Here is a 61,301-nt window from a genome sequence, read left to right as displayed (position 1 = left end):
TTGGGATTGATGATGGTAAACAATGAATCCTCGCCGTTGATTGAAATGGTAAGAGCCAAGTGGCTTCCTTTTGGTTTAAGGAGGAAGGATCAGGTGCAATGTAATTGCACACTTTTAGTGTGCTGCTGTACCTGATCACCTTCCACCATTGCTTGGCCCGCACAGCTGACAGGATGTAACCTAAAAATGGAGGGTGGTCAGGTGCAGCAGCACACTAAAACTGTACAATTACATCGCACCTAATCCTCCCTCTGGTTTAAGGGGGATGTTCTCAATGGGTCCCACGGTTGGCGTAGCCTGTTGACAGGGATAGAAGTGGTGAGGAAAGGCATTACATGGAAGTCGGGTAATGGTTTCAGTTAGTTTTGGTTTGATCCCTGCGCGGACCAAAGACTCTTTAATTTCTCACTTATCCCCCCGTTGACTAGGGAGAGCATATCTGGTGATTTGTCAAATCACTTTGGGTAAGTGATCTGATGTCCTCACCGTCCATTATGGTGATCAATGGTCACCATTATGGCTGCCAAGGGTGTTGGCATCAGACACTTTTTGGTAGGCCCCACACCTTGCACAAGAGACTGTTTGATTGAAACAATGAACGGTGGAGATGTCAGATCACCTGATCTGCTTGCCTGATTAGGAAGGTGATGGATTCTTCGTTCCGAAATATTCAAGTGGCAGAGATGATTGATCCTACAGCGAGGCCGAACTGCCTGCCTGTTAATTCAGTTCTCCAGGTCCCTCAAGAGGTGATCAACCTGGTCTCGGCTCAGCAATGGAATCCAAACTCAGAAGACCTGGTCCAGTGGACCGCAGGGCCTTCCTTCTCGACTAAAGGTGCTCAGACGGAAGTTAGAACCCAAGCAAGGTCCTGCAGTATCACATGCCTTATATGGTGCAAACTGAGAAGTCCCAAGGCAGCCACCACCCTCTATTTTGCTGTTAGGGGCCACTTGCTTACTATGAGACGTCTCAGGAGAATGGGCATTCAATTGCCCAGTAGGATTTGTTGCCGAGAGGAGAAAGATTGTCATTTAGTCTTCACCTGAAGTATATCCCAGCAGTTATAGAGGAAGGTCCTTCATATGTTCAACCGCACACAATGTCCTAAAGCTTCTATTCAAGAACTGGTGGGGAAAGGCGAGATTCAGAGACAAGTATACTTACAGGGTCTGGATATAAAACTTCCAACTCGTCATTTGAAACATTTGGATGCACAGGAACCGACTCATATTTGGCGACCATTTCAAAGATAATGTACCAGTGGTGGGGCTTTGCTTTAGTGCCATTCGAAGCCAAACTCTGCCACATATAAAAGGTCTGAACTCTCCCATAGCCCTGAGATGGCGTGACTCAGGTAGATGGCCACCCCCACCAAACCAGTGGATACAAATTAATTTGCATGGGATATTTTAGAAAAGCTGGAGGGTGGGATACACTGTGAGAGGCAGCCAGGGTTTTTTTTCTCAAAGCCGGCTGGGTGCACCGTCAAGGTCAGTTAACCACCAAGGAATGGAGCTGCTGAGGGGAGATCTTGGGATCTCTGAATTTTAAGCAGCAAATCATAATTGAATCTTCTAGATTAGATCTAGTAACAGGCCTCAACAGAGATACAGGAAGAGGTAATCCGGCCAACGCCCCTGGGGATGTTGATATTTTGTATAGTTTTGACAGATTCAGAATTCATTACACCACACGTTCTGGGAATGAGATGGCTAGAATGCTAGCCACCAGAGCTAAAAATTTTGCGGAACGCCACTGGAAAAACTGTCCACCAGATTAGTGCCCCATGGATGATGATGGTGTACAGGGCTAACTGAATCTCCATTGTAACTGCACAGCTTTTTGGATCAAAAAAATGGTAGGGGTCTGCCTAACCCCAGCTTGCCTTTCAAAAAAAAAAGACCAACTAATTAACACAAGTCAGTTCAAACTCTGCTAAATTCACGTCTACATGAAACTTTTCACAGGCTTATATACTTGAATGTTTGCACAATTGCATTATTTTTCACCCAAGGGCCAAAAGAAGGAAAAATATTTTATATAAAAATCTTACTACTGTTGTACATCAATTACACAAGAAGCTCTTAGTGAAACATGTTCACTTCATACTGGACATTGTCTTAACAGAACCCAAGGGAGAAAAGAAAACCAAAAGAAAAAGGACAGAAAAGAGAAATGGAGCATGGAAGCAAACTACCGCATTGGCCACAAGGTAACGCTGCATTCATGGAAAAGCTGGACGCAAAACTACTGGCAATGTCATACAACAACACACTCAATGCTTGCTCAACGACCAATGTGTTGTGCGCTTGTGAGGTTGTTGTCCTGTTGTCCTGCAAGTTTGGGGGAAATCAATGAGAATGCATCAAAAAAAGGCGAACAAGATACCAATGACAGATTGATGCATACCTTCAGACTGCATTGACGATAGGAATAGGATCAATTGCCTGAGCCTCAGTATCATATGATGACAGCAACTGTTTCTGCACATAAATACACACATTCTCATCACAGGCTCGACTAAAACAATAGTATGCATATTAACATATAATCTACAATTTTTTCTTTAGTGTTAACTTTCTAAAATTGCACCATGTTGCGATCATGGTCGTAATGAATAAGATCCTTGATGAAATCACAGCGTAAACATTAAAAACCTTTTTTGCCATATCCCTCAGGCAATAGACTTCTCATCCACAAGTGAGACAGAAAACATTTCAAAGCAAATTTCGGAGGAATTTGCAACACTTGATGAAAGGTCAACACATTTATTTATCTGATATAAATGCTAAACTCAAAAATAAGAAACATAGTAAATACACACATACACAAAGTTCAAATAACATATATCCAGAATTGGCTTAGAGAAAGCTTTGAAGATGCAGAAACAGCTTCGATTGGACACTTACTATTAAAAAAAAATCTCTTATGACAGAAGTTTACACAAAAATAAGAAACAATATTAAACACAAATATACAAAGTTTAAACATATATCCTGCATTGGTTAGCTTTGAAGATGCAGAAACAGCTTCTATCAGAAGCCTACTATCAAGAAAAAACCCTTTTTTACAGAAATTCAGTGCTCTACACCCCAGAACTACTGAAATTGGAAGGCCGAAGGAATCAATATGTTCCTATATGTTAATGTGAAGAATCACCTATCGTTGGTGGAAGATTTAACTGAAAGATCCAATGGTTCTCAATGTGGGACATGATTTCCACTATGATCAAAATATGTGTTACAACTTACAACTCTCAAGGTATGTTTCATGTAAATTCACCAAAAGCCCAAAATTCATAACATTACTGTCAAGATGTGTATAAAATGAAATAATACAGACATTCCAATAGCCCCAAGAAAAATGTGGTTTATCCATAGAAAGATTGGAAATCAAGGAGCACTTTCATGTGAATATACACGAGCTGATTTCTAGTGCTCGTGCTTTTTCCTTGAGCTTTCGCTAAGGAAATGATGATCTATGTCAAAGCACTTAGTTCTCGACGATGTATAGGTTCAAGGCAATATTTAGGAACTCTATTTTTTATCGTAGTAAAAGCATTATTTTGAGTCATTGATTTTCTACAGTTCTGGGTCTGTAAACATGATAACGAGTTCAACCATCAACCTACATTTCCTTTCTGCTCAGCTATGTAATACGGACTCTTCTAACAGGGCACCGCACCAGCGTCACACCCGCACCCATGCGGGTGTAACACTTACGACTTCCTTTGTGTCAAGTGAAGTCAACTACACTGAGGTCCATTTCTGTCCAAAAATAGATTTAGTTAACCCTAACCAAGTCCAGTTTTATCTATATTATATATAAATACATAAATGCACACACACATACACATATATATATACATGCATACATACATATACATATATATATCCGCACCTCCGCACCATGTGGTGTTATTTTTTTATTGATGAGGAATATCAACTTCTATACCCAGGAAATATCTAAGTGAACCAAGGTCTTTTGTAACAAAGTGTTTTTGAAGATGAGCCTTTGTGGTTTCAATATCTTTCACATTGTCTCCTGTAAGAATGATGTCATCCACATATACTACCATAACAACTATGCCTGAGTTAGTTTTCTTGACAAATAGTGTATGATCTGCCGCTGACCTATTAAAGCCAAAGTGTGACATCACTTCAAACAACTTTTGAAACCATGCACGAGGACTTTGTTTCAAGCCATAAATTGCCTTTCTCAATCTACACACCTTCTGACACTCCCCCTCAACCTCGAATCCTGGAGGTTGTTGCATGTAAACGGTCTCAGATAGATCCCCATATAGAAATGCATTTTTCACATCTAATTGGCACAAGCTCCAACCATGCTGAACAACTACTGAGAGAACAAGACGAATGGTACCCATCCGTGCAACATGAGAAAAGGTTTCAAAGAAATCAATACCATATGTCTGAGTATACCCTTTTGCTACTAATCTGACCTTGTACCTTTCAATAGAATCATCAGATTTGTACTTTATTGTATATACCCATTTACATCCAACAATGTCAGCATCTGCTGGGGAATCAACTAGATCTCATGTATGCTGAGATACTAAAGCATCCATTTCTTCTTGCATGGTCAGCTTCCAGCGGTTATCAAGCTCTGCCTGTTGATAGTTCAGAGGAATAGTTTCAGCAGATAAGGCTGAAATAAAAGTTTTCATCTGATTTTCAATTCTGGCATCAGAGACAAAATGAGATATGGGATATAAGGTACATTGTCGTGTCCCCTTGCGTAGAGCAATAGGCCTGTTATCATCATCATGAAGATCACTATTGTCAGTAGAACTTACCTCAGGGGAAGAAGAAGATGAAGGCACTTGTAGAGGTGGAGTTCTACGCACATATACCAATGGAGGATTATTAAATCTTGAAGAGGATAAAGTTTGGTTCGGTGATGAGGGCACAGATTCCAAAGGAAAAGGAGGTATAGGTAATGGAAAAGACTCAGCTGGATCAACCTACAGTGGGGAACCGGTACTAGAGTAATATGGAGTGGATTCCAAGAAAGATACATCCGCACCAACATACTCTCGACGAGAAATAGGATCATAACATCGATATCCCTTTTGATTTTTGGGATAACCTATAAATATGCATTTTTTAGCTTGAGCAGCTAATTTATCACGGTCAAGGCCAAGTTTGTGTACAAAGCAAACACATCCAAATATTTCTGGCGAGAAAGAGAAGAGTGGGGCATTAGGTTTTAGGATATGTAAGGGAATTTGATCACCCACAGAAGATGAAGGCATGTGGTTGATCAGATAACAAGCAGTGGTAATCGCATCACCCCAGTATAACGCAGGAACATTAGATTGAATCATAATGGTCCGGGCAACATCAAGCAGGTGCCGATGTTTTCGCTCAGCCACCCCATTTTGTTGAGATGAATAGGCACAGGAAGTTTGGGGTTGAATGCCATGATCTTGGTAAAATTGTAACAGAGCTTTTAATTTAAACTCAAGAGCATTATCACTGCGAACAATCTTGACAATAGATTCAAATTGAGTTTTTATTTCAAGAATTAAGGATTTGATAATACTTGAAACTTCAGATCGTTCTTTTATTAAAAACACCCATGATAACTTAGAGCAATAACAAGATAGTATCGACACTGAGTCCTAGTAGGAATCTTACTAGGACCCATACATCAGCATGAAGAAGTTCAAAAACTTTATTACTAGACTGACTCTGACTCGAAGGGAACAAACTTCGATGATGCTTGCCCAGCTGACATTCTTCACACTGAAATGATGTAGTGGAAGGAATTTGAGGAAAGACCGAACGAAGCTTTGACAATGAAGGATGACCAAGACGACGATGCCATTGAACATGACTGAATGAGTGTTCCACTGCAGCATAAACATTACCCACTGGATGATGTGGGTAGTAGACTCCATTTTCTTCATAGCCTCCACCAATCTTCTTCCCCGTCAACAAATCCTGAAAACGACAAGCCATCAGATCAAATATTACTCTACAATTTTGTTCTTTTGTAAGGCAACTAACAGAGAGTAAACTTTGAGGAAAGTTTGGAGCATGAAGAACATTTTTCAACTGTAAGGAGGAGGATATAGAAATATTTCCCTGACCAATAACCGAGGAGGAACTCCCATCGGCTAATGAGACTCCTCGATGAACAGTAATATCCTTTAGATCTGAAAAAACAAGTGAATTTCCACACAAGTGTCTGGATGCACCAGAGTCAATAATCCACTTACTGTCAGTCGGATGAAGATGATTTCCTGTTGAGTACGCAACACCAGCTACAGGAGGAGTGGAACTCAAACGACAAAGAGCTATCAGCTCATCATATTCAGCACGACTGAGGGTGATATTACGGTCACTTGCAGAGATATTATCCTGTACATTTGTTGCTTCGAGAGTAGTAACATTTGCTTTAGGGGCATATGACTTTGATGAATAAGGGGTTGGCCGACCATGCTTATCCCAACAACGATCTTCTAAATGTCCAGATTTTCCACAAAATGTGCATTGAAGCTTTCCTCTGCCTCCCATACCTCGTCCACGACCTCGTCCTCTGATATTCTGAATATTTCCACGCCCATAACCAGATGAGACAACAAGAGAAGATGACTGAGTCACAGGCTGAGATTGTGGAAGAGAGATTGCAAGTCTACTCAGACGATTGTATGCATCAGCAAGAGTAGGTACATCTGATCCAGTCAACATTTGGACTTTTGCAACAGAAAATTCTAAAGAGAGAACTGTAAGAAAGCGAGCAACCATAGTTTGTTCTTGATGATCCTTTTGCTTCGAGCAACAAAGAGGCCTGTGAGCATTGAGTCTTTCAAATGCATCTTTGACAGAGGCATAGTACTGGGCCAGGGTCTGATCTCCCTGTTGCATATTATATATCTCCTGTTTGACTTGCAGGATACGACTCACATTAGTCTCTTGTGAGTACGTATCTCGAAGATTGTCCCACATCAGTTTGGTTGTATTATAGTAAATTAATCCATCTGCAATATGGGGTTCGACACTGTTCATGATCCATGACATGACTATGTCATTATCTTCATCCCAAGTAACATATTTTCTCAATTTTTCAGTGGGTTCGTCTTCCAACAAAATATGTTTTCTACGATGTCCAGATACCGACATCATAAAAGTTCTGGACCACCGGGCATAGTTGGTTTCATTCAACCTTACAGAAGAGTCGTACGAGAAGGGATTGGCAAAAGCCTTATACTCCCCAATATGTTCAATTTTGGAATCACATTTCGAAGTTTCAGCATACTGAAGATGTAATTCTATTTCAGCAAACAAAAAAAATCAGATTACCTCACTTGAACAACAAGTGTTATAATCACGCGTCAGGCAATATGATAACCAGTAAAGAACATCAGCCCACAAACAGGAAGAATTTTCCAACACAGCAGGGAATCACTCCTGTTGTTTCCACGACAGAAAGAACAGCAACCCACAAAGATCACGCCTACTGTTTCCAACATATAAAGCTCGACAGCCAATTAAGAATATCAGTTCTTCAGGGCACGGTTAAACAAGTCAGTCATATCACGATCACACGCAACAACACATGAAATGAATCTCAATCACACACAACAACACAGGAAATGAGATTGTTGTTGCTCCCAAACAGCAGGAAATCACGGCAGAAAAAAACACTCCAAACTGAGAAGCTCTAGGGTTACGGCTCCACATCTGCTCCCTTAGATCTGATGACAGATCTGGGTCAAATCCCAGATCTGTTATCAGATCTTACACACAAACAAAACGCAAACCTGATTTCAATATATTTTTTTTTTCGTTGGTGAAGATCAATCCCTATTGATCACGCTCCCAAGATCAAGGCTCTGATACCATGTAGAAGGAAGATGTGATGCGCAGATACCTGGGTAGAGAGAGAGAGAGAGAGAGTCGGCTGCACAATAAAGAAACTCGTTAATCTGTAATTAGGGCTACTCTCTATGTTAAATAGAGAGAGGCCAAAAAGAATAAATTACATCTAAGTCCATCATTAAATTAAAATTTCAAATAACCTCTAATCTAAGAAGACTTAAACTTAAAACCACCTAATCTCAATAGTTAATTTGATTTATTGCATGAATTTATGCATGATGAATTGATGATATGATAATTGTTTTTATTTCATTAGTGTTAACTTAAAACTATGAAATTTATATATATATATACCCTCCCCGCATCCCCACACCCAAGTCTTTTTAAAGTGCCCCATCTGCACCCACACCTATGTACATAGCTGCTCAGTGGTCGTCCACAGTCATTTACTATTTGAACTTCAAGTTACAGATTTTCTGCATTAAAATCACAATAAGATGAAGACCTCTTCTTACTGCAATTTTCCCATCCAACCTGCACATCTGAACTGAAGGAGTTTTTGGTGTAAACCAGCTGAACATCCTTTATACCTTTCAAACATCTCAATATTCTTTTTATAGCTCCAAATGGGGCCTCCTAGTTCTTGAACATCTTTTGAGACCAAGTGATTCACTTATGGACGTCAAGCATATTGAGAATAAGATGATGTCACACAACAACAGTATTCTGCATGCATTTTCTTGGATTATCATGAAATTCTCCTTGTGATCCACTTGATCTCTAATGATTCAGAATTGGCAACATATGCTGATCTGCATTGTTTTGCTTCCATTCTATTTAACTATACCAGTGTTGTAAAACCCACGTGAAAAAAAAAATCGGACCTGGGCCCGTTCTCGTTAGGGCTTTAAAACCCGACGCAGGGGGAGGATTTGTTCCAGTAAGTTCTTAATACTTGAATGTCCTAGTTTCAATCCTGATATAAGATTTTTATCTCTACGGTACCTCACAGTACAAGGTATCACGTTCATTTTTTCACTCGTACCCACAGATGCCCTTACACATCTTGCTAGATTGTGATGCACATCCTGATCCATGCAATGCTACTTGTGTAATCTAATACCTCATCAACTAGCAAGCATTTTCTTTGTTCCTTATAAAGTGTTTCTACTAATAGGGGACTGCATTTATTGTTTCTGTCTAAGATCATTTTTCTAATTGAACTTTCGTTCTGAGTCTAGCCATTGACTGTTCTTGTTGGCATCCAGCCCTGACCTTTCATGGTTCAAGGAAAAGCTCGTTTGTGTTACATTAGGGTTAACATAATTCCATACATCAGTTAGACAAGACTCAATCTTCTAAATCAAGGTAGGTACTGGGAGATATGCAGTATTGTATTTTGTCATACCAAGCCCTGTTGGTCAGCTGCAATCACTTTTATCTAATCAGTCTTCTTGGCATCTTAGGTCACATATCATGTGCAGTCAGAGCTCATAATTTTCTTGTTGGAACTACTGTTACGTTTTTTTCAGGTCCAAATATGGTTCGACATTGTGATTATCATTTATCAAAAAGATGCCATTGTTAGACTGCACTTATTTTTGTCAAATATGTGCGGTACCCTTTTACCTTTTGCAGGGTTGCTTCTTATAGACAGCTCAAATGCTTAAAGATAGGGACATGCATTAGCTGGATAAATAGGATGACGCCATATTAACCAAGTCATATTGTTTGGATTCCATATATTCCATTTCCACCACTTCATTGGCCTCTACAACCTAAAGTTAAGTAATTTGGCCCGAGGTCTAAGCACTTCAATTGTACCATAAAAAAACCTGTCCAGGTAATTCCAATATCCAAAAGGATTTACAAAGATCATAACAGTCAAAATAGACAAAAGAAACAAGTTGTTGAGAAGGAACTCACGTGATCTTCAAATTCTGGGCTAGACAAATTGATTGTGAGATTTCTCATCAACTGCAAAGCCTGAGACAAGCAGAACACAGGAAACTATATCAATAACGACCACCACTAATTGCGGAACAATTCTATATATCACACAAGAACAGAATGGCTACAAAGACCAATTAAAGCAATTATTATGCAAAAAAAGGAACAGAATAATTTAGTGAGATAGATTATCCAACCTAAACACAAAAAATGAGGCATAAACTGAAACAAAAATGTGTGCCAAAACAAACTATAGGACTTTGAGTATAAATTTAGAAAACATATGCATGGATTTCTATCTGCATCTGCATATGCAGCTAGACCAATGTGGTATCGTACGTTACAATACGATACGTATCGTTACTATGGGAAATAACAATATGATAGACACTTGTATATGTTATATGTATTGTACGATACAACCATGTATCGTACCGTATCATATGATACATGGTGTGTCATACTATTAGGGGTGTCAACGGGCCTGGTTTACCCAAACCAAACCCTAAGGATCCGGGTATGGTGATAAATAAGAAGACCCAATTAAGACCTGGGTCCGGACCCAAAGGTTCGATTAATACATGGACCCGAGTATAGTTTATGAAATTTTATACCAGAACCGGACCCGACCTGAGTTCTGATTAAGACCCGCAATTTTTAAATGTAAAAATGATACAAAAATATGGATTTATTAGGTATGGACCGGGTTTGGTTCATGTAGTTCTTATCGGGTCTGGGTATGGCTTTTCATATAGTGGACCTGATTAGACCTAGGTCCGAACCCGATACCATACCCGAAAATCTGTCTGGTTATACCTGGGTCCCAACCAAACCCGACCCGTTGACACCCTTATGTATGATGCACATTAAAAATGGCTGAATCATAATTTTGTTCTTTTGGGGTTTTAAAGACCTCTTGAAGACAAACTTTCTTAATTGTGTAGAGGTCATTAGAGAGGTATCTACGCACCCTAGGAGTCATAAGAGCAATTTGGGGGCCGATTTGTGAGCAACGGAGAGGGATTTTGCGGTTTGCTCAAGGGTTCATTTCTACAATTTTTTCACTCAAGAAAGTGAGTTAAGGTAAAAAACTATATTTTTTGCTTCTTATTGAGCTTTTTGGGGAAAAGATGGCATTAAATGATCTGTCATAGCAATGGAGCACTCAAGTAATGAGTGAAAACCAATTGAAAATCGAGTGCAACTATTGTCATAATATTTTTTTGAGTGATATCTCTCGGTTGAAGCATCATTTAGCTAGGATACATCTCAATGTTGAATCCTGCAAGTCAAAGAATTTTTCGAATACCGTGAAATAGTAATGCTAGCAATTACTCACTGGTCTGAGAGAAAAAAAAAACAAGAAAAAGAGATGAGAGGCAAAAATGGGGTATGCACAACCTTGAGAGGATGAAGCTGAGCTCCCTACTTCTGATTTGATAGCCCCTAGCATAGCATCAGAAGTAAGAAGTTCTACAACGAAGGAAAAATGTGTGGCTAGTGTTAGTAGTAGTGTTGTCATGGACACACAAAAAAAAGGAGGGAGTTCTTCGAGAGGAGGTAAAGCTCGAGGTTCTATTAGGAGTTTTTCTCTCTTAGGATTGCCCCTAGAGCGCAACCTGACATTCATACAACTATGACTCAACATTTAGTTGAGCAGACAAATGTCACATTTGGGAGATGGTTTTATGATGCTTGCATTCCTTTCAGTGTGGCAAATTCTTTTCATTTTCAGGCCATGACAGATGTCATAACCAGTATCGAACCTAGATATAAAATGTCTTTGTATCATGCTTTAATTTTTTTTTTTAATATTAATGTGAATGAAGTGAAGGCATATTATAATGAGATGAGGTAGTCATGGAGAGAAACTGGGAGTAACATCATGGCAGATGGGTTGACAGACCGAAAGTCAAGGACCTTGATAAATTTTCTTATCTATTGCTCCAAAAAAATTATGTTTTTAAAGTTAATTGATTTGTCTAATACGACCACGACAACGGATGTATTGCTCAAGGTATTTGATCAGGTTGTGGAAGAGGTTCAACCTCAAAATATTATTACTGATAATGCAACCAATTATATGGAAGCAAATAAAAAATTGGCAAAAAATTATGGGTTATTCTTTTGAACCTCGTGTGTTACCCATTGCATAGACCTCATAATTGATGACATCGACAACATAGATGAGATAAAGCACATAGTTAAATGTTGCCAAAAAAATGCTAAATTTATTTACAATCATGCATGGATTTTAAGCACAATGAGAAAGTACACTAGTGGTGTCGAGTTGGTTTGTAGTGCAGTTACTAGATTTGCTACAATATTTTTTACAGTATAAAGTCTAGTAAAGAATACAACTGCACTAAAAAAATATTTTCATTAGATGAGTGAAATGCATATCCCTATGCATAAAAAAAAAGCCAAGAGAAATTATACATAATATATTTAGAAGTGAATTATGAGATTCATGCGTGAAGTTGAGAATAATTATACATTTGGTGAAGATACTTTGATTGGTTGACAGTGAAGACAAATCAACTATGGGTTATCTTTATGAGGTCATTGATAAGGCAAAAGCGGTCATTAAAGATAATTTGAATGAAAAAAAATTACATGCCTATATAGAACATCATTGATTATAGGTGTGGACTGGACAACTTCATCAACCTCTTCATGCTGCAACATATTATTTAAATCATGCATTTAGATATTCTCCTACGTTTAAAATGGATAGGAAAGTAAACAAAAGACTTTTGGATTACATCGAAAGGTTGAACTCTAATTATGGCATTGAAGATCAATTTTATAAAGAAATAAAATTTTATGATAATGCATTGTAAGATATGGGAAAACCTACAATAGTGTCAAACCGTATCACGATGCGTCCAGGTAATTTATTTTGCCTATTTTAATTTTAATTTCATATTGTTATTTAGTTTTGATGTTTAGTATGATTGTATATGTTATTGTCTTATTGATTTTTCATTTTTTTTTCAAATATGCGGTGAACCAGGTTTGAACATGATATTCCAAATTTGAGAGATTTTGCCACTAACATTTTTATCTAAACGTATAGTGCAAGTAGATGCGAGAGGAACTGGAGTGTCTTTGAGCAAATCTATACAAAAAAAAGAAATATATTAGAGAACAAAATCCTTAATGACCTCGTCTACATTCGTTACAACTTACAACTGAGGTATATAAAATTATAAAGTTTATTTATTATTTTTATTTATTTATTTAAAGTTTTTTTTATATCATACAAAACCCAACTAATTTTAATTTTTTTGTAATTTTTTTAGGCAAATAAAAAAGTTATCATCAAGGAGACACAAACAACAATTTTATCCAATTAGTTTGAAAGTTTTTGATATATTGGATGCATTGGTTCAAGAAGCAGATATTTTGAATGAAGAGGATATTCAATAAATCAACGTGAAAGGAGCATAGGAGGTAGATGATGAAGAACCCACGTATATATTGAAGACGATGTGAGTGTCGAAGGAAGATACGATAATGATGATCATGATAATTGAGGTTATATTTTTAAAAAAGATAGGGGTTGTTGCATCGATTGTAAGGTTATACCGGGAGAAAGTGTAGCTACACAACATAGAGTCTTAATTTTAGATCTTAGAATTAGACAATGTCACAAAAGGGATAGACATAGGATAGATCCTAGAATTAAGTGGTGGGCATTGAAAGGAGCTAAACAAGGAATGTTTGTAGAGCAGGTAGTTAAGGAAGTTGATTGGTGTCTCGAGGAGGATTCAGAATCAATGTGGAATAAGATAGCGAGTGGCATGAGAAAGGTGGCTAAGGATGTATTGGGTGAGTCTAAAGGCGGTGCACCGCTAGGTAAGGATACATCATGGTGGAACGAGGATGTCAAATTAGCTATTAAGGTTAAAAGAGAGTGTTATAGAAATCTAAGTAAGAGTCGTGATAATGAGAATTTGGAGAAGTATATGATAGTAAAGAAGGAAGCTAAAAAAGTAGTTCGAAACGCGAGGGATAAGGTATATAAGGAGGTTTATGACAAGTTGGATACCAAAGAGGGCGAGAAGGATATTTATAGGCTTGCAAAGATGAGAGATAGGAAATCGAGGGATCTGGGTATGGTTAGATGTATCAAAGATGAAACGCAAAGGGTTTTAGTCAAAGATGAAGAGATTAAAGAGAGATAGAAAGATTATTTTGATAAGCTATTTAATAGAAGTCATGCTCACGATCTTGGAGACTTCTCCATTCCTTTTCATGAGATGAATCATGACTTCATGCGCAAGATTCAAAAGAAAAAAATTGCAGAGGCTTTGAAGAAAATGAAATCAAGAAGGGTAGTTGGCCTAGATGGTATACCTATCGAGGCTTGGAAATGCTTGTGAGAGAAAGGTTTAGAATGGTTAACAAATCTTTTTAACAAGATTTGGCGGACAAATAAGATGCCTAATGAGTGGAGGAAAAGTACTTTGGTGACTCTATATAAAAATAAGGGTGATATACAAGATTGCACAAACTATCGTGGTATAAAACTCATGAGTCATACTATGAAACTTTGGGAGAGGGTGATTGAGTCTAGGTTGAGGAAGGTTGTTATGATATCGGAGAATCAATTTGGTTTTATGCCTGGAAGATCAACTATGGAAGCTATACATCTTCTTAGACAACTTATTGAGAGATATAGAGAGAGAAACAAAGATTTGCATATGATTTTTATTGATTTGGAGAAGGCATACGATAGAGTACCTAGGAACGTTCTCTGGTGGACAATGATGAAGAAAGGTGTTTCTCTCAAGTACATTAGTATAATTAAAGATATGTATGAAGGAGCAGTAACCAATGTCCGCACTTGTGGAGGGGTGACAACCAATTTTCCTATAACGGTTGGGTTACATCAAGGATCTGCTTTAAGCCCTTTTCTATTTGCTATAGTGATGGATGAGCTTACGAGATCAATTCAAGAAAATGTGCCGTGGTGTATGTTGTTTGATGATGATATTGTTTTGATTGATGAGTCTAGAGCTGGGGTTAATGCTAAGTTAGAATTATGGAGACAGACATTGAAAGCAAGAGGTTTTAAGTTGAGTAAGAGTAAGACAGAATATATGGAATGCCGGTTTAGTAAGCAACGAAGTAGTGATGAGAGTGTAGTGAAGCTTGGTGAGCAAGAAATACCGGTGGATGACTGTTTCAAATATTTAGAATCTATCATTCAAAAGTATGGAGAAATTGATGGAGATGTAAATCATAGGATAAAGGTTGGGTGGATGAAATGGAAAAGTGCAACTGGAGTGTTGTGCGATCGTAGAATGCCATTGCGGTTGAAGGGAAAGTTTTATAGGACGATAATTAGGCTCGTTTTACTATATGGTATGGAATATTGGGCTGCCAAGAGACATCATATTCAAAAAATGAGTGTAGCTGAGATGCGTATGCTTAGATGGATGTGTGGAAATACAATAAAAGATAAGATTCGAAACGAGGAGATACGTAAGAAGGTAGGCATTGCATCCATTAAAAATAAGATGAGAGAGAATCGTTTACGGTGGTTTGGACATATTCGGCGAAGGCCTAATGATGCTCCAGTTAGAAGGATGGAGAAATGGGAAAATATATTAGTTAAAAGAGGTCGAGGTAGGCCGAGGAAGACTTGGATGGAGATGATAGGAAAGGATATGAATGCTTTGAACCTCACCGAGGACATGGCATTGGATAAAAATGATTGGAGGAGAAGGATTCATGTGAAAGACCCAGAATGATTTTCTTTTTTGGTTCATATTGCCAACCTCAATTGTTTTGGGATGAAGGCGTAGTTGTTGTTGTTGTTGTTGGTTATTTAATAACACTTAAGTATTCATAAACTTGGTTATTTTGTTTTTGTTTATATAATATGAAAGTACGAGTCCTATGGCATATTCTTAATGGCAAGATATTTAACATTTTGCATTATTCTTATGAGATAATTGATATTCGATGATGTCTTATATAGCTCATAGAGACATAAATGCTTCATATGTGGATTTATGGTTATATTTTGTGTAATTCATCATTACTTCATGTGTTCTGATTTTTTAAAAAAATTTGCTATTTTTCTGATTTTTCATGTTTTTTTTGGAATTTTTTTATTAAAATTTGTGATTTTTTATGATATGATATATTACGATACGTACCTTGTTTTGGGCCCGACCGATAAGGGTAACAATACAATACTTATAACCTTGGTCTAGACTCTAGACCATCTCTTGTCTAATGCAAATGAATTCCTTAAGGGTGTGTTTGAATCAAGGTTATCTTAACCCGTATTGGTCGGGCCCATAGTTACATTGTATCATATCGTACCATAAATTTTTAATAAAATTTTTCAAAAATCCAAAAAAATAAAAAAAATAGAAAAATTAAAAAAAAATCTAAAAAAATCATAACACGTGAAACAATGATGAATTTCACAAAATACAACCATAACATCACATATGAAGCATTTATGTCTTGGTATGAATGGCATGTTAAATGTAATAAATGTAAACATATATGTATATATATGTTTACATATTCATTTCTATACATTTTCTGTATATTTATAGTTTAGGGTATTTTGGTCTTTTCACATATACAACACAATAAGTGTATTTTTTATTTATTTTATTTTTGTAAATATTCCCAGCCTCAAGGGCTTTTTGGAAATACTCCATAGAGTCGGACCCTATCCAACAACTATATTTCTAGCCGTTGGGTAGGCCCCAACGGCTCTATAGAGCCCTCTCAAGGTGTATATATAGGGGTGATCCCCCCTCGCCATGAATAATTTTCTTAAGGGAATTTCCCAAATACAAGAACCTTTTTCTATGTGTGTTTCAGCCCATGGCCTATCCTTGTGTGTTCTTGTATTGACCTATAAAAGGTCACATTCTCAAAGTGTTGTCTGACCCATAAGTGGCTCACTAAAGCATATACATCGGTTCGTGACATGGCATGCATAAGACATTGAACCTTAAATAATCAAGATAATATGCTATAAATGGCAATCTCACCAGAAAAATGCAAACTATGAAATAATATGCATATTAAATAATGAATCTAAGCTAATAAGTTACAAGATTCATAATAATGGGTGTTTACATAAACAAAAAAAACACATTATTTTTTAATGCTTAAAAATTTTACATAACTCATTAAATCACTGTTAAGCTCTTTAAGGATGAAATGAATTAGATAATGTCAATCGTTGAGTATCATCAACATCATCTTTTTTTTGAAAAAAAAAACTCATTAAATCACTGTTAAGCTCTTTAAGGATGAAAATGAACTAGCCACGGGCTTATATGTTTTCGAAAAAAAATTGAAATAAGTGCATCTAAACAGAATTTATAGCGTATCTTAAGATATGCCCCCTATCGTAGTGTATCGTAAAATAAAGATACGAGGATGTATCATATTGGAACACCCCATAGTAATGATATGTACCATATCGTACGATACAGACAACCTTTGTTTGAATGCCTGAAATCTCAAACCCTCATTTGTTATCCTATCTTAGGATCTTAGCAAGGATCTCAAATACAGTGTTTGATTGCAGCGGATTACAACTTTGGATCTAAGATTCAGTGTATTTTTACCATAGTTGGCAAACCCGGCGAGTCGACTCGAGAATCGTCCGAGTCAACCCGGGTTGAACCCCAACTGGGTCACCGATTCAAGATTGCCGATCCACAAGCTTCTTATGTGTTTTTTCATGCATTTTGTGATTTTAATGCATAATACCCACAAAAGAATACCTGTTATAAAGAATCATATGTTCTTAAATCATAAATATTAACAATTATGTATAGTTGAATACTTATACAGCTTAGTCATTGATGTCATGTGCAAAATTTAGTGATTATACAGTATGAATTTTGATTTTTTCCATATTTTAACACTAGAAAATGCATAGTCCTAACTCGTCCGAGTTACCGAGTCGACCCGCTGACTCTTGAGTCAAGGGTTTGACGATCTGAATCCGAGTCACGAGTTTGCCAATTTTTTACCACCTAGGATTTGAGATCAAAGTGGATTGCACTTCTTGCCAACTTGTTTATATGATCTAAACATGGACAAATATATCTTGGCCATCATAGACAAGCTGGTTAAAATTTGTTTTTGTGATCTAAACATGGACACTATCAGACGCAAGCTAACAGAGAGTGTTCAACTTATGGATTTTGCATCTTCCTGAGCCATTCACTAATTTCATGGAGATCTTGGAAGCATCGGTTTCTATGTCTTCATCTGAGTCACCGAAACACTCTCCCAAAGATCATTTAGCTAAAAATGATCCAGATACATCATACATATGCAAGGTCTCATTGTTGCAAAAGCTTATGGTGTATATAACATATACATGCCAAAGGAATTATCATGACAAAGGGATACAGTACCACATGCACAAGCATAAGATTTGATGATGATGATAATAATAATAATAAGAAAGGTAGTTTGTATAGGATACTGAAAACGGAGAAACAAGGCTGCTCACCAAGTTCCAAAAAGCTCAGAGTGAAAGCAGTTTCTTAAAAACAAAGATATTAGTGATGCAACAAAGATTAAAAGCATAATTATCAAGTCAAGCAACATTGAAATCGTAACATTTTTGTCTATTTAAGTGCATTCATACAAGAAAACCACAAGTGGAACTTTACTTTATACTTTAGCATTATTGTAATTTTTTTTTTCATGTTAGTATGTAATTAGGCTTCAGAAGAATCATACGTTACATAAATATGGAATATCACATGCTACACAAAGCTAGTTTCTGACGGGAGCAGATCAGGTGATTTGTCAAATTACTTTAATCCATTGCTTCATCCCACAAGGACCTCATGGTCCTTGTGTACATTGTGGACGGTGAGGATGCCAAATCACTTTCTATAAGTGATTTGGCAGATCACTTGATCTGCTCTCATTTCTGACTGTTGTAACTATCAATTACATCGTAATCAACTTAGAATTAACCAGGTGAAGGACATACAGTTCCAACATCAACAGGATACATCTCCTTAAGCTTCTGCAAATGACCGGTGGTGCTTGGATCAAACACACTTCCTATGAAGCTGTATACTTGAGCGAAGTCTGGTACAACTGCATATTCAATATTTCAAACAAAAACATTAACGTGGAGGATGAGAGAGAGAGAGAGAGCATGAAATGTTCTTCTTAACTAGATCCATGTTCTCATGATATGGAGATCTGTGAATGAATGAAGACTAATGCTCTGTTAAATTATGTAACATAATTTATGTAATCTCATAAGTTTTTAGTTTACTTTTATAGTTTAGTTAGGATTAGGTTAGCTTATTTAACTTAGCTTTCTTTTGTTTTTTACCTTTTAGTTTTATTTTTGGACATTTTAGGCTTTATGCTTTTTTGACCAAGTCAAAAAGCATAAAGAGAGAGTCGTTGGACCCCCAACAGCTCTATTTAGAGCCGTTGGGAGCCCAACGACTCCCTCATTCCCTCTCTTGTATTATAAATATGGGGTGTTACCCCATTGTAAAACACACTTTTGTAAAGCCCCCTTTTGGGACCCAAGATATTGAAGTTGACATTTTTTTATGTTTGTGCATTTGTATACGTGCCTTTGTGCACTTGTGAAAGTTCTCCTTTTGTGCCTTTGTGCACACTCGTGTTTCTAGTATTGTGTTTATACACAAAATCTCTTTTATAGAGATTTTCACATGGTATCAGAGCAAGGTTGTTTGGGAAGAAAAATCTTGTGATTCTTCACAATATCGAGTGCCTCGAAAAGCGTGCCTTCATTTTTTTCAAGATTGGCGTGAAGACTTCTCTTCATCAAATATTTTGGAAGATTACTACAACAAGAGTTAAAATATCTTTGTGGTACGTATTTTTCTCCTTTATCTTATCTCTCCAATGGGTGAAAAAGACTCCCAATTTTCTCTTGGCTTTAAGCTCAATGGTTCCAATTATCACGTATGGCCGGAAATATAGAAGCGCATATTAAAGGAAAGGGGTTTTGAGGATATGTTCAAGGTTCCATAACGGAACCCAAACCAAAAATTACAATGGTTGAAAAAGGAAAAAAAAAATTCTTGAAGGAGAAGAAAGACAAAAGGTTCTTGAAGAATATTAAAAAAAACATGAGGAATGAGAAATGAAAAACTTCAAGATCCTATCTTGGATCTTCTCATTCATTGAAACCAAGATCAATGCCAATATCATTAAATTCAAGAAAGCCTCCGAAGCTTGGCATTATTTTAAGATGTATACTTCACGAGACTTATCTCACAAGTACTATCTTCAAAAGAGGGCCTTGACCCTACAACAAAATGACATGTCTATTCGTGAGTACTTTGCCGAATTATCCTCTATTTGGGATGAGCTTACCATGCTTGAGCCGAAGTGGAGTGGTGAAGTTATTTAACTTAGATACAAGCAATTAGAAGAAGATCACTTCTTTAACTTTCTTAATGATCTTCGACCCGAATTTGAACAAATTCGGTCCTCTCTTCTATCTTCTTTCACATCTCCTTCCATTGAAGATGTTATTACCAAGTTAAGTGGAGAGGAAACTCGTAATGTGCATTAGCAAGCAAAATCCAAGTGTTCTTGCAATGCCCACAAATCAAGATGAATGTGATGGAGCTAATGTCGTGTCTAGGCCCGGCAACAACTTGAGGACATATAAACCTCCTCATTTTAAAAACCAAAATCAAGGATTCAATGGTGGTCAAGGCGGAAGAAAGGACTATAGCAAATTTGTGTGCCACTTTTGCAAGAAACCCGGTCACATCAAACCGGTTTGTCCTAAGTGAAAGAAACTACTTGCAATGGCAACCACATCTCAATCACAAAAAGAGGAATCTACAAGTGGAGCTCTTTCTCTAAATCAAATTATGGAAGCTCTTCAACCTCTTCTTAAGGGAGCTATTTCTGGTGCTGTTGTATCCACTCCTTCCCCTCTAGGCAAAACTTCTTGGTTTTTAGATTCGAGTGTATCTTTTCATATGTCTCCAAACATCTCTTCTCTTTCTGAATACTCTAAAAGTTTGTCACCATCTTTTATTTCAACCGCAGATGGTACTTCTCTTGAAATTAAGGAGATTGAAAACTTTGAAACTCAAAATTTCTTTATTCCCAAAATTAGATTTATACCTAAATTGAATTTGAACTTACTTTTCGTCTCTCAACTCTCGGACCTTGGATGTGACATTCAATTTTCATCTAATAAGTGTTTAATACAGAATCACCGGTCTGAGAAGTTGATTGGGGAAGGCTCTAGGAAGGGAGACTTGTACTATGTGGATTCTCTTCAAATTCCTAAAACCCCTTTTTGTAATGTGGCCTAATATAAAGACATAAATGTTTAGCACAAAAGGCTTGGTCATCCCAACATCACCTAATTATCCTATTTGCATTTTATTAAAAATCTTTGTAAAGTACTCGCTCTTGTAATGATTGTATTCTTGAAATAATGAGAAGTATGCCTTTTGAACAAAGATCTATGTTTACCACAAAACCTTTTGAAATTGTTCATTTGGATGTTTGGGGACCGGCATTTGTCATATCCAAAGGAGGTTTTTCCTATTATGTGATTTTCGTGAATGATTTTTCTCAATATTGTTGGATATATTTCCTTAAACATAAACATGAAGTGTTTTCATGTTTTAAATCCTATCATATGATAATTAAGAATCAATTTAATAGTAATTTAAAGATATTTAGGATCGATTCCGGAGACGAATATCTTTCCAATGAATTTAAGAAATATCTTGAAGACTATGGTATTTTCCATCAAAGATCGTGTCCTAAGACCCCACAACAAAATGGGTTAGCCGAAAGGAAGCATAGGCATATCATTAAAACCACTAGGACTCTTCTTATTTCTCAAAGTATTCCAAAAAAATTTTGGGTCGAAGCGGCTCTTGCTTCAGTTTATCTTATTAATCGTCTTCCATCCAAAAATTTAGATAAAATCTCTCCCTTCAAAACTCTATATAAAAAAGAACCCGATTATAATAGACTGAGAGTTTTTGGTTGTAAGTACTTTGTCCTTACAGATAAGAATGATAAACTCTCACCTAAAGCCATTCCTTATGCTTTTCTTGGCTACTCCGAAACCCAAAAAGGGTTTCGATGTTATGATACTAAAAATGATAAGTTATATGTCTCAAGGAATGTAACATTTTTGGAAAATGATAGTGGTTTTGAAAAGAATGAATCTCATTTAGAAAATGCCGACTATTCATTTCTTTTTTATCTTTTATCTAAAGATGATGATATCTCTAGTGATGATGAATCTACATATAACAGTGACAATGAAGTGGTCGAGATCAACAATAACTCTAACCCTACTATCTCTCAAGAAGAAAATATAACTAGAGACCCTATCACCTATACTCAGAGATAGATGCACCTTTAGAAGTGCTATTGAGCAATATAGTGAACCTAGTGAATCTATCTCCACACATGATTCAAACCCTAGAATAACCAAGAGAACTAGAAGAACTCCCTCTAGATTTGTGTCTTTTGATTCTTTCTCTCCTAAATATCGGGCTTGCCTAAGTGCCATTCACTCATATTTTGAACCGAAAAGTTTTGAAGATGCGAAACAGTGTATTGAATGGTGAGAGGCCATGAAGAGTGAACTCAAAGCTCTTAGGAAAGTGAACACTGAGAATTTCAAACGCTTCTCAGTGGGAAGAAAACTATAGGATGCCGATGGGTGTTCAAAGTCAAAACCAAGAATGATAGATCTCTTGAGAGGTATAAAGCTCGTCTAGTAGCCAAAGGGTTTAGTCAAGAATATGGGATTGACTATGAAGAGACATTTGCTCTAGTAGCTTGTATGGTTACTGTCAGATGTCTCATCACCATTGCGTCGATTAGAAAATGAAATATTTATCAAATGGATGTCAAAAATGCCTTTTTAAATGGAGACCTTAATGAAAAAGTCTACATGGATGCTTCACCTGGTATGAAAATTCCTAAAAATAAAGTTTTTCGCCTTCGTAAAGCTCTTTATGATTTGAAATAAGCTCTGGTACGATAGGTTTAACAATGTAATGGCTGAAAATGGTTTTTCTTCCTGTTATACTGGCACTGCATTGTTTGTTAAGAAATCTGATGCAGAAATTGTTATATTATTGTTATATATTGATGACATGTTGATAACAGAAGATGATACTAAAAGAATCAAAAGTATTAAATCTATCTTAACCTTAAAATTTAAAATGTCAGACTTAGGATTTCTGACATATTTTTTGGGAATTGAGGTTGCCTATTCTCACAGAGGCTATTTTTTGTCTCAAACTAAACTTGCTTGTGAGATTCTTGACAGACCAGGAATCACAGATGACAGGGTCTATGAAACTCCTGAAATAGTAGGTTCGAAGATGAATATTGATGATGGGATTCTCCTAAAAGATCTCACACCTTATCTGCAATTGGTTGGATCTTTAACGTATCTCAACATTACAAGACCTGATATTTCTCATACAGTACATGTTGCTAGTCAATTTCAACATGCACCTACTACAGTTCTTATGAGCGTCATTCTCCATATCATCAGATACATAAAGGGTACAGTAAACAAAGGGTATTTCTATCTTCTTCTTCTTAATTGAACTTAATTGCTTATACTGACCAGAGTTACCAGTCGAGGAAGCGGGAGCGGGAAGCGGGAGCGGGAAGCGAGGCACTTTCAAAAATTTAGGAAGCGGGGAAGCGTGGGACCACTTAGAAGAAAATTCCGAACCGTCTCGAAAACGACCTAGGAAGCGAACTGGAAGCGACCTAGGAAGCGAACCGGAAGCGAGGGGAAGCGAAAAAAATGAAAAAATGGGGAAGCGAGGGGGAAGCGTGGGGGAAGCGCGCTTCCCATTTATGGGAAGCGCGTTTCCCATAAAAGGGGGACGCGCTTCCCATAAAAGGGAAGCGCGCTTCCCAAAAAAGGGAGACGCTTCCCCCCACGCTTCGGAAGCGCGACGTTTCGCGCTTCCGAAGCGCGCTTCGGGGAAGCGCGCTTCCCCTTTTGCCTAGGCGCTTCCGGTAACTCTGATACTGACTCTGATTGGGAAGGTGACCCGAATAACCGTCACTCCACCACTGGTTTTTGCATTTTTTTAGGAGAATCTTTAATTTCTTGAAGATGCAAGAAATAACAGAAGGTCTCACTTTCATCCACAGAAGCCGAATATAGAGTCATGGCATCTACTACCATGAAGATTGTTTGGATTCGCAGCCTGCTGGAAGATATGAATATTCAAGTTCAAGGGCCCACAAAACTATGCTATGATAATAAAAGTGCAATTTACATTGCCAAAAATCTCACATTTCATGAGCACACGAAGCACATTGAGATGGACTGTCACTATGTTCGTGAAGAATACTTAAGAAGAACCATAGACCTTCCACATGTTACATCAGAATATCAACTGGCAGACTTCTTCACCAAAGTGTTGTGCTCTCCAAGATTTAACTTTCTTCTTGGCAAACTTTCGGTTATGTCACTCTAAGTTTGAGGGGAGGTGTTAAATTATGTAACATAATTTATGTAATCTCATAAGTTTTTAGTTTACTTTTATAGTTTAGTTAGGATTAGGTTAGTTTATTTAACTTAGTTAGCTTTCTTTTGTTCTTTACCTTTTAGTTTTATTTTTGGACATTTTAGGCTTTATGCTTTTCCAAGTCAAAAAGCATAAAGTAAGAGAGAGTCGTTGGACCCCCAACGGCTCTATTTAGAGTCGTTGGGAGTCCAACAACTCCCTCATTCCCTCTCTTGTATTATAAATATGGGGTGTGTTACCCCCTTGTAAAACTCACTTTTGTAAAGCCCCCTTTTGGGACCCAAGATATTGAAGTTGATATTTTTTTACGTTTGTGCATTTGTATCCGTGCCTTTGTGCACTTGTGAGAGTTCTCCTTTTGTGCCTTTGTGCACACTTTGTGTTTCTAGTATTGGCCAACCAGACAATAGACTGTTACTATAGGGATTTTAGTTACACATGCCACTAGCACCTGGTTGGGTAATCCAAGTGCTATAGGGAAGATTCCCATCGAGAAAAAGCATCTTGTGCTCTCTCTCCTAGATTATTAGAGAAAATAATTTGGATGGAGCAAGACCAGATTAATCAGGATTTTGGAAACACATTTTCTGGCTCATTTCCAACCATGGCAATTTTGACAGGGCCAAAGATCTAAGACAACATTTAAATGGTTTTTAGGAAAAACAGTGTTACAGGTTTCTAAAACACAAGAAAACTCATAAGGCACGTATTTAAGAGCCATCTTTAAAATCCCACATAAAACTGAGAAAATAATCTCTAAAATGATGTGAGATTTCGTGGGAAGGCTCCCTTGCTGATAAAGGTGTCAATTTAATGGATTAGAAGCTGGTAACCACTGTTATGGAATGGGTGGTCTTGGCACTAGGAGATTAAATCTGATCAATAAAGTGTTATTAGCTAAATGGTGGCAGGCAATCTGTAAAGACAACAAACTTGGGTGAATCTAATCCAAGCTAAGTACAGATTGGCTGATCAGCCTTGGTTGTGGATCACCTATGATAGATGGAAAAATGGTTCAGGTGTTTGGAAAGGTTGACTGACTCTTTCAGACGATTTAAAGCAGGTATTGCTACAAATACTGGGAATGGTGTAACATTGAAGCTCTGGACTGACCCATGTTGTGATTGCAATGAAATATGCGAAAAAACAAAGAGTGCGATAAGCACTTACAATACCCACTAATGAACAAACAAAAGAGGTAACACCCAAACCCACAAGAGGCAACACAACATAAAAATATAAATGTCTCTTATTGAAAAAGAAAGAGAGCTCTCAACAGTGAAAAATACAAGAGGGGTTCACCCCTATATATACACAAAAGAAGGAGAGGGGGGATCGCCTTAAAAGGAGAGCCACCTAGGGGCTCCCCATGGAGTCGTTGGGAGCCCCCAGCGGTCACAAATGTGACCGTTGGGGGCCCCATCGACTCCATGGTGGGGCCCCTTTTATGTGAGCAAAAAAATAAAAAATAAAAAACAAAAAACAAAAAACAAAAAACAAAAAACAAAAAATAAAAGGAAAAGAATTACAAAAATAAATGAAAAATAACAAGTACCCCTATCGGGTACTTGTGAAATGACTAAAATACCCCTATTGGGTATTTTAGACAATATCTATATATATATATATATATATATATATGAATTACATGTATTTTAACACCCTCCCCAAAGCTTTACGGGGATATAACCGAAAGCTTGTTAAGGAGAAACAAAAAACGAGGAGCAGCAAGGGCCTTAGTGAAGAAGTCCGCCAACTAGTACTCAGATGTGACGTAAGGTAGTGCTATGGTTCCTCTTAGGTATTCATCACGTACGTAATGGTAGTCCATCTCAATATGTTTAGTACGCTCATGGAATGTGTGATTGCTTGCAATATAAATTACGCTTTTGTTGTCACAACACATCTTTGAAGGAGTAGAGATGACAATGCCCATATCACTGAGGAGACTTCTTAGCCATACGAGTTCCATGGTTGTAGTGGTCATAGCACGATATTCCGCTTCCGTTGAGGACAAGGATACTTTGTGCTGCTTCTTGCATCTCCAAGAAATCATAGTCACCTAAGAAAACACAAAATCCCGTAGTTGAGACTCGGTCATTGGGATTTCCTCCCCAATCAACATCAGTATAAACAATTAAATCAAGTGACGAGGAAGAAGAAAGAAAAACTCCCTTAGTTATGGTGTTTTTGATATATCTGACGATCCTTAAGACTGCACTCATGTGCACGGTTGTAGGTGCATGTTGAAACTGACTAACAGAGTGGACGGCATGAGCTATGTCTGGCCGAGTGATGGATAAGTAGGTTAGAGACCCAACAAGTTGCCGGTAGGAAGTAAGATCCTCGAGAGGTGTTCCATCTTCCAACCTTAATTTTGGATTGATGACTTCTGGGGTTTCTGTCTTCTTATCATCGGAGATACCAGATTTGGAACAAATGTTAATAGCAAGTTTCATCTGAGAGAGAATGTACCCTCGAGGAGAGTATGTCACTTCAATCCCTAAAAAATATCTTAAGAAACCAAGGTCAGACATGTCAAAATTTTCTTTTAAAACTTTCTTAATATCATTAATTCCTTGCCCATCACTTCCAGTGATGATCATATCATCAACATAAAGTAGTAAAATAACTACTGAAGACCCTGCACTTTTCACAAACAAAGCAGTGTCAGTATAACATGAACGAAAATTCAAACTTATCATTACATTACTAAATCTGTCATGCCAAGCCTTTGGGGCTTGTTTTAAACCATATAATGCCTTCTTAAGTTTGAGAATTTTATCTTTACCAATACACACTCCTGGTGGAGGATCCATATAAACTTCTTCATTTAATTCACCATTTAGGAATGCATTCTTAACATCTAGTTGATAGATAGGCCATTTTTTGACTGACGCCACGGTGATAAGAGTCCTAACCTATGTCACATGGGTGCGGGTGCGGGCGCGGGTGCGGGTGCGGGTGCGGGGATTCGGCACTTCCAAAAAACCCGGGTGCGGGGGTGTGGCAGGGGCAAAAATGTAAAAAAAAAAATATATATATATATATATATATATATATATATATATATATATAAGGGGATCGGGGTTTTTCTGTTGTCAGCTGCTGACAGACAGCAGTTGTCTATCAGCCCTGACAGAAAGCTGCTGTCTGTCAGCCCTGACATGCAGATTTTTTTTAAAGACAAACAGTAGCTGCCTGTCAGCCCTGACAGAGTCAGGGCCCTGACAACAGATTTTTTTAAAAAAAAAAATTCAAATTCGCAGCCCATTTCACAGGGCAATTTTTTTTTTTTTTTAAATCCAAAAAACAAATGGACCTAAATGATCCTGGGTGCGGTCAACGCACCCAGGATCGGGTTGACCGCACCCGGTGCCGCACCCGAACCCGCACCCGGGTCGAGTCGCGTCGACGCGGGTGCGGCACCCTGCTAGCCGAATCCCTGTGACATAGACACTGGTCATCCTAGCTACGGGTGCAAAGGTTTCTTCATAATCTATACCGTATTCCTGAGCATATCCTTTTGCTACTAATCGGGCTTTATAGCGTTCTAATGAACCATCACTTTTAGTTTTAATTTTGAAGACCCATCTACATCCAATCGATCTCTTTCCAGTGGGTAATGAAGTTATTTCCCAAGTTTTTGTCTTTTCAAGGGCACTAAGTTCTAAGTTCATGGCTTCAACCCATTGGGTAATGTTTTTGGCTTCATTATAATGTGAAGGTTCATGAAATGAGTGTAATGCAATTAGACACGCTCTATACCTTGGAGTTAGGGACTCATAGGAAACAAACCTATTAGGAGGATTGGAGATTCGGCCGGATCTTCTTAAAGAAGTTTCTTCTATGTTGGACCCTTGAGAGTATTTTTCTAAGGCGCTCATTTAAGCTTGTTGACCAAGCCTAACATAGGTTTGGATTGGTCTATCACTTTCATCTTCAACATTGTCAAGAGGAATATCCTCTAGGTCATTCAACGACTCATTAGAGATTTCCTCTTCTTGAGGAGTCTCATCTTCTGGGGAGAGAAGATCAAATAAGAAAGCATATTCACTTTCGTCAATATCTTTAGTTTTTATAAAACCATTTTCATTTTCCAAAAAGGTTACATCTTTGGATACATAGAGTTTGTTATTTTTCAAGTCAAAACATCTAAAACCCTTTTGATTTTCTTCATATCCTAAGAAAACACATTCAATAGCTTTAGGAGATAATTTGTCTCTTTTATGTGTAAGGACAAAACATTTACACCCAAAAATTCTTAATCTATTGAAATCGAGTGTTCTTTCAAATAGTTTTTCATATGGAGATGTATTTTGTAAGGATGAAGATATCATTCTATTTATCAAGTAAGTTGAGGTTAAGGCCGCTTCGGCCCAAAAACTCTTTGGAATTTCTTTGGAAATAAGGAGTGTTGGTTTCCATAATGTGTCTATGCTTTCTTTCGGCTAAACCATTTTGTTGAGGAGTCCTATGACACGATCTTTGATGACAAATTTCATTTATTTGTAAATAATTTTGAAATTCATTTGATAGATATTCTTCACCTGAATCGGATCTAAGAGTAGAGATATTACTTGAAAATTGATTTTTGACTATCATATGAAATTTCTTGAAGAAGTCAAAGACTTCGGATTTTAAATTGAGAAAGTAGATCCACACATATCTAGTGTAGTCATCAATGAAAGTAACGTAATAGGAGTATCCTCCTTTAGACATGACCGGGGAAGGACCCCAAACGTCCGAATAGACTAACTCAAAAGGTCTTTTGGACACAAAGGTTCGATTTGGAAAAGGGGTGGATTTCATTTTGCCAAAAATACAACTCTTGCAAACAAAATGTTTCTCATTACAAAATTTCTTTCCAAATGGAAAGAAGTACATTTTTTAGAAACTTGGATGTCCAAGTCTTTGATGCCAAATTTCAATGTTTTTATCTTGGACATGGTTACAAAAAGAGTTAGTGGGAAGTTTCAAGTTGCTCATGTAATAGAGATCTCCCCTCCTATAGCCTTGCCCAATCTGCTTCCCGGACCGGAGATCCTGTATAGAGCAATCCGTAGTTGAGAAGGAGATTTCACATCCATGATCACATATTTGAGCAACAGAGAGGAGATTTAAATTAAGTTGAGGTACCACTCTCACGTTTGGCACAAAGAAATCTTTAAAAAAATTTAAGGTTCCAAAACTTTTTACTTGTAAAGATGTACCATCGGCAGTTAAAACATAGGAGTTTTTAGAGTTATTACACAAATCAGAAAGCTCATTTTCATGAGGGGTCATATGAAAGGAAGCTCTAGAATCAAGGATCCAAGAAGACATATCTGGAGGAGAGGAAGAAGCTATGGTGGCACCCGAGGTTGATGGAATCTTGAGTAGAGTTTGTAGTGCTTCCGATAGTTGAGCAAGAGAAAAAGACTCCTTCCCTTTGATAGTTTCCTCCTTCTTTTGAGTAGCTTCTTCAATGGAGGCAACCTTGTTTTTAGGTGCTTCATTCAACTTAGGGCAATTAGGTCTTATGTGACCCGGTTCTTGGCAATGATGGCAAATGGCTTTTCTATAGTTGCCATTATAATTATTTTGCTTTCCAAAGTGTGGAGGCTTATAGGCTTTTACATGATTGTCAGGTTTAGATACGGCCAAAACATCATCTCCTCCTTTAATCATGCCAAGACGAGTTTCTTCTTGGCATATTTCGGCTATGGCATCTTCCAAGGGAAGAGGCTTAGACCTATGAAGAAGGGAAGATCTAACTTGTTCATATTCGGGCCTAAGCCCATGTAGAAATTGAAAAAATTGTTCTTTTTCCATTTGTTCTCTTCTTAGTTCCACATCCACACTAGAAACCCACTTTGGTTCTAGTAAAGATAGCTCATCCCATAAGGGTCCAAGAGTGCTATAGTAATTCCTTAAACTCATTTCTCCTTGGTTGATAGTCCGGATTTTTTCTTGAAGAAAGAATTGACGAGCAAGGTCTTTTTGAGTAAACATACATTTCATAAAGAACCATGCTTCATTAGCCATCCAAAACTTAGCAATGTTGGCGCAAATCTTGAGCTCCACATTGTTCATGAACCAAGCAAGAATCTTCGCATGCTTCCTTTCCCAATCTTCCACTTTAGATTGGTGATCTTCAATGGCCTTCATGCGTGCATTTCCTTCAAGAGCTTTCTCTTGATCACCATCCATCTTAGTGAGTTGGAGTTGTGGTTCCGGAATGGTGCCCATAACGTATCCCCAAAGTTTTTTACCTTTGAGGTTGTTCTTCATGGCGGAGGCCCACATCATGTAGTTGGAGCCATTGAGCTTGAAGGAGAGATCAATCTTTTGTTCCCCTTCCATTTAATCACTCACAAAAGGACAAACGAAGAGAGATACAAAAAACAATAATATAACTACTCAACTAGCTATATTAAGAAGAAGAGCATACACAAGGCTTTGATACCATGTAATGAAATATGCGGAAAAACAAAGAGTGCGATAAGCACTTACAATACCCACTAATGAACAAACAAAAGAGGTAACACCCAAACCCACAAGAGGCAACACAACATAAAAATATAAATGTCTCTTATTGAAAAAGAGAGAGAGCTCTCAAGAGTGAAAAATACAAGAGGGGTTCACCCCTATATATACACAAAAGAAGGAGAGGGGGGATGGCCTTAAGGCCTTAAAAGGAGAGCCACCTAGGGGCTCCCCATGGAGTCGTTGGGAGCCCCCAACGGTCACAAATGTGACCGTTGGGGGCCCCATCGACTCCATGGTGGGGCCCCTTTTATGTGAGCAAAAAAACAAAAAATAAAAAACAAAAAATAAAAGGAAAAGAATTACAAAAATAAATGAAAAATAACAAGTACCCCTATCGGGTACTTGTGAAATGACTAAAATACCCCGACAATACATATATATATATATAAACATATATATATATATATATATATGAATTACATGTATTTTAACAGTGATCAGTCACCCTTAGCTATGACATTTCCTTCCTTGTGCTGCTTAGCCTAGGACCCAAATTGTCGGGTTAGGGACCGCTGAAATCCCGTCGAGGGCTGATGCCTGATTTTCAGAAGAGCTTTTAAAGAGGTCGAATTCCATGATTGGATGAGCCTTACAGAATTGCTGAACAAGCATTCACTCAATGATCAGAAGGATCAAGTAATTTGGTTGTATGACAAACCATGTGCATAAGCTGTTGCCTCTTTCTACCATTCTATATCAACCTGGGCATGTCTTGGTTTGCCAAAAGTTCATTATGGAGATGCAGTCCCTCACCAAGAGCTATAGTTTTCCTGTGGTTAGCATCTCTAGATAAAATTACCATACATAGCAATCAAAACAAGAAGGCTTTTTAGTAAGAAATTCGCTGCTCTATGTGTTCAAAGGATGATGGGGACACTTCCAATCTCGTCTGGATCTGCCCCATTTTTCACTTTTCTCTCTTGATTGGCCCTGAGTTCACTCTTGAATTAGAGAGCTTGCTTGGCCTGGAGATCCTGGAAGCAAAAGAAGTTGTTTGCCTGGCCGGAGAGTAATAAATGCATATATAATGGAGAAACCATCTATTGATGAGAAAAGTGATGTGGCTACCCTTGTAAGGCTGCAATGACCACACTCTGATATTTCTTGGATAGGGCCCTCTATGATCGGCCTATCATCTACTTAAAAGGTTGCTCATCACTTTAAAATCTTCTGTTTTGTTTAATAAATTTTATATTTGTTCAAGAAAAAGAACAGAGAAACCACCTATTGATGAGAAAAGCGATGAGGATCAGCAGTTAACCTCAGAAAATCATGTATATCAAGCTTAAAACTATTTACCTCTAAGTGGAATACCCTGGTTTCCATGTTCAGCTATTTCGCATGCTGCCCAGTGCTTTGTAGAGCATTCATTGCTACTGCAGCTGCAATTATTTAATACTGACGGCCCAGCTGCTCTCATATCATCTGTAAAGCTAATGAACCAAGTAAAATGATATTGTAAAAGCAAAAAACAAGATACTAGAACAGAAAAGAGAAACCATATCCAAAACCTTTATTAACAGGTGACAAATTGACTGGAGGAATGGTACTGTTTGCCCAGGAAGGCACAGCTGCAGTTACTGTAGGGTTCCTGAGAATTGATGATGAATCCGTCCGAATAACATATCCAGGTTCAATAGGACAGGGTGAAGAATGAAATGCAACATTTGCATGTGGTGGAAGAAGGGCTGCAAAATTGTCCAAATAGAATAGAATGACTTTTTTTCATTATATCACAAAATCAATTCGAAGAAGAAACATAAAGAGTCCCAAAAGCTGAGATAAGTCCCAAACATGCACACAAAGTAGATGGAAAGTTTGACAGAACAATACATATGCAGTGACTGGCGGATGATCTGGTCATAATGAGCTTACTTCAAATTCAAGACTGCCCAGATCTGATTCAGCACAAAGCTTCAAACCCAGATCATTTTTTGTCAAACACATCAACGAGGTATACTTACCATTTTTAGAGGCCTTTTGTGGATATGGATGAGCTGCCTTCCGCTTTGGTCGAGGTGGTGGTACATGCTCACTGGTGCCGTTCTTTTGCACCTTCAAAAAGTACTTCTGTGCATGACTTCGGATCTGAACGAAAGAAAAGAGGAAAAACAACTTAATAGGCAAAATTTTGTCAAGTGCTACAACAATTTTGCAATGTCAATGGTAGGTAAAGCATATGCCAGCAGAATGAGTTCACATGCAGATCACTAACTAACCACTTCATGCAGTGAAACATGTAGGAAGTGCTGAAAAAGAAAAAAGGTCCCAGATTTCAATATACCAATCAATAAAATCCTGTCCAACAGTATGTTTATCATGTCAGGTAAAATCACATAAGTCAATGTTGCCAATTAGTTTGATCACTTTATCCAAATACTCCATTCTACAAAAAGATAACAGGCCTTCAGCTGAGGATTCTCTCGGTACGAAAAAAGAGGCATAGAAAAACCTATGCTATTCCTAAAGCATCCCCTTTCTAAGACGCTGTATCTGTGCAGAATTGTTGATTTAATACCAAAACATGTTACATACTTGATTCAGTCATATACAGTGTTGTGAAAAGCATCGAGGCGTAGCGAGGCGCTCCACCAAAATCTGAGGCGAGGCGTAAGCCTCGAGGCGTAAAGGGTAAGCCTTAAAGTTTTTTTTTAAACTTAAAAAAACTATAAAAAAAATATCTAAAATTATAAATAAATAAAAATTTCTTTATTGATGAAGCAACAACCAACAAGAAATAAAAAATCTCAAATAAATACTGAAAAAATATGAGATTAACATGTAAAAATAACATTAATGCAACAACTTGATCTATGTAAGTATCTAAGAAATAAAACATGAGCATTCATTAAATAAAAAACTAACATTAACAACGAAATGCATATTAGCATTAACAATATCATGTCATAATTAGAAAATGCATTTTAGTATTAACAACCAAATGTTAATATATATATAGGATTGTGACTGCATGTAATTGCATGACTTGATTTTGCCACTAAAAGGGTTTAACGTCACATTCTAGAAGAGATTATTGCTCCTACGAAATTGAATACATCAAACAAGTTGACACAGTGATATTAATTTTCTGTGAAACGAAGCAACTAATCTCAATGACTTCATTAACGTGGTTGCTTTGAGTGTCTATTAGACTGCAAATTGTTGAACCTGCTACTAAGGGTGTCAATGGAATGGGTATGACCCGATCCTGACACATTGAATCTTATAGGGCCTGGGTTTGGTTGCAAATAAGGGATTCTCATGAGGTCCGATTATTATATGGGTTGGGTATGGTTTATAAAATTTTATACCAAACCAGGTATGACCGGAGTTTCAATTAAGATTCTCAAATTTTCAATGTAAAATAATTAAAAATATTATTTTGCCAGGTATGGACGGGGTCTAGTTTATGTAATTTTTATCGGATCTGGGTATAGTTTTTTTGATAAAAATCCAGATAAACCCGAATCTTGATCTGATACCTACATTACTTAGTCGGATTCAGGTTTGGACTCACTCATTTTAACATAGGTCCACTGATGAGTTGTGGAGCCTGATTCAGAGTTTTTGCCCTTGCAGTAAGGGGGGTCCGAGGGCTCCCCCCCCCCCGACGCGGGTCCAAGGGGGGCCGCCCCTGGCGGGGGGGTCTTAGGGGGGCAGCGCCCCCCGGAAGAGTTTTTTTTTCTTGGGCTTATGTTTGAGACCCGGTGTCTTATGGATCAGACCCGATTTGTTTAGGTTTAGGGTTGTCGCCCTTGCCATGTATAAATTCTGATGCAGAGTAGGCCCAGATCCAATAACACGTAGGGTTCATATCGGGTCCAGACCCGAGACCCAAAATCAACCAAAAACTCTTTAAATAAGCTACCTAGGGTTTCGTGAAAAGAAAAAAACAGATTGGAAGTTACGCAGCCTCTCTTTTCTTTTGTTGGTTCCCTGTAGTTTTCTTTTCTTTTTTCGGCAGCCTTTGTCATTCTTTTTTCTGTTTTCTTTATTACTTTTCTGTCAGGCCATTATTTCTTTTTGTCATTGCTTCTTTTATGTCCTATTGTTTATTATTTCTTTTCAGTTTCACGTCAGTCTTTGCAGTCTTTCTTCACTTTGTTTTCTGGTATTCCAGCCGCAAGTTTCAAGTTTCAGTCTTACTTATCACCTGTTCTGTCATATTCATTGTAGCCTTTACCGATTTCATAATACATAGTGCTCGGATCGATTGATCTGATTTTCTGATTTCACGTTTCCTGTGAATACTCGTGGCTGCTTGACTGGTTGTGCGTTGGAAGACTAATATCAGCATCGACCCCTTGGCTGCACCGAAAGCGCGTCAGGTACCCATTAAGTGAAGGTCGACCTTAGATTTCCCGCTGCATCAAATTCTTTCTTTTTTTTCTCTCTTGTATCTGTCGAGAAAGAGCAATAAAGTTTTTTCACTGGGCAGCCGTGGTTTTTTACTCCCTCTCGGATTTGAGGAGAGGTTTTTTCACGTAAATTTGTGTGTTCTTGTTGTGTTTTGTTTCCTTCGGTTGTTTCTTGCTCGCGGTTTTCGTAACACCAACCCATTGACACCCCTACCTGGCACTGCCTGGGTATTTATCATGCCTTTTTTTTTTATATTTACACATAGAAACCACCCCTAGGATCAGAGACCTGGCCGTGTTGGCTTTGTCGGACGTACTTATGGTCAGCAGGCTTGAACAAGGTAGTAAATGCCCTTTTTACTAGAAGCTTAGTTAAAATTGCGTAAAAAAAACCCTAATTTTTGGTCAAATGAGGGCTTTGACCCTCATTTGACTAAAAAATTCAAGGCATGTACGCCTCGACTTGAGGCGCACCTCGCCTCGAGGTGTGTGCCTCAAGGCGTATGAGGTGCACGCCTCAGGGCTGTTGCGCATTGTACATGCGCCTCAAGGCATAAAGCCCCTCGCTTTGAGGCGAGACACGCTTTTGTGCCTTGAGGCGCGTTTTTAATAACATTGGTCATATACAATTGTGCATGCATATTGAGATTAGCAAATAATCACATATACTTGTTGTTTAATACAGGCACATGAAAACAAAGAGAATAAATGACCAAAGTTCAAATAAGGACACATTGGCACAAGCCTTTCTCTGAATGAGGATGATGATGTGATTGAATTCTTATACGTATAAGAATGAGTGGATGACAATTATTACAAGCATGCTCATTACCTATAAGACTCAAGGACTCGCCCAAACACATGCAAGTCGTTCATGAATATACATTGAAGAAATTATCGCAATTGTAGGCGTATATCATTTCATAGCATCATAAATATGTGCATTTACATGATGCTTGGGACCGAACATGTATATTAAAACGGATACACATGTTATTGAACCTAGGCTCAGACCAGCTCACATGCATCGCATCACATACATCGTACAAGCATGGCAAAATAATTCAACAATATGGGACTGTTTTTAAAAGCTTAACCTAGGAATGGCTGAGCAAGTCAAGCCTAATACCTTCCGAGAGCTGCCAGAAATCACCTATGCAACTAAATTTGTCACGACAGGGAGAGGTACTTGGTGGATTTTCAGTTTAAAATCACTAGCCTAGAGAACAAAATTGTTATGAATCTTAATTAAATGGAACGTTTTCAGGACAACCATGAGAAAAAACTGATTTGAGAAGCTAGGTACTGCAGGATCTCCAAGATGAAAGAAATTTATGACATCTTAAGTTACTTGCATATATATCATTAGTTTAATGACACAATAAGTAGCTATTGTTAAAATGTAATGTACATATAGATCTATTCTCTTAAACATAAATCTGAAGTTTTTTCATATTTTTAAATATTTCACAAATTAGTTAAAAATAAATTTCAATAGGATATCTCTATCTTTTGCACTGATTCAGGGGAGAATTTTTATCAAAACATTTTAAAGATTGCCTCGAATCAAATAGCATAACACATCAAAGATCATGTCCCTACACTCCCTATCAAAATGGCCTAGCTGAAAGAAAACATAGACACATCATGGAAACCACAAGAACCTTGCTTATCTCAAACCATATACATAAAGAATTTTGGGCCGAAGCCACATTGACTACAGTTTATCTTATTAACAGAATATCATTTGTCTCCCTGAAAAATATATCACCAATTGAGAAACTTTTTAAACTCACTCCTGATTAAGAGTTTTTGGATGCAAAAGTTTGTTTTTACTGATAAAAATGATAAACTTTTTCTCCACGCTATTTCTTGTGTCTTTTTGGGATATTTAATAACAAAAAAGGATATAGATGCTTTGACTTTAAAAATAAGAAATTATATGTTTCAAGAAATATATCTTTCTTAGAAAAAAAATCTGAATCTAAAAATCCTAAGGATCTTACTAAGTATTCTTTTCTGTTGGATCTAATTCCAAAGTTTAATGATAGTATTGTTGATCGAGATGAAGATCAAGATATCACTAATGATATGATAAGTGAAGAAGAATGTCATGGTAATGAAATAAGAAAAGAACAATCTCAAAATCAAGATTGTATCCAATATTCCAAGCAAGGTATTTTCAAACACCCTTGTGCACTAGAAAAGTATACTAATGATGAAACCTATGGAGAAATACAAACTAGAAGGTCATCTAGAGTATCTAAACCCCTTGAAAAATTTGCGTCCTATGAGTCTTCTTCACCTAAATATCAAGCTTACATTGCATTAATACATTTTTATATAGAACCCTCAAACTATACCGAAGCAAAGAAACATTCCGAGTAGGTAGAAGCCATGAGGGTAGAATTGGATGCTTTAAAAAAGGCGAATACTTGGACTATCTAAGATATTCCCATAAGAAAGAAACACATAGGTTATCGATGGGTATATCATATAAAAACCAAGAGTGATAAAACTCTTGAAAGATATAAAAATAGGTTAGTTGTCAAGGAATACTCTCAAGAGTATGGAATAGATTATAAGGAAACCTTTGCTCCTGTTGTTAAGATGACCACAGTTAGAACTGTAGTAGCCCTTGCTTCTATAAATAAACGACATATATATCAAATAGATATTAAGAATGTGTTTCTAAATAGAAAATTAATTGAAGTATATATGGAGGCACCACCTGGTATAATTATTTTTAAAGGAAAAGCTCTTCGGTTAGATAAGGCTTTGTATGATCTCAAACAAGTTCCAAAGGCTTGGTATGATAGGTTTAGTCAAGTTATACTTGATGTTGGATTTCAATCTTGTTTAACTGACACAGCTTTGTTTGATAAGATTTCTGATGCAAGTATTATTATTATTCTCCTCTACGTGGACGACATAATCATCATTGGAAGTGATAAACAGGGAGTTGAACATATTAAAAGGTTTCTTAAAACTCATTTTGAAATGACAGATTTGGGATTTCTGAAATTTTTTCTTGGTATAGAAATTGCTTAATCTTCTAGAGGATATTTGTTGACTTAATCTAAATTTGCTTTAGATATTGCTATAAGGTCAGGTATCTCAGATGATAAAAAGGTCAACACTCCTGAAGTTGTCAATCAAAATGAAGATTAATTATAAGGAACCACTCAAAAACATAACACCTTATAGACAACTTATCGGGGCACTATCATATCTCTCAATTACGAGGCCTGACATTGCGCATGAAGTTCACACAACGAGCCAATTTCAACATGATCCCACCACTGTTCATATGAGAACAATTTTGCATATTATTAGATACATCAAAACTTCTATTTTTCGAGGACTTTTCTTGTTTGCTGCTTCTTCCTTAGATTACTTTCTTATACTAATGCAGACCAAGGAGGAGACCCCAACAACTGACACCCAACCATTGGTTTTTGTGTATTTTTAGGTGACTCGTTAATCTCTTGAAGGTGTAAGAAGTAGAAAAAAGTTTTTCGCTTTAACTGAAGTCGAATACCGAGCCATGACTACAACCACTATAAAAATGGTATGACTGAGAAGATTGTTGGTTGACATGGGCGTTTAGATTAAAAGAGCATCACGACTATGCTGTGACAACAAAAGTTTTATCTACATCGCCAGCAACTGAACTTTCCACGAACGAACCAAACACATTGAGATGGACCTGTGAAAGTATCTCCAATAAGATACTAAGATCAAGACCTTAATATTCTTGATAATAAACCCGGCACGAATGCACAATAAGAACACTTGTGCACAAAAGCACAACTCACAAATAACTCACAAATGCGCAAAGGCATAAAAATAATGGAATCAATTTATTGAGCACTTGGGCTTCGACTCAAAGCCATGAGAGAATACAAAGGGGAGAGCCCCTATTTATAACCACACAAAAGGAACCTTGGAGGGGCTCCACTCATAGACGTTGGAGGAGCCCAACGTCTATTTGAGTGGGCCCCCCAAGGTACCTTTAGGTACAAAAATAAAAGAAAAAGAAAACTAAAATAAATTACAAACACATTCATAAAGTGAATGTGCGTAAAAATATAGGAAAAGACTAAACTACCCCTACGGCTAAACAAATAGAAATATATATTATATATATATAATAAGTAGATACATATACATATATATTAATATATGTATATGTATTACTTTATATATATAAAATATATATATTACATTAAGTGATTAGGTACATAATTTAACAGGACCATCACTATGTACGAGAGGAGTACTTGCATGGCACCATTAATCTTCCTTAGGTTACCTCAGAATATCAATTGGCGGACTTCTTCACCAAACCTCTCGCTGCTCCTAGATTTCACTTTCTCTTAGGCAAACTTTCAGTTATCCAATCATAAGTTTGAGGGTGAGTGTTAAAAATATATATATATATATATAACTAGGTTAGTTTAGTTAGGTTTATTTTTGTTTTTTAGTTGGGATGATACTAGTCAAGAAAGGTTGACTAGTCAACCCATAGAGTCGTTGGGAGACCAACGACTCTATTTAGAGCCATAGGACCCCCAACGACTCTCCCTTTTTGAGCTCCTATTTTGTGTATAAATAGGGGGGTGAAACCCCCACAATAAGTATGCTTCTTGCATGAGCATTGATCAATAAAATATTAAATTTTTTTATCTCTTTTGTTTTCCCCCATAGTGGGTGTTTGTGTGTAAGCCCATCTTGTGGCTTGTGTGTATTCTCTTGGTGCTTTGGTGGAACTCTTTTGAGTGTCTACATCGTTGTTCTTGGTGAACATCTTCGGAGGATCTTGTTTTCTTTCACAAACAATGCATGGGAATATCTCAAGAAAATGTATTCCCTCACACTATTTCTAGCGTGAATCTGGAGAAAGAAAAGGACAATTCAATTGCATGCAGGGAAGCACTAAGGTGTTAAAAATATATATACATATGTATATATACATACGTATATATATATAATTCATTTGTAATACCCAATAGGGGTATTTTTGTCTTTTTACATAGTTGTTTATAGAAATAACTATTTATTAATTAGGTTATTTTTATCTTTTTATTTTTGTATTTTTCTTTTCTTAAATTCCATTTTTATACATGCATTGGGGGTCCCATATAGAGTCGTTGGGACCCCAACGGTCACCGTTGAGGGCTCTGAATATCTCTATGGGGAGCCCCCAATGGCTCTCCTTGCTCATTTTTTGTATAAATAGGGGTCATTCCTCGTTGTATCGATCATGCCTTTCAAGGCTTGATCCAATAAATATTTCATTATTTTTATGGGTGTATAGCCTTTTTAGGCTTTCATAATGTCCCTTTGTGGACTTCTTGCTTGAATGCCATAGTGCTTGTCCATTATTGGACTTTGTAAATGCTTGTCCATTCTTGGGTTACACTTCTGCCTATTTCCTTACATGGTATCAAAGCTTGGTCTCTAGAAGAATAGCTTGTGTGTTGCTTCATCACGGTGGTCACCTCGAAAAGTGTCACTCAAAGTTTGAATTCAAAGAAAGAATTTACCCAATATGCATCATATACTTTTTAAAAGGTGTCTCTTGTATTATTTATCTCATGTATTGTGCATGAGAAAACACTTATTTTCTTGATTATTATATATATATAGATACTTTTGCTATTTTCTTTGGATTCTCTACTTTAAATATTTATGGTATGCATTTGAAAATGTATTTAAAATATACTAGCCTCTTGCTAAATATGTCAAAAATGAATAGTTCTTTAAAGAAATTATTAAATCTTATGCGTAAGCATATCTCCATAAAATATTTGTTTTAATTATGCATATTGTCATAAAAATTATAATTTACAAGAATATATGGTTTTGCTTTAAATCTTAAAGATTATGCTTTTCATATTGCTAATTCCCTTGTTATATGCATTTGGTTGTATTATAATAATTATTGGTAATCATTATGAATTTTATGATTTCCTTAAAATTTTAAAGAAATTTGTATGAAGTACACCTTGTGTCATCATGTTTTCTTTAATATCATGGATATCCTTGCATACTCATATGATTTCAACGATTATCTCATTTTTCCTTCAATAATATTCTTCTTTTGCTTTTTAGCATTTAACCCTTAGTAGGTTTTTGTGTATTTTGCACTTTATGTGCTTGTGAGATTTGGTTCTTTATGAAATCCTCTTGTGTTATCCCTTGTAATTTGTATTTCCGCATATCTCATTATAAGATGTTTTGCTCATTATGCAAAACTAATTCTTTGGAAAACATTCTTGATTGATTATGCTTGAGAATGATCTTCGATATTTGTGATTTGACTTTTACATAGAAAGTAAATCTTGTATTAGATGCTTTGAATGCATTTTTGTTAACTCATTTTTCTCCAAAAAAATGTGTCATAGTCACACAAAATTAAATTGCATTATAAATTATATTAGGTATAATTCCATAGTTTCTATATAACCTATGTGGCTATGAGTTATTAGATCATCTTATAGTTTCAAGTATTCATGATTGATAGTAATTATGTCTACTTTTCAGAGTGTAAAAGGTTCTCATAAAAACATTATATGTATTATTTCCTTAATATATTACATGTTTCGTTTGTCTCATAGTAGACTTTTGATTTAAAAGAATTCCTTTCAAGATAATATGTTTTTGTCTTCTCTTTAAAATTATTAGATCTTTTGTATATAATGTGCTCTAGTGTATATTCCTTGATTGGAATTGACTATGTTAAGCATGATTCATGTTTATTCAAAAGGTTATCATGAGATATATTTTCATGCATATGATTACACTTTTTCTAAGATTGGTCATCTACCATTATTGGTTTTTTCAATTTGAAATTATCTTTTCATATTAGTTCCTTCTATGAACTCACCTATTTGAAAAATGATTTTCATGAGTGTTCATTGCCTTTTTATGGCATTTGTATTGTCCATCACAGCCTTTTATATGATGCATCGATCTTCTTGGCCTTATTATTGTTGAATCAGAGATGTTTGTTGAGGTGAGTTGTGTGCACCTCGTTTTATGTCATTTTAGATTGTCAACTTGTAGTTTGACTCTAACCAGAGTTACCGAAAGTGCCCCTACAGTAGGAGAAGCGCGCTTCCCCGATACGCGTTTCGGAAGCGCGAAACGTCGTGCTTCCGAAACACGTGAGGAAGCGTCTCCTTTTTTGGGAAGAGTGTTTCCCTTTTATGGGAAGCACGCTTCCCAATTCCCCACGCTTCTCTCTTTTTCATTTTACTTTTTATTATTATTTTTTTATTATTATTTTCGCTTCCCCCTCACTTCTTAGGTCTCTTCCGGTTCGCTTCCTAGGTCGCTTCCCAGACGGTTCGTGATTCGCTTCTAAGTAGTCCCACGCTTCTCGCTTCCTAAATTTTTGAAAGTGCCTCGCTTCCCGCTCCCGCTTCCTCTACTGGCAACCATGACTCTGACTGATAGTTATGGGATCTCTAATTGTGAGTGTGTTGTATCTGTTAAAATACATGTAATTCATATATATATATATATATATGTATATATATATGTCTAAAATACCGGATAGGGGTATTTTAGTCATTTCACAAGTACCCGATAGGGGTACTTGTTTTTCTTCCTTTATTTTCCTTTTTGTTTTTGTAATTTATATTTTTTTATTTTCTGTTTTTTGCTCACACAAAGGGGCCCCACCATGGAGTCGATGGGGCCCCCAACGGTCACATTTGTGACCGTTGGGGGCTCCCAACGACTACATGGGGAGCCCCTAGGTGGCTCTCCTTTTAAGGCCTTTTGGCCATCCCCCCTCTCCTTCTTTTGTGTATAAATAGGGGTGAACCCCTCTTGTATTTTGCACTCAAGAGAGCTCTCTCTCTTTTCAATAAGAGACATTTATATTTTTATGTTGTGTTGTCTCTTGTGGGTTTGGGTGTTAGCCCTTTTGTTTGTTCATTAGTGAATGTTGTAAGTGCTTAATGTACTCTTTGCTTTTCCGCATATTTCATTACATGGTATCAGAGCCTTGTTTATGCTCTTCTTCTTAATATAGCTAGTCGTGTTGCTATATTTTTTTTGTTGTATCTTTCTCCATTTATCCTCTTGTGAGTGATTAAAATGAAAGGAGAACAAAAGATTGATCTCTCCTTCAAGCTCAATGGCTCCAACTACATGATGTGGGCCGCCGCCATGGAGAACAACCTCAAAGGTAAAAAACTTTGGGGATACGTTATGGGCACCATTCCGAAACCACAACTCCAACTAATTAAGATGGATGGTGATCAAGAAAAAGCTCTTGAAGGAATTGCCCGCATGAAGGCCATTGAAGATCACCAATCTAAAGTGAAAGATTGGGAAAGGAAGCATGCCAAGATTCTTGCTTGGTTCATGAACAATGTGGAGCTCAAGATTTGCGCCAACATTGCCAAGTTTCGGATGACAAATGAAGCATGGTTCTTTATGAAAGGTATGTTTACTCAAAAAGACCTTGCTCATCAATTCTTTCTTCAAGAAAAAATCCGGACTATCAAGCAAGGAGAAATGAGTGTAAGGGATTACTTTAGCACTCTTGGTCCCTTATGGGATGAACTATCTTTACTAGAACCAAAATGGGTTTCTAGTGTGGATGTGGAATTAATGAGAGAACAAATGGAAAAATAGCACTTTTCCAATTTTTACATGGGCTTAGGCCCAAATATGAACAAGTTAGATCTTCCCTCCTACATAGATCTAAGCCTCTTCCCTTGGAAGATGCCATAGCCGAAATATGCCAAGAAGAAACTCGTCTTGACATGATTAAAGGAGGAGATGATGTCTTGGCCGTATCAAAACCCGGCAACCATATGAAAGCTTACAAACCTCCACATTTTGGAAGGCAAATTAATTATAATGGCAACTATAGAAAAGCCATTTGCCATCATTGTCAAGAGTCGGGTCATATAAGACCTAATTGCCCTAAGTTAAATGAAGGGCCTAAAAATAAAGTGGTTTCCGTTGAAGAAGCTACTCAAAAGAAAGAGGAAATCACCAAAGGGAAGGAATCTTTTTCTCTTGCTCAACTATCGGAAGCACTACAAACTCTACTCAAGATACCATCAACCTCGGGTGCCGCCATAGCTTCTTCCTCTCCTCCAGGTATGTCTTCTTGGATCCTTGACTCTGGAGCTTCCTTTCATATGACACCACTTAAAAATGAGCTTTCCGATTTCTGTAATAATTATAAAAACTCCTATGTTTTAACTGCTGATGGTACATCTTTACAAGTAAAAGGTTTTGGAACCTTAAACTTTTCAAAAGATTTCTTTGTGCCAAACGTGAGAGTTGTACCTCAACTTAATTTAAATCTTCTCTCTCTTGCTCAAATATGTGATCATGGATGTGAAATCTCCTTCTCAACTAAGGATTGCTCTATACAAGATCTCCGGTCCGGAAAGCAGATTGGGCAAGGCTATAGGAGGGGAGATCTCTATTACATGAGCAACTTGAAACTCCTCACTAACTCTTTTTGTAACCATGTCCAAGATAAAAATATTGAAATTTGGCATCAAAGACTTGGACATCCAAGTTTCTCAAAAATGTACTCCTTTCCATTTGGAAAGAAATTTTGTAATGAGAAACATTTTGTTTGCAAGAGTTGTATTTTTGGCAAAATGAAATCCACCCCTTTTCCAAATCGAACCTTTGTGTCCAAAAGACCTTTTGAGTTAGTCTATTCGGACGTTTGGGGTCCTTCCCCGGTCATGTCTAAAGGAGGATACTCCTATTACGTTACTTTCATTGATGACTACACTAGATATGTGTGGATCTACTTTCTCAATTTAAAATCCGAAGTCTTTGACTTCTTCAAGAAATTTCATATGATAGTCAAAAATCAATTTTCAAGTAATATCTCTACTCTTAGATCCGATTCAGGTGAAGAATATCTATCAAATGAATTTCAAAATTATTTAGAAATAAATGGAGTTTGTCATCAAAGATCGTGTCCTAGGACTCCCCAACAAAACGACTTGGCCGAAAGAAAGCATAGACACATCATGGAAACCACTAGGACACTCCTTATTTCAAAAGAAATTCCAAAGAGTTTTTGGGCCGAAGCGGCCTTAACCTCAACTTACTTAATAAATAGAATGATATCTTCATCTTTACAAAATACATCTCCATATGAAAAACTATTTAAAAGAACACCCGATTTCAATAGATTAAGAATTTTTGGATGTAAATGTTTTGTCCTTACACATAAACGGGACAAATTATCTCCTAAAGCTATTGAATGTGTTTTCTTGGGATATGGAGAAAATCAAAAGGGTTTTAGATGTTTTGACTTGAAAAATAACAAACTCTATGTATCCAAAGATGTAACTTTTTTGGAAAATGAAAATGGTTTTATGAAAACTAAATATATTGACAAAAGTGAATATGCTTTCTTATTTGATCTTCTTTCCTAAGAAGATGAGACTCCTCAAGAAGAGGAAATCTCTAATGAGTCGTTGAATGACCTAAAGGATGTTCCTCTTGACAATATTAAAGATGAAAGTGATAGACCAATCCAAACCTATGTTAGGCGTGGCACAGGTAAGCTAATTATTATAAGCAAAGCATTGGATAAGCAAGCAAAATACGATGCTACAACAACCACACACACAATTTCATAAATATTGAAACCCGTTGCATGCTATAGCTTTCATACGTGCATAACTCAACAAATTGTGTGATCGGATTTAAATTATGTTTCGATATTAACTGGCCAAGTGGGTACGGACAAGGCACGACTCTAGAAACAGCCTAGACTGATCCGAGGGTTTATTATGCTATGTATTTTAAGATAACCCGGATAGCTGACTGAGTCCGCACTTAAGGGGACGGTCGGTGACCAAGAGAGAAATCTCCAAAGCAGCATAAACAATGGATGCATCCCAAACATGGAGAGCTACCACCTAGGATAATTATGGTAGTCCTATTCCCCTAACTCCGATGATTGGGGAAACCGAGTTTTTTGCTCGTAACTGCCATTAATGGTCTGTCCATCGAAGTTTTGTACCTTCCTGTCCTCTCTCCTGACAGGAGTCAGCGATTCGAATGAATACATCAGGGGTAGTTAACTGAAGACCCATTCTACATACTCTGGTCTTTCGACCAACTCGAGTATCTTGCCGGTGAAGGCGAAAACATCACTTATTTAGGTGATCACAACATTTTGTTATTTGCACTCATCGAGGTTGCCACAACCTACTCATCCAATCATCGCAACGTAAGAAGACGTACTTGTCAAAAAGTACGATCGTACTTGTCAAAAGTACGACTACGATGAAAGGAAAATGGTTCCACAAAAGAAACCCCAACAGATATTATCTGCAAAAGAATTAATACAACACAGCCTGGCAAGATAAGTCTTGAATTCACTTCAACAACATTTTTCATATTTCATGATGCAAGGTCATCTCGGATCTCTCGTCCGATCAACAAAGTACTTAACATGTTGTGCATGTCTAAAAGTACGCTATACTGAACCAGGGAGGTGTGCGGGCTTCTCAAAAGGAACACCCAACACACAACTTCATAACGATCCAAAGAATAAAGGAGTGTCCATTTGACACGATTCATCCTTAAAAGCCATAATGCCACATTAAGTCATTCACACAAGGCACAATACTATCAATCTTGCATCCAAAATTTATCTTAATATCGACATGATTCGCACGACACGCGACACTAAGTTTAATAAAAGAAGAATGGGTCCTTCAACAGAACCTCACTCGATCACAGGCTCCTGCCCCCAATCGGGGTTATAAAAATATTTCTCCCAAGTGTGTGGACCTGGGAGGGCCCAAATGTGACTTCGCAAATCCTGCGAGACTTAAAACTTAACTTTGCAAAAGTTGTGCATTTGAAGAGCACTGGGTTCGCAGGAGGAAACTCTCTTTTAAAGAATTGCAATGCACAAGTACAACTTCTAGTGTTTTGAAAACAACTGAATCAGGATAGGCACAAGACTTCATTTATGTAAGTATATATTTACCATAAATATGAGCATATGCAGGTTATAACATGACGACAAGCAACTCTCGACTTGCGATGCCGCACATCGAGGGAAAAACGCATAAGTAACACACGAGGTGCCAAACCATACCTTGACCACTTAGATAGGCAGACAGATAAGGTCATAAGTAATACATGAGACACGAAGTCGTACCTCACTCAAAGGAAATATGCAGGCAGAAATGTATACATGCAAACAAGGGCATATGTATTTCAAAAAGTATGAAACCATACCTCAAATTCATAAACAACTACGCAAAATAATAATCGAAGAATGAAATTGTACATCAACCCATAGGAACGTACAGGCAAGTATATATGCAAGCAATTAAGGGCATAAGTATTGCAAAAAGTGTGAAACCACCTTCAACACATAAGCAAATACGCAAATTAATACTCGAAGAGTAAAATCGTACCTCGACTCAAAACATGCAGACAAGAATAATACGCCACGCAAAAGCAATATAAATCTAAGTACAACTAGCATGGACATCTTAATTATTTCAACTTAATTAGATCTATTGCCCCTTGTGCGACTTTACCCTACCTTGGGATGTTGTGCAGCTGCGTACGCCTACGCGTGAGGATAATACGAGGGTCGGGCCGCGGAGCACGAACGGGACCTGTTGCGTAAACTGCAAAGGTACGTTATTAGTATGCATTTAAATGAATAGGAAAAACGGCAACAAAGGACTGGGGTCTCGGCTTCTCTGCAAAACAAGGCAGGGATCAACGGTCCCTGCTGACCTGAAACGGAATGGGGTAGGGTCTAATGACCCATGCTGCCAAAAGAAATAGGTGCAGGGGCCATCGGCCCCTGCCAGATATTTAAAGAAGGGCAGGGGCCAAGACGACTAAGAGAGGGGCAGGGGCCATCGGCCCCTGCTGGGTTTTCGAAAAGGGAGGCAGGAGCCGAAGGCTCCTGCTGGCTTTAAAGGAAGGGCAGGGGCCATCAGCCCCTACCAAAAAGAGAAATGGAATAAGCATAGAGAGGGGAGCGCAGGGGCCATAGGCCCCCTACGGCTTTCAAAGAGGAGGCAGGGGCCAATGGCACCTGTCGTTCATGGAGAAAAAGGGCAGGGGCCATCGGCCCCTGCTGGTCTTTAAAAGAGGAGAAGGGCAGGGGCCAAAGGCCCCTGTCGGTCTTGGAAAAAAAATGAAAGGGGCCATCGACCCCTGCTGGGTTTTAAAAGAAGAGGGGCAGGGGCCGATGGCCCCTGCCAGAAGGTAAGAGAGAGAGAGAGATCGGGGCGGCAGGAGCCACCAGCCTCCTGCCGACTCCCTACGCAAGTCAAGGAAGAGGGGAGGGTGACAGGGGGACGAGACAACATACCTGGGAAGAAGTCGACGACGATGGCCGACATCGTCAATCGGCATCGGCGTGGGTTGCAGCAGCGGAGGCACTGGAGGCGTGCGCAGGGAAGAAGGAGACGCAAGGGGGAGGTGTGCCTCCCCTTGTCCTCCACTGGTGTTCTTAAAGAGCTCGGGGGAGGAGGCGTGAAATCGAGAAACCCCGATTTCCATCCTTATCGGGTTGAAAAAGGGGGGGGGGGGTGCGGCGCACAGGAGAAAGGGTTTTCTCAAAACCCTTTCCCTTGTGTCGGGTTTTTAAAAACCCTAACGACGATGGGCCCGGGTCGGGTCCGGACCCGACCCGGCCCGGGTCCGATAAAATTTTTTTTTTAAATGCGGGTTTTACAGGCTCTCCTTTTAAGGCCTTTTGGCCATCCCCCCTCTCCTTCTTTTGTGTATAAATAGGGGTGAACCCCTCTTGTATTTTGCACTCAAGAGAGCTCTCTCTGTTTTCAATAAGAGACATTTATATTTTTATGTTGTGTTGTCTCTTGTGGGTTTGGGTGTTAGCCCTTTTGTTTGTTCATTAGTGAATGTTGTAAGTGTTTAATGCACTCTTTGCTTTTCCGCATATTTCATTACAGTATCACTCCTTTGTTCTTTGGCCATCAACTTTATTATGGATGCTTTTAATTATGTGTATCTATGATGACTATCTATTCCTTGAAACCATGGTGTTTTGAAATATGGTCTAAATTGATATTTTTTAAAATCGCATTAGTGTTTCTATTATAAGCCTTTTTACCTCGAGTGTCTTCTCCTTTTTATGCCTCTTATCTAAGTGTCACTATATGTAGACAAGAGATATTGATTCACAGCTTCGTGTGTATTTTTTAAGCCCATTGGTGGCTTTGTACTCTTGCTCTAGTAGCTGATACACTTGTCTTAAGTGTCATTATATGTAAACAAGAGATGTTGATTCACACCTTCGTATGTGGTTTTTAGTTCACGGTTGACTTTGTACTCTTGCTCTAGTAGCTGATACACTTGATTTTGAGTGTCACTATATGTAGACAAGAGACATTCTTTCACACTTTCGTGTGTGATTTTTAGCCCTTTGTTAGCTTTGTGCTCTTGTTCTAGTCGCTGATATACTCGTTTCAAGTGTCATTATATGTAAACAAGAAGTGTTTTTACACACCTTCGTGTGTGTTTTTGGCCCTTTAGTGGCATGTTGCTTATACTCTTGGTCTAGTCGCTGATACACTTGATATTTAAGGTTTGGAGGGCTGGGAGGTGATTGCTTGTGATGGTTAAACCGATGCTCTAATATACTCAATCAAATATTTGAGAATTTTTTTCAAAATTGTCTAACTCATCTTCTCTTCTATGAGAAATGATTGATTGAAATAATTTAATGCATCTTGCATTACTTTATTAAAGTTTGCAAAATATCACTCCTTGATATTTGTGAGAATTGGTGTTGATTTACAAATTTCATTTCTCCTTCCTTATATAAGTTTTTAAAATCTCTCTTTGCAAAATACCATTTCTTGATATTTATGGGATCCTTTTAAATTTGTCATCTTCCGCAAATTGGTTTTGACTTGCTTATATCATTCCCTTTGTCGTATGGGATCTTTTAATTCTTTAATGAATCTCTTAAAATCTTTACTACTTGTTCCTTCCGTGTATGGAAAAATATTTATCAATAAAAATTCATGCATTTCATTGATAACATATATATATATATGTATATTTGGTCCTCTATACTTAAAATCACTCTAGGATGGGTGAATAGATTATGTTTTTAATTGATTATTGTGTCCACATTGTGGTATGCATAAATTTAATTAACTCATCTTTGATAAAAGTTATCTTTTCATTTGTTGTTTCATGTGCATGATTCACATAATTGCATGCATAAATTTTATTAGCTCTTTCTAAAGATTTTGAGTTCTCTAAATAAAGATTCTATATTATTTGTGCATTTGTGATCTATTGAATGTGTTGTGCCTTTGTGCACACTTCACACGTTGAGAACTTAGTGTTCGTGTTCATATAGTCTCTTTGAAGACTTCCTTATATTTGTACTCCTTTGTGAGTATTTCATTGTGCCTTCGTGCACTTAGCCTATTTGTGATTCTTGTGGGTTAACCAAGTCATCTTTGGACTTGATTTTATTGAAAATATTTTCACATTAAAGAACTTGATGTTCTTTTAGTCTTGAAGACATTTTCGCATGGTGCATATTTAATGCTTCTTGAGCATTTTTGTCATAAATAAAGATTTACTTATTTTCATTGTGCTCTTCCACTTATACCCTTTTATGGGTTTTGTTTGAAGTGTTTTTAATAGACTAGACACTCTTTTGAGAGATTCGTATGCCTTTTGGAAGACCACCATGTCATTTAAGATAATTTTTATGAATAATTGATTATCTCTTCTTAATGAATCATATGTCTTTTAAGTAATCAAATCTTATTATGATCAATGTTATGGTTTCTTGAAAAATAAGTTGATTATGATTTAATTTCATCCCTGAGAGAGGCTCCTCTTGTTTTCCTTAATATTTAATGATTTAAAAGGTTGTTACTATTTTGTTCAAACCATTTTATTCTTGCTTTACAATATATTTTTTTTACAACTCTTGGGTTAGAATATTGTTCTTTGTATTCTTGGAGTTTTCTTTTGATTTGTTCTTTCTTTTCAGGATCTTTAAGAAGTGGCACCATCGATACATCATGGAGATAACCAATGAAGGTGTTTGGGGATGATCACCAATAAAGGCGTTTTAAAGACTTGTATTTGCAAGAAATCAAGAAGGGCAGTTGGCCCAGATGGTATACCTATCGAGGCTTGGAAATGCTTGGGTGAGAAAGGTTTAGAATGGTTGACAAATCTTTTTAACAAGATTTGACGGACAAATAAGATGCCTAATGAGTGGAGGAAGATCATACTATGAAACTTTGGGAGAGGGTGATTGAGTATAGGTTGAGGAAGGTTGTCATAATATTGGAGAATCAATTTGGTTTTATACTTGGAAGATCAACCATGGAAGTTATACATCTTCTTAGACAACTTATTGAGAGATATAGATAGAGGAACAAAGATTTGCATATGATTTTTATTTATTTGGAGAAGGCATACGATAGAGTACCTAGGGATGTTCTCTGGTGGACAATGACGAAGAAAGGTGTTTCTCTCAAATACATTAGTATAATTAAAGATATGTATGAAGGAGTAGTAACCAATGTCCGCACTTGTGGAGGGGTGACAACCAATTTTCCTATAACGGTTGGGTTACATCAAGGATCTGCATTAAGCCTTTTCCTATTTGCTATAGTGATGGATGAGCTTACGAGATCAATTCAAGAAAATGTTTCGTGGTGTATGTTGTTTGCTGATGATATTGTTTTGATTGATGAGTCTAGAGCTGGGGTTAATGCTAAGTTAGAATTATGGAGACAGACATCGGAAGCAAGAGGTTTTAAATTGAGTAAGAGTAAGACAGAATATATAGAATGTCGGTTTAGTAAGCAACGAAGTAGTGATGAGAGTGTAGTGAAGCTTGGTGAGCAAGAAATACCGGTGGATGGCTGTTTCAAATATTTAGAATCTATCATTCAAAAGTATGGAGAAATTGATGGAGATGTAAATCATAGGATAAAGGTTGGGTGGATGAAATGGAAAAGTGCAACTGGAGTGTTGTGCGATCGTAGAATGCCATTGCGGTTGAAGGGAAAGTTTTATAGGACGATAATTAGGCTCGTTTTACTATATGGTATGGAATATTGGGCTGCCAAGAGACATCATATTCAAAAAATGAGTGTAGCTGAGATGCGTATGCTTAGATGGATGTGTGGAAATACAATAAAAGATAAGATTCGAAACGAGGAGATACGTAAGAAGGTAGGCATTGCATCCATTGAAAATAAGATGAGAGAGAATCGTTTATGGTGGTTTGGACATATTCGGCGAAGGCCTAATGATGCTCCAGTTAGAAGGATAGAGAAATGGGAAAATATATTAGTTAAAAGAGGTCGAGGTAGGCCTAAGAAGACTTGGATGGAGATGATAGGAAAGGATATGGATGCTTTGAACCTCACCGACATGGCATTGGATAGAAATGATTGGAGGAGAAGGATTCATGTGGAAGACCCAAAATGATTTTCTTTTTTGGTTCATATCGCCGACCCCAATTGTTTTGGGATGAAGGCGTAGTTGTTGTTGTTGTTGCTGTTATTGTATTTGTAATACCCGATAGGGGTATTTTTGTCTTTTTACATAGATGTTTATAAGGTAGGTGTTGCACCCATTGAAAATAAGATGCGAGAGAATCGTTTACGGTGGTTTGGACATATTCGGCGAAGGCCTAATGATGCTCCAGTTAGAAGGTTGAAGAAATGGGAAAATATATTAGTTAAAAGAGGTCGGGGTAGGCCTAGGAAGACTTGGATGGAGATGATAGGAAAGGATATGAATGCTTTGAACCTCACCGAGGACATGGCATTGGATAGAAATGATTGGAGGAAAAGGATTCATGTGGAAGACCCAAAATGAATTTCTTTTTTTGGTTCATATCGCTGACCCCAATTGTTTTGGGATGAAGGCGTAGTTGTTGTTGTTGTTGTTACATAGATGTTTATAAAAACAACTATTTATTAATTAGGTTATTTTTATCTTTTTATTTTTGTATTTTTCTTTTCTTAAATTCCCTTTTTGTACATGCATTGGGGGTCCCACATAGAGTCGTTGGGACCCCCAACGGTCAACGTCTCTATGGGGAGCCCCCAATGGCTCTCCCTTTTGCTCCTTTTTTTATAAATAGGGGTCATTCCTCCTTGTATTGATCATGCCTTTCAAAGCTTCATCCAATAAATATTTCATTATTTTTATGCTTGTATAACCTTTTTAGGCTTTCATATTGTTCCTTTGTGAACTTCTTGTTTGAATGCCATAGTGCTTGTCCATTATTGGACTTTGTGAATGCTTGTGCATTCTTGGGTTACACTTCCGCCTATTTCCTTACATGAGGCAGACTCTAGAAGAAAAAAGGTACCTAGTTCATATTCAGTTTGCATTTCTTAAATGCCACTAGTAGATTAGCATCATAAGTAGGGATGGCAGTGGGGCGGGGGGGGGACAAGGTCTCCACCCCCGCCTCCATCCCCGACGGGGATGGATTTTATCCTCCACCCCCGCCTTCATCCTTGTTTCATGTCCTCCATCCCTGGTTCAAACGGGGATGAGGCGGGGCGGGGATATTGCGGGGAAAAGTGGTCGGGGCGGGGAAAAGTGCACGTCCATCCCCGCCTCCATCCCCGGACGGGGATGGATTTTAACCTTCGTCCCCGCCTCCATCCCCGTTTCATACCCTTCATCCCCGGTCCAAACGGGGCGGGGCGGGGCCCCGCTTTCCCCCGGTCCACTGCCATCCCTAATCATAAGTAGGTTATCATGGGATGTCACCATATCAGCTGTTCACAGTAGCAGGTAGATACAAACATGTAATTCTTGATTAATGTATTTACAATACTTGTTGCATATCTTTTCCGCCATAAAGTCTAGAATATGAGAGTCGGAGACTGCATTCAAAACCTGGATAACTGTCTTTGAGCCAATAAATGCTTCAATTTTCTTCCAGTCACGATGAAATCTGAAAATGCCACAAGAAAATAAAATGTCAAGACTCAAATGTTGGTCCAGACTCCAAACATAAAAGAAACTTCTACTGAATATATGCATAACAAGAGGTGGATTTTCAACTGTATGATAGATACTAAGGAGAAAAAGCACAACGGAGTATGCAATTCCAGTTTTATAACAGCTAACCATAAATATCATCTTGTGAATGTTAAGGTGGTAATGATACTCAAGACAAGATAGAAGATGCCAGTCTGTCAACTGATACCTTATAGCTTATCTGCAAATGTATTTTAAGGGTCAAAATAATTCATCATTTATTCTTCTTTGTAATTGTTTGTAGAGCATAAAAAATTGTGAACCTTTATGTCATTTTAATTAGTCAGTTGAGCTCATGCAGTTTAACTGCTAGAAACGTATTCACCAACATGAATAATTCATAATTGTGTTACAAGTTTACTCCCTTATTACTTCTTGAACGACATTTTTGCACATTTACATACGCAGCTAGAGCAAACCTATTTTACTACTCTAAACTATTCTTTGACATTGATGTTTTTCAAAGAATAAACAATAGCTTTTGGTTCGCTTGATCCTCACCTTGCACCGTGAGGTTGCGTTTAATGTTGTTCCACCTCTTCTAAGCCCCCTACCCTCTGAGATCAAGTTGAAAAGCCTCCCTACCTTATTATATTGTAATTTTTTTTACTGTACCATAAATCCTGTGAACTCATCGTGCAATCTCCCTAAGGACCCTTACTACCTTTTGAAGCTCTTTTTCAATGGCATCATAGGTGTGGCATTCTCCATGCTTTGGTCAATATATGCAAGGCATCTAAAGGGTCCTTTTTGCCTTTTGGAACCATTGGCATGACTCCTAATGAGAGGTTTCTTACTATGTTTTGAGGAAGCATGCACTAAGATCATTTGCATACTGAAAGAAACAACTTTTGCACTCTTGGCTAACCTGCTGCCATACTGTACACTGTCAAGTGAGTCAATCAAGTCAGATCCTGGTCAAGCCCAGCCTGTGTCCATCGATTGTTAAGTTAATGTTGCTAAAAGACAAGCTGTTGGCATCGACTGCTGATCCCAGAGGTTTTAGACTGCCACCGGCTAGGATAGCAGCCAAGCAGGCCAGAATAAAGACTCGATGCAAGTATAATTTTCATTTCCCTTATTGATGTACTCTTGGACGAGTTGTATCTAATTCGCTTGTGCATCAAAGAAGATCTTTATGCTAGATCTTTTTTCCTATTATTTATTTTTTCCATATCGATCAAGTCTGTTATAGTCTAGTTGGTTATGATACTCGGCTCTCATCCTAGAGTTCCGAGTTCGAATCGTAGAAACAGTAAGTTCATATCGCCGACCCCAATTGTTTTGGGATGAAGGCGTAGTTGTTGTTGTTGTTGTTGTTGATCAAGAGGTGAATACCTCAAATAGAATAATTTTTCAGTTGTATTACCATACGCCCAAGATTGGGACCACCTTTTAGAGGTGAGTGAAACCTTTATACAGAAACCCCGGATCTAGTATTTGTTTATTTGAAACTAGGAGCAGGAACTGCCATTCTAACCCTTCTTGGAGGATTCCATCCTGAATCAGCCCTTGTCATTGGCCAATATTGCCCATTATATATATATATATATATATATATATATATATATATATATATATATATATATATATATATAGAGAGAGAGAGAGAGAGAGTTTTCCTTCATATAGGTGATTATGAAAATCGAACATGATGTCAAAATTTTGTTGGCATCCATTCACTTGATGCATCTGGTACATCACTAGGAACTTTGGTTTCTCCAACTTTACTCAAAAGCTCCATCACACCCCTCATGCCTCCAGCCGAGCAGGTTCCAGCATCACTAGTTTCATCTTATTCTTGCCTAGCATATCCTACAAGTTTATGCACTATCCAGAAAAGTGATTTTTTGCGTGGGAGGACTTTCTCAAAGTTTGAAGAACAGATTATCCACACTTGAAGATGCTTCTATTTGTATTTTTTAAGACTTGCCGGTTCCTTTGGTCATAAGAGAGGATAATTTCACGTAACCAACTTGTAAAAATTGTTGTGCAGACTCATGGAGTACACGTGAAAGAGGGAGGTCATTGGCTTAGAAGGAGAAACCATTTGACCGGCTACGGTGACCGGCCCGCTTCATTGACGGATCATGACGCAGTTTCCATGTCCAAGAAAATGAGGGTGTAAGCATGTATGCCGTATAACAATGGGCACTTCCATCACCATATACCATCACAGATTCCCCAAAGCAGGCATGCTTGTTCCAGCCCCAATGCTATTCTCAAAACTACCAACACTCAATCCTAAGACAGAAGGCTATAATATCATTCATCCGCTTGTTCATATAACAATTCAACCAGCAACCCAGTTTCTATTGTTGGAATAACTACCCTTCACCAATATGTACAAATTCAACTGAATTGGAACAGTAATTGACTAATCGTACACACAACTACACCCCACAGCAAGAAACCAATTTCATTTGTTCCTATTTCTCACGAAAAGGAGGGGGGGAAGCTCCAAACTCTCCAAAACCACAAACCAACAACATAAAATCCTTCAAAACGGTGCCTTTTCAATACCAATAAGTATAATTGCCTCACATCATACACCCAAAATCATAGAAAACAAAGAAAGAAGTAAAATCAAAGTGACACACAATATTTCTTCCACGCCCCCACAACAAAAACCAATTTCTCGAAAAATAAAAACAAATCCTTGAATAAAAACCAAAAATTGCCCCCTCCCAACAAAATCACCAAATGCAAACAGAGAGGAACCAATAAAACCGACAAAAGAAAAGCCCAAAAGAGAGGAGGAGAAGAAGAAACTCTTGCCAATTAAAAAACCATAAAAACTCTGAAGAAAAAGAGGAAGAGGAGGAGGAGGAGGGGCATACAGCTGCAGAGCTTCAAGAAATTTGTCGTGCTCCGGATCGGTCCAGCTCTCTCTGGACTTGGTGATCGTGTACGGCTTCCGAGGCTTCTTGTTCGAGTCATCCGACGACGACGTCCCCAGCGACGACCCCAGCCCCGGCAGAGTCATTCCTCACACACTTCAACACAAACACATAAGAGAAAGAGAAGGGGAACCAAGGAAGGATTGGCAAACCAGGTACTGGCTTATAGGGTGGTGCTGCTGCTGCTCTCTCTTCGGCCAAACTCATTTTAACGCTACACAAAAGAAGGAAGTAATACAAGGCCAAGAAAAGGACTGTGAAAGACAGAAACGAAACTTCCATTTAGGAATTCACGTTTTTGCCTATAATTCCATAAAGGGCTTATTTTTCTGAAATTTCTGACACGAACCTTACTTTTTAACAAAACTGTCAAATAAGGGCATGAAGTAGTTCATCTGGGGTCCGTTTGCACGGAAAGTGGGTCGTTTCCGCGAAAATGCATCGATGCGTGTGCGTTTCGGAGGAGCACAGAGTGACAAAACAATCTGGGGCTTCTTTCCGCGCAGAAAGAGGCCTCAGATTTAAAGATGGACCCTATGGAAAGCGTTCTCGTGGGGTTCCGATTCTGTTTTCACGGAAGAAGAGAAAACCTCACAAACAGATCACTAAAGATGTCAATGGATCGGATTTTACCTGGTATCTGACCGAAGAGAGACATCAGGTACTCTCTCTCTCTCTCTCAAGCAAGTATGTTTTGATCTTGTATACAGTACATTACAATTCTAATGTGACGCTATTGTGTGTCTGTGCTATAAAGGGAAATGAATGTGCGATTCCAAATCTCATGAGAATCTCGTGCAAATGAAAGAATGAATCTTATTTGTATTGGTTAAACAAACATAAAAAAATGAGCTGTGAGAAACATACTTTTGCATTTGCCTGAGAAAGTGAATCTCATTTGCCTTAGGGTACATTTGGTTTGATCAGGTGAGAATACAATTTAAAAAGTGAATTTCATTTGAACAGAACATTAAGAGCAATAAAACATAAAACTTTTTTTGACACATAATATCAACAAATGCACATAACCCAAAAATAAGATTTAAAAAATGAATTGCATTTTGTATGAGATTTATTTTCTAAATTCATATGACACCTTTCATTTCTAAATTCATATGACACTTAATAAAAGGCATCTTAAACACAAATGGTTAGATAAACATGGTTTGCCCAAGTGGTTAGGGCGGTTCTTAAGAAGTTGGGACATCTGTCTTTCCCATGATCAATTTTCCATTGGATCACTCTGATGGCTTGATCGGTGGATAATCTTTGCGGGCTAGGGTGTTAACGGGGGATTTACTATTTAGGAGGGGAGGCCCATTAAGTCACTTTTGTTCCTACTTCCTAGGCGGGTTCCTCGTCTTCAATGAGACAGAGATTCTTTGGATGCCGTCCATATTGGATTCAGATACCAGATCCAGTGTGGTTATAAAGTCTCACAAATGGAACCCAAGAGCTACAAAATTTGTGGGCTCATTAAGATAAATATATAAAATTTAATTATTAAAATAAATGGTATTCAGTATGAGTTATAGAGAAAGTTATTGAGATTAATGGGGTATTATCTCAAAGATTAAGTGAAATTAATCCGGTTCTCCTTGGTTGTCTATATAATGGCCCAAATACTGAGCTCTAATAGAGGACTGTAAAGACCATACATGAAGAGGGTTAAATGTTTGAGCACGTAGTCTTCACAAGGCTTGTTGGAGCTACAACCCTTTCTTCTTTTAGAGAATATATCTCTTCAAAAATAGGATTCTGATGGTACGGCTCATCCATGAGGTGAACGGCAACTCAAACACAATCATTTATCCTTGTTTTGCACCCAATCCTTTTTTACGCTTTAAATATCTTTCATCTGCAAGGTGAATGACTGAAATTTTTCGTGTCCCATCTGAGAGGATAAACTATCCAACCGTGGTGTTTGGGTTGCCGATCATTGTATGGATGAACAATATCCAAGGCACCTGTGACCTAATCAATCAGAGGTGCCTCTGACCTGATCCTGTGTCAATTTCATAATTATCTGAAGCCTCTGAGGCCCTCATTTATGATTTGGTTTTGTTGTGATCCAACCTACGACATGTATAGAGCAGCACAGTGAGGTTGGTCCACTTCCCATTGTACGTCGCATGTTGGTTGGTAGGAAGCGTGCAAAGCAGATTGTGCAGAGCCACATTGTAAGGCGTGGTGGTGTACACTGTTCGTGCTAGAGATTAATGATCCAACTTTTTAAGTGCACAAATGGGTAACAGGTAAAACCGGGGGCTACCCACAGCTTGGCAAACAAGAGAAAGGAAAAAAAAAAGGAAATTTTCACAGTAGCACAATGCACTTGAAAAGATTTTCAAAATAGCACCAAAGTTGCATTCATATGGATGAAAGGCAAACTTTTTTAAAGTCAATTGCAGTTGCTGTTATAATGTATTTTGGGTTGGTATAAAGGTACTGTCATCTTACCCTCCAACAGTTTAGACTACATTGTTCGCCTTATATATCAACCTATTTTCCAAGGGCTTCTGGATTAGGTGGGTTTTAATTTGATATCTTCTTCCCCAGTTATGATCTTGTCATTTCTTATTTATCCTCAAAATCTATAATGATGTTTAGATCATCATCGTCCTCATGCCACAGCAACTTGGTTAACTTATAAAAATGAGAGCAAAAAGAGAGCATTGGCACTATATATATATATATATATATATATATATTTGAAAGAAGAATATTTCATTCAAAATATGAAGCAATAGAAAATAGGAAATAGTGTGAGTGACGACACCCACACAGTGAAGCATAGAGACATTGTGAAACAGAGCATAGGACGGCATGATCGATTTGCTAGGAAAAGACAATTGAATGATGTTTTTCTGATAAAACCATGATTTTCTAAAGACTTGAATATTTATGAAAATCTTAGACAGTCAATTTTTAAACCTTATAAAAACTAGTTTTGTGTCAAAATAGATTCATATAAAATCAAACATGCAGAACACATCTGTATGATCATATTTAAGGAAAAGGAAGAGAAAACCTTCAAAAGCCTGGTAGGATTATGATAGACTAGAAAAGTGTTAGGCAAGTCTCTCTCTCTCTCTCTCTCTCTCTCTCTCTCTCTCTCTCTCTCTCTATATATATATATATATATATATATATATATATATATATATGTAGATAGATAGATAGATAGAGAGAGAGTAACGCCTAGGTTTTAGGCTATTTATGTTCAAGACTGTCCTAGACTCCTTTAAAAAACCACTTACATGTGCTTTTTGTTTAATCCAAACCTTTAGATCTGTTTATCATTACTTATTCACTAAGAACCATGCTTTAAATCAAAATAATTTAATAATTTTTTTTATTTTTAGTTAAACAAGCTTTTGGTGTAATATGAACCATTGATCTTTTTGTTGAGCTAAAAACACAACTAAACATAAACAATATTTAAAATAATACATGTTTTTTACTAAATAAAACATAGAGATCACATCTACAAATTTAGATCAAGTAAAAAACACATGATAAATGGTTTGACATTTACATATTACTCTCTCCCTCTCTCTATATATATATAGAGAGAGAGAGATTGCAATCACAAGTTCTAATTTTTTCAATTTCTCTTTTATTAATCACGACATTTAATGAATCACATTGAATTTTATAAGCAATGAAAAAGTGTGATCTTTCCAAAGCTCCACAAGAGGTGTCTTCCAGCGTTCATAGCCATAGAACAATGGTCAATTTAGGAAAAATTGGCAACCATGTTCAAATAATTATTCCAAAGTATCAATTCAAGGCGCCCCAAAGGGGTTTTTGGTAGTGGGATGAGGCCTAGGCCGCTAGGCAGGGGTCTAGGCTCAAATCCCATGAGTATCACCCCTTGCGCAAGCCAAAGTGTGGTGACTCTATGGGGGCAAAGGGTAAGCCCACGAAGTTTTATGCTGCCAGGACAATGATCGTAAGTACAGTAGGCAGAGCCAGTGCGGCTAGGTCTCTTATCCTGAGGGAGGTTTCTCCGTGTAAATATAAAAAGAAAAGGTTTCAATTCAAGGCTAGCTTTTTCTTTTCACTTGAATGAGGCAT

General features: G+C 37.5%; 1 protein-coding gene across 3 annotated transcripts; it reads right to left on the bottom strand.

Annotated features, from left to right (window-relative positions):
• Positions 1 to 2,025: 2,025 nt before the first annotated feature.
• On the bottom strand, positions 2,026 to 57,982 carry LOC149832989 (protein REVEILLE 6-like). Of its 3 annotated transcripts, none has more exons than XM_090012669.1 (9): positions 57,162 to 57,413; positions 54,178 to 54,235; positions 32,860 to 32,983; positions 32,407 to 32,583; positions 32,195 to 32,320; positions 18,808 to 18,917; positions 9,777 to 9,836; positions 2,413 to 2,486; positions 2,026 to 2,336 (listed from the first exon to the last, which is right to left on the bottom strand). In XM_090012669.1, exons 1-8 carry the CDS (start codon positions 57,305 to 57,307, stop codon positions 2,415 to 2,417), a joined length of 873 nt encoding a protein of 290 aa, XP_089868795.1. In that variant the 5' UTR covers positions 57,308 to 57,413; the 3' UTR covers positions 2,026 to 2,336; positions 2,413 to 2,414. The 3 variants fall into 3 exon arrangements, with proteins under 3 accessions (XP_089868795.1, XP_089868794.1, XP_089868793.1); XM_090012668.1 differs by lacking the exons at positions 2,026 to 2,336; positions 2,413 to 2,486 and adding exons at positions 7,822 to 7,932; positions 57,855 to 57,982 and having other exon boundaries at positions 57,162 to 57,317; XM_090012667.1 differs by lacking the exons at positions 2,026 to 2,336; positions 2,413 to 2,486 and adding an exon at positions 7,822 to 7,932.
• Between the last annotated feature and the right edge of the window lie 3,319 nt (positions 57,983 to 61,301).

Source organism: Nuphar pumila, chromosome 7, assembly GCF_984573655.1.
Source record: "Nuphar pumila chromosome 7, dmNupPumi1.hap1.1, whole genome shotgun sequence".
NCBI classification, from domain to species: domain Eukaryota; kingdom Viridiplantae; phylum Streptophyta; class Magnoliopsida; order Nymphaeales; family Nymphaeaceae; genus Nuphar; species Nuphar pumila.
This window is presented reverse-complemented; position numbering and strand designations above follow the sequence as displayed.

Excerpts from the sequence above, each read along its gene's own strand:
- LOC149832989 (XM_090012668.1), bottom strand. The coding sequence starts at position 57,307 with ATGACTCTGCCGGGGCTGGGGTCGTCGCTGGGGACGTCGTCGTCGGAT. Across the intron at positions 54,236-57,161 it reads TTTCTTGAAGCTCTGCAGCT|ATTTCATCGTGACTGGAAGA; the intron begins GTATGCCCCTCC and ends TGGCATTTTCAG. Across the intron at positions 18,918-32,194 it reads CCAGGGTATTCCACTTAGAG|TTGTACCAGACTTCGCTCAA; the intron begins GTAAATAGTTTT and ends TTGAATATGCAG.